The sequence below is a fragment of the Ursus arctos genome, unplaced genomic scaffold (assembly GCF_023065955.2).
Source record: "Ursus arctos isolate Adak ecotype North America unplaced genomic scaffold, UrsArc2.0 scaffold_3, whole genome shotgun sequence".
NCBI classification, from domain to species: Eukaryota; Metazoa; Chordata; class Mammalia; order Carnivora; family Ursidae; genus Ursus; species Ursus arctos.
Genome location: NW_026622985.1, coordinates 95,426,138 through 95,481,010, shown reverse-complemented (window position 1 = coordinate 95,481,010; position 54,873 = coordinate 95,426,138). Strand labels below are relative to the sequence as shown.

The window sequence follows — 54,873 nt, the reverse complement described above, 5'->3', positions numbered from 1 at the left end:
AGGGCAGCACACGGGAAGGACACTTGACTGGAACTGGAGGGGCCCGGAAAGCTGTCGCAGAGAAACTGACATCTCAGCTGAGTCTCTACCCCATGACAAGGGGACGGCTGCTGCCCAAGCAGACTAGAAGTTGATAAAGTGCAGGCTGGGTAGGCTAACAGAGCCAAGGAGGAAAGGCATGTTCCTTTTCCACCAAGGGGTCCGTGTGTGGGCTATGAAAGAAGGCAGGTTTCGGAAGGAGACAGTTGAGACTCACATCAGGGGCGCCTGGCTGGCTCAGTCGGTAGAGCATGCAACGCTTGATCTTGGGGTCCTGAGTTCGAGCCCCACGTTGGGTGTAGAGTTTACTTAAATAAAAAGTTTAAAAAAAAATCCACACATGAGACAGCTGCGCCCCTCCCTCAGTCTCTCCCGGACCACGCGCCAGATTCCTCACGGTCTCCTGGCATCTGCTTCTGAAACTACACTCGGCCATTTCCTCCACTCCTTTCCGGGACCGTGCTGTCCAGCCTCTTAGAGAACAGCTGGAACTGCCCTTTGGTTTTGAGCAGAATAGTCCTGTCACTTGGGTTAGATGCTGCCGAGTATGCCTGACAGCGTCTCTCCTGGGGCGGTATTTCTACTACAACCCTGAATACCGTATCGCATACACCACACTGGGCTGCTTGGTCGCGTGGGAAGTGTGCCACCTTCCAAGTGAAGGTTACATCCCTGGAGTGCCCATGGTTTTAGTTTCCCTTCCTGGCACCACTGGGTCCTCAGGCTGTTGTTAGCTTTTCGTTTTGATTGTCTCTCTCCCAGTATCTTGTGCAGTTGGTAAAATATGGGAATTCCAGCACCCCGGAAGGTGCTTTTGGACCTAAAGTTGGAGGAAACGAATCCACCTCCTGGTGGCCTCTCTGTGCAGACTCTGATAGTCCCAAACCGGACTCCATATCCCAGACTGAAGTGGGGTGAGAGCCACCTGCCGTTTGGGGATGGAGAGGAAAGGAGAGAGAAAAGGCGGTAAACTCCCACACTGGTGAGCAGGTGGGTTTGAAGAGCGTGAGAGCATGGCTGGTTTGGGGGTAAGAGCTCCAACATCTGAGACACTGCAGAGAGGTTATATGAGTCCCTTTTCTTAGTCTCCTTGTCATGGTGGCAGCTTTGGGGTTCACGAAAGTGACTGAACTAGAGGAGAGAGCACATTGCTCTTCTAGACAGGAATAAGAGATGCTGGTTTGTTCACGGATTGATTTATAAAGCTGATATCAAAAATAGGACAAAAACCCTAAGATGTGACCAGGACTTTATCTCTAGAGATAAGCTGAAGGTAGAGTTGATGCTTTTTCACACATACGATATATCATCATATCATATATGTGCCATGGTCAAAATTATAATTTACATTTAGAACCATGGACATAGACTGTAGTTTTTGTTTTGTTTTTGTTTTTTAATGTTTGGGGTATCTGCAACTGATCTCTGAGAAGTTTAAACGTTCAGTAGACTGTTGAAGTTACATAGGCCACATCACAAAAGAAGATTCTGCAAAACATTTTATTTTGGTTTCACTTCTGGCTTTATTTCAGAGAAGCAAATAAACCACGATCTTCAAAAAGATCACTAGGTTTCTTTGGGAAAGAACAACCTGTTAGCATACACAGTTATCTCCCCTAGTCTGAGAGTGAAAGACATCGGGTTATTCACCAATTTAATGAGAGTTCTAAACTGTCAAATAGCTTTTTTTAAAGATTTTATTTATTTTGGGGGGCAGGGGCATGGGTTAGCCCCGTAATGGGTATTAAGGAGGGCACGTATCGCGTGGAGCACTGGGTGTTATAAGCAAACAATGAATCATGGAACACTGCATCAAAAACTAATGAAGTACTGTATGGTGACTAAGATAACATAATATAAACAAACAAACAAACAACAGGCCAAAAAAAAGATTTTGTTTGTTTGTTTGTTTTGGAGTAGGGCGGTGGGGGAGGAGCAGAGAGAGGACAAGCAGACTCCAAGCTGAGTGCGGAGCCCAATGCAGGACTCGATTTCACAATCCTGATGTCACCACCCTGAGATCATGGCCTAAGCTGAAATCAAGAGCTGGATGCTCGACTGACTGAGCCACCCACGTGTCCCTGTCAAATAGATTTTTTAAACTAATACATAAGATGGGAATTTTGCATATTGTATCTTAGGTGATGTTGGTCTGAGTCATGGAGATGGTTCTATAGGTATCAAAATAAAGCTGTAAGCCCCAAAGGTGGGACTTGAAGTGCCCTGTTAGATTACCTAATCAGATACTGGACAAGTTTGGAACCTGAGGTGACCCCTTTCTCACTGCCCAGTGTTGTTCTCTCCTGAACTTAGCAGTATAGAGAATTCTCTGATTTCAGCCTTCAAGACCTTTCTGTAATAAAAACTAAATCTGCTCCATGATAATAGCACAGACTACTTCCTGCCTTAACACCTAACTCGGTTTGATCCCTTGACATCTGTTCGTTTGAGAACACCACTGGCCATATCCAGGTATCATGTGCCTCAGCCGATACAGGGTTCCTTGGAAAACAGAGCTGTTTCTCAGAGAACTCTCTTCATTCAAGAAGCTCTTTTATCCTTTTCCTAGACTCCTCTCTCAATTATGTCCTCTTTGTAAAAAATGTTTTTGCCTTTAGTTATGAAAGTAGAATGAGCCTTGCCCCAAAGTTTCCCTTTGGCACCAGTAACACACTGAAGATGTGACAGTAACACAGTTGAGAGGACCTGACGTGTCTGGTTCTGTTTTCTCTCTGCCTTTATATGGTATCTGCCAAGTCGTGGGCTGTTTAATGATCCTGGACTTCCTGGTGTCCTTCTTATGACAGGCTTAAACCTTGGTATATCAAGTATGTTTTCAGGATCAATGCCAATAATAATCTGGGGACAAAGTTAACAACCTCCCTGAGGTTCGGGGAGCTGAATCCTTGTTGCTAGAACTTACTTAGGTCCTAGAATGGAGAAGTCACCTTCTCCTCCACAGGTGCTTTGGAGAAGATCAGGTAGCCGTAGTACAGAATACACAGATTTTCAAAGGCAAGGGAAGAGTTCTGTGCAAAGACTGACTGAACAACTACTCATGTTACTTACATATATGAGGATATGCACAGATCCATCTCCAGAATTACACACGCAAGGATTCTACCCAGAGACCTGGCGAACAAAACCGACAGCTCTCCAGGGATGCCTGGGTGGCTCAGTTGGTTAAGCTTCTGCCTTCGGATCAAGTCCCACATCAGGCACCTTGCTCTGCAGGGCGCCTGCTTCTCCCTCCGCCTGCTGCTCCCCCTGCTTGTGCGTGTGTGCTCTCTCTCTGACAAATAAATAAAATAAAAATATTTAAAACCTATAGCTCCCCAGATCAAAATGTACCAGCCTAAGATACTCCCTTTGTCTTGCTGGAATTTCAGTATGGTTGGCAAAAAATCATTAAAAAATACAACACTGTACAAAAAAAAACCCTTTTCTTTCTTTCAAGTTATACAAAGCTTTCTGAAGCATGTATGTTGTCCAATTGTGCTGTGCTTCGTAAAACATAATTAATAACAGATGTTTGATAACCTTAACCTGTCCATGTTTCAGCTTTAACATGGTTGATAATAATTTCCTTACATACAAGGTACAAGTGTCGAACTTAAAATTTAAATCTCATTTTGTTTACAAACAAAGTTACTTTCATGGATATATCCAAGTGCTGTGAAAATGAAAGAGAGCTTATTGTTTTATGATCCCCATATAGTTATACAGCAGAAATAAGATGGCTTATCCAAAAGTCTCCAAGGAACTTCAGAATATTTTGATTGACCAACTGGAGAAACTGTAGCTCATTCGAGAACTAAACACCTACAGAATATGTTTCTCTTTAAAGCTTTTCATACAATGACAATGAAATCAGCTTTTATAACAATTTAATGTAATTCACCTAAATGCTTCTACAGTTTTTTTAGAAGATCAAAACATGATGCTGATTTTTAAAAATTACCAGCTATTGCGTGCTGCTTAAAACCACGTAAGTGAAATATCTATAGGACTTAAATCACCATCATTATTATTTTTATTATTATTATTATTTTTTGGTGGACAGCAAAGCAAGGTTTATTGAGCGATGGTAAAGTGATAGTATAAAGCTCCTGAAGAGGGAGGGGACCCGAGAGGTTGCCCTGAATCACCATAATATTTTTTTGTGTGTGAGAAGTTTTTTTTTTTTTAATATTAAAGTACAGCTGACGCACTATGTTACATTTGTTTCAGGTGTACAAGCTTCTGCAGTTTTATTTTTTTTAAAGATTTATTTTATTTTATTTTATTTTATTTTATTTTATTTTATTTTATTTTATTTTATTTGAGAGAGAGAGAGAAGGGGGAGGAGCAGAGAGAGAATCTCAAGCAGACTCCGAGCTGAGCACAGAGCCAGACACAGGGTTCAATCCCATGACCCTGAGATCATGACCTGAGCTAAAGTCAAGAGTCAACTGCTTAACCGATTGAGCCACCCAGGTGCCCCTACTTTTGTGGTTTAAAAAAAGCCACAATAAATCATTCCATATTAAAATATCAAGGAACATCAAGCTTGTGAAATTAACTTTCTCATTTACCAGTGGCGAAAGACTTCCCTCACTGGAAATGACCATAAACTCAGATGGGTTTCTTTACTGGCTATCAGTAGCTAATTAGCTCAAGTGGACATCTCACCAGAATAGTGAGAATAACGTGATGGACCAAATCCCTGAGTGGGGTGACTTAGTGCGTCAAGCCTATGGCTATAGATTTATTTTTTCAACAGAATTCTTTAGAGATTATGTAAAAATACCACCTACAGAGTGTGTATTAGGTTTGAGCACTAGATGGCAAGACTGCAAAATCCCTTCCTTTCACAGGGAATCTTGCTTTTCTCCCTTGCTTCAGAAAAGACAGAGCCAGGGGCGCCTGGGTGGCACAGTCGTTAAGCGTCTGCCTTCGGCTCAGGGCGTGATCCCAGCATTCTGGGATCGAGTCCCACATCAGGCTCCTCCGCTAGGAGCCTGCTTCTTCCTCTCCTACTCCCCTGCTGTGTTCCCTCTCTCGCTGGCTGTCTCTATCTCTGTCAAATAAATAAATAAAATCTTAAAAAAAAAAAAAAAAGAAAACACAGAGCCAGGGATTGCCCTACTCAAAGGAGTATGTTATTGACTGAATGTCTATGCCTCTCCCCCCATTTCATATGTTAAATCCTAATGCCCACGGTGATGGTTTTAGGAAGCCCACCTTTGGGAGGTGATTAGGTCATGAGGGGGGAGACCTCAGGAAGAGACTAGTGTCCTTATAAAAGAGACCCCAGAGAGCGCCCTGGCCCATTCCGATACCACACACTCCAGGACACAGTGAGAGGATGGCGTCTACGACCCCGGAAGCCTTCCTCCCCAGACGTGGAATCTGCCAGAGCCTTGGTCTCAGACTTGCATCCTCTGCACTGTAAGAAATAAGCTTCTGTCGTTCCTCAGCCAGCCAGTCTGTGGAATCCTGTGATGGCAGCCCAGATGGACCACGACAGGGGCACCATTCACATCATCTCTCTGTGGTGTGATCCCGCGTTTGCATTCCCTTAGATCCAACAGGAACAGCGCTTCCTCAGCTGAGGGCAGCAGGGGCCCTGAGGTTTCTCCACGACGTCTTTACAAATGTTCAAGAAGAGTAGATGATAAGACCTACTCATTTATGAAATAGCAGGGGGCACCTGGGTGGCGTACTCGGTTAAGCCACAGACTCCTGGTTTCAGCTGGGGTTGTGATCTCGGGGTGGTGAGATCAAGCCCCATGTCAGGCTTGAGCTCAGCACGGAGTCTGCTTATCCCTCTTCCTCCCCCCTCCCCCTCCATGCTCTCTCTCTCAAATAAACAAATAAAATCTTAAATAAATAAGTAAAATAAAAAATAAAATGTCAGAGATCACAGAGAGGCAGTTAAAACCAGGGATGCTGGAGTCAGAAGCTTCATATCCTGTATTACTTGTCATATGTTCTGACAGTTAATAGCAGTGTGACCTGGGAGGTCAATAAACAGGCTCTTCAAGTCTCAGTTTGATCTCTGTAAGATGAGGAGAAAGACAATGCTCAGGCCATAGGGTTATTGTGGGATTTAAGTGGGGGTGGGGGGAAGCATGCAGAAATGCTCAGCAGAGTGCCTGTCATGTAGTGCTCAAAGATCACTAATTTCCCAAGTTCATAAATTTCATAAGGGAGGTGACCGTAATTATGGTCACCACGCTATCCCTGGGCCTCACTAGACGTCTGCCCCACAGTTAGCATTCCGCAAGCCCTTGTCTTAGTGTGCTTCTCCCCATACTCTAAGTCAGGAAATTACGTGGCCCTGATACTACAGTAAATAGTAAGCCACCTAATTTACTGCACCCATCCACGTAAGGGGTTCAAATGGTTCAACTCTAGCTTTGCCAATGCCCAAAGTCTTCCCCTCATTAAAAATTATCATATCCTCATATAGGTTTTTTTTTTCCCTCTTAGCGACTAGTTAGCTCAGCTGGATATTCACCGGAGTGATGTGGATAAGGTAATGCATCTCATCTCTGAGTAGCTTTACCTTTAGAAGGAAGATTTTTTATTTTATTTTATTTTGTTTTAAAGATTTTATTTATTTATTTATTTGACAGAGAGAGACAGCCAGCGAGAGAGGGAACACCAGCAGGAGGAGTGGGAGAGGGAGAAGCAGGCTTCCCGCTGAGCAGGGAGCCCAACGCGGGGCTCGATTCCAGGACCCTGGGATCATGACCTGAGCCGAAGGCAGACGCTTAACAACTGAGCCACCCAGGCATCCCAGAAGGAAGATTTTTAAAAATTTTTCTTTAAAATGGTTTTTCTTGGGGCGCCTGGGTGGCGCAGTCGTTGAGCGTCTGCCTTCGGCTCAGGGCGTGATCTCGGCGTTCCCGCGTTCCGGGATCGAGTCCCACGTCGGGCTCCTCCGCTGGGAGCCTGCTTCTTCCTCTCCCACTCCCCCCTGCTGTGTTCCCTCTCTCGCTGGCTGTCTCTCTGTCAAATAAATAAATAAAATCTTTAAAATGGTTTTTCTTATGGATCTACTACATTTTGAAAAATACAGCTTTGCCTACTGACAGTTTGAAAGTTCAGCCTGATATTATTCATTCAAGATAGTGTTTGTATCAGGGCGCCTGGGTGGATCAGTCGTTAAGCGTCTGCCTTCGGCTCAGGTCACAATCCCAGTGTCCTGGGATCAAGGCCAACATCGGGCTCCCTGCTCCGCTGGGAGCCTGCTTCTTCCTCTCCCACTCCCCCTGCTTGTTCCCTCTCTTGCTGGCTGTCTCTCTCTGTCAAATAAATAAAATAAAATCTTAAAAAAAAAAAAAAGATAGTGTTTGTACTGTACCCATCAGGATAACATCATCTTAGGTCTCTTCTCTGAGTAAACCACCCAAAGATGTGCTTAGAGGGATTATTATGTTTTCCTTGGACTTCAAATTAAATCTTTTTTTCATTTCATAAAAGACTCTGGCTTTAAATAAAACATCACCCTGTGACTATCTTTTAAAAATTAGTTAATTAATTAATTAAAAAAGAAATTATTAAAAATAAAGTGGTTTTTCTTTCCAAAAAAAGAAAATCATGTCTTGCCTCTATTTCCCTATTATATCCAATTATTTTAAAGTACCCACATAAGTGGGGGAAGATGCATCAAATATAATGTTAATGGAAAAAGAAAAACAATACAACCCCCAAGATGATATAGATAGTATCTCATTTTTTTTAATGTAGGCTCCATGCGCAACGTTGGGCTTGAATTCATGACCCTGAGCTCAAGAGTCACATGCTGTACTGACTGAGCCAGCCAGGCGCCCCTAGTATCTCATTTTTGTACAAGAGAATGTGGACATGTGGGTGTGTGTAATGTGTATGCACACTGATAGAAAAAAAAGGAAGGAGATAACCACAAGATTCACAGTAGTAGTCTTTGGGTAGGTGGCCTATGGATTTTTTTTCCTTCTTATATTTCTTTATATCTTCTTGTAGTTTTCAAGTGTTCTATAAATAATACGTATTACTATTTTTAAATACCTCATGAAGAGTCCACACTACTGCTCTGTTGATAAATCTCATAGACGTTGTTGTGCTCCTTGTCTTATTGTTCTCTCTTTCATGAAACTTTTCTCTTTCATAACAAAATGATCACTCTTACCTCTCTTGTATCTTATGACGATCCCTGAGATATTGTTCTCCCAAGTGCCATCCTCCACTTTCTTCTCACTCCACACATTCTCCATGGGTCATTCACCCCCTCACAGTGCTTCACTTACCCTTCATATACTGGCTGTAGCCAACTCATCTCTGGGCCAGGGATTTGTCCTAAGCTCCAAACCCATGTACACACTTGCCTACTATATATCTCTACTCAGACGCCTAACAGGCATCTTAAACTTAACATGCCCCAAATTGGAATTGTTCCCAGCCTCATTCCCACCCTAGTCCCTGCCTGTCAATACACATGTTCCTCCTTGTCTTTCCCTATCTCGCTCAGTGGCACCGCTAGCTGTCCTACTGACTCTGCTTTCCCCTGCCCGATACATCTCTGTCAGTCATCACTTTCACACTAATTTTAGCTCTCTGCTATCACTCTCGTCTCTCGGCTTCATCCCCACCCTCACTGCCATCTCTCACCAGGATTAGCACAAGACCACCTTCAACCCGGTGTATCTGACTGTAGGTACTTCTTCCTCCACATGACCACCAGAGTATCTTTATAGAATGCAAATACTATCATGCTACTCTCCTACTTAAAATTCTTCACTCACTCTTTATTGCCCTCAGGCCAAAGCCTTTTATTATCTGGCTTCCTCTTCTCCAGCTTCATTCCTTGCTGCACCTCCTGTCACCTCGGCTATACTAAATAATCTGCCTTTCCCCCAAATTCTCCATGTTCTTGGTTATGCATGGTCTCCCCTTGCATAGAGTACCTCTCATTATGTATCTGATCTGTATCATGTTTCCCATCCTGTGTGTTCTAATTCCTGTGTAGACCCTCCTGTATCCACCATCTCCACCTGCCTAATTCATTGTCTAAAGCCATAATTAGAGGGAAGTTTGTAGCACAAAATGCCTATATTAGAAGAGAAGAAAGGCCACAAAGCCATGACCTCGGCTTCCATCTTAAGAGACTGGAGGGAAAAAAGGTAAATAAAACCTAAAGTAAGCTGAAGAAAGGAAATAAAGATCAGAGCTGAAATCAGTGAAACAGAAAACAAGAAAAGGATAAAGAAAAAATCAATGCAACCAAAAACTGGTTCTTTGAGGAGGCCAATAAAATTTACAAGCCTACCAGACTAATAAAAAAAGAGAGAAGACAAAAATTATCAACATCAGCAATGAGAGGTGACCTCACTACAGATTCTATAGTTACTAACATGTAAGAAAAGAATACTATGAACTTTATGCCAATAAATTTGACAATTTATGTGAAATAGGGAAATTCCCACTACTACCAAAGCTCACCCAAGAAGAAATAGATGACCTGAATAGCCCTATATACCTATTAAAGAAATTGAATTTATGGTTATAATCTTTCCCACAAAGAAAATTTCACTAGAAAATTCTACCAAACATTTCAGAAAGAAAAATATATCAATTTTACACAAACTCTTCCAGAAAACTGAGAGGGAGAGTACTTCCCAATTCATTCTATGAAGCCAACATTATGTGGTATCAAAGCCAGACAAAAATCGAACAAGAGAAGAACAATAAAGGCATCCATACATAGATGTATAAACTCAGTAGAATTTTAGTAAACAAATCCAACAATATAAAAATGATAATACATCATGACCAAGTGCAGTTTGTCTCAGGGATTCAGCAGTTCGTTTAACTGTTGAAAATCAATCAATGTAATAATCTATATGAACAGACTAAAGAAGACAAACCATGTTATCCATTCCTAATTTAAAAACCTTTCAGAAAACAAGAATCAGAAGGGAACCCCCTCAACCTGACAAAGAGCATCTACTAAAAATCTACAGCTAACAATTTATGCAATGGGAAAGACTGAATTACTTCCCTAAGATCAGGAACAAGGCAAGGATATCCACTCTTACTACTTCTTTTCAACATTGTATTGGAGGTTCTGGCCAGTGAAATAAGGAAAGCCAGATAAATGAAAGGCATCTACAATGGAAAAAAGTAAAGTGTCTTTATTTGCAGAGAATATGATTTATGTAGAAAATCCTACGGAATCTACAGCAAAGCTACCAAAACTATTGTGAGTTTAGCAAGGTTGCAGTATTCAAGGTCAATACAAAAAAATCGATTGTACTTCCATATATTTGTAATGAACAACAGGAGTTTGAAATTTTAAAAATGCACTTTAATATAGCATAAGATATTATAAAACATATGGAAGATTGCACACCGATAACTCCTTGGCACATAGTAGGTACTTAATAAATACTGAATGAGTAAATAAAGGAGAAGGGTCTAACCTCAAGATCATGTAGTCTGACTCCAGAGCCTCTACTGCCCTTTCACAACAAATACAGTAAATATTTTTTGTTTCTAATATAAATGTATTATGTCTTTGATGGAAGTTTTACTGTTTAATTTCCACAAACACCAATAATGTCTTTTTAGTAACAGCTACCAAATGCCTAGAACCTTCTAGCATTTGGTGACAATGAAATTTGAATACTAAGGGAAAAATCTTAGTTTGAATCTAAAAACATCTTAAGAATTCCTTCACCTTGGGCACCTGGGTGGCTTAAGGGTCTGCCTTTGGCTCCGGTCATGATCACAGGGTCTTAGGGTCCAGTCCCACATTGAGCTCCCTGCTCAGCAGGGAGTCTGTTTCTCCTTCTGCGCCTCCTCCTGGCTCATGCTCACTCGCTCGCTCTCTCTCTCTCTCAAAAATAAAATAAAATCTTAAAAAAAAAAAAAAGAATTCCTTCATCTTAGGGCCTCCTGCGTGGCTCAGTCAGTTGAGTGGCTGAGTGTCTGGCTCTTGGTTTCAGTTCAGGTCACGATCTCAGGGTCCTGACCCTGCTTGTCCCTCTCCCTCTGCTCCTCCTCCCCCGGAATAAATAAATAAAATCTTTATAAAAAGAATTTCTCACTTTAGAACAATGAGAAATGGTGGCCAAGACCATTGGCTTAACAATGAAATGACTGTGCCAGTTACCTATTTCTGCAAACTTGAAAAGAATGTCTTGTCACAGACAACGTCCTGCAAAAATGTCAGCGTGGCCTTATTTTCAATGGTTGGCCACCCGTATATGTGTGAACATTTCCCTATTTTGAATCAGAGCAAAAGCAGTCAGTACTCAAGGTTATTGGCAGATGCAATAAAAGTTGCAGCTGCTGACGTAGCATTATCCTCTGAAAGGTAGGGATAGAATCTGAGCACGGTGTCTCAGCCGTGCCTAAAAGGAATTTAAGGAGTATGGCAGGCATTCTCCAGCAGCAGCCTGAACAGCGAAAGGAGTTCTGAGTGTGGGTTTTGGACCTCCTTTCCATCTCTAATTTTCTTAGTTAAGGCAGAGCCTTCAAGTGAAAGCAAAGTTCCCTCAGAAGACAAGGTAACAGGGTGGGAAAAACGATTATGATGCAATATTAAGTTTAAAATGTAGGATAGAGGGGCGCCTGGGTAGCGCAGTCAATAAGCGTCTGCCTTCGGCTCAGGGCGTGATCCTGGCGTTCAGGGATCGAGTCCCACGTCGGGCTCCTCGGCTGGGAGCCTGCTTCTTCCTCTCCCTCTCCCCTGCTGTGTTCCCTCTCTCGCTGGCTGTCTCTCTGTCACATAAATAAATAAAAAATCTTAAAAATAAATAAATAAATAAATAAAATGTAGGATAGAAAATTACATGCAGGTGTGTGTATCTCTGGCTACAATAGTGTTTGGCTGAAGAAGCAGATATTTCTGAAAATGAATTCTTTTATTTTTGAAAGCTTCAGCTCCCCCCCTTTCAAAAAGGTTTTATTTATTTATTTATTTATTTATTTATTTATTTATTTATTTTAGAGGGGGCAGGGAGGAGCAGAGGGAAAAGGAGAGAGGGAGCAAATCACAAGCAGACTCCACACTGAGAACAGGGCCGATTCGGGGCTCCATCTCCTGACCCTGAGATCACGACCTGAGCTGAAACCAAGAGCTGGGCTCCCAACTGACCGAGCCACCCAGGTGCCTCCAGCTTTCTCCCCTTCTGTCGTAACCATGAGATGGTAGTCAGGACCACTTCTGAGTTCTCCAAGCACATATAAGAGATTGTTTCATCCCACATGGTCTAATTCCCTGCTCAGATCGATCATAAGACTCATTGTGCAGGGTATGGAGATGGGCAGCTGCCTGGTCTCAGTGTACTGTTTTCTGACCATATATACTTGGCATGTGACAGCTAACCTAAGTGCCTGGATCTGTAATGATGTCACAGATCGCCTGGACAATATCTACATGGGGAGGATTATTTCCCCATAGGTCATTTCTCTAGGGATGCTTCAAAGAGGGAAGCACATGTTCAAACTGACCCATAAACATAGCCCAACAGTTAAATGGCAGCTGGAGGGACACGCCAGGGGCGAGTTCCATGACTTAACAGTCAGCCTCTCTATACTAACAACCAATTTTAGGGATCTTGGAGATAGTTATGAAACTATTCTGACCTTTGGCACAGTGGTCTCCAAACCTGCTGTTACCCATAACTAAATCAGTGAGATTTAAGGATAAAGAAAGAACAAGGATCTTTCCAACTTGATAATGTTTTGCTATTGAATGAACTTCTATTGCTATACTATAAATGCTTTTATTTATTTTTTTAAAAGATCTCCTTTATTTATTTGAAAGAGACAGAGATAGCGAGAGTGCAAGAGCAGGGGGGAGAGGGAGAAGCAGGCTCCCTGCTGAGCTGGGAGCCCCAATGTGGGGCTCAATCCCAGGACCCTGGAACCATGACCTGTGCTGGAGGCAGATGCTTAACCGACTGAGCCACCCAGGCATCCCTATAAGCGCTTTTAAAAAGAACATATTTAATTTCACAAGTAATGTGATACTGATTACACACACACAGATAATATATATTTATACTGCATTTTGAAAGGTTTCCTTCCAGACCTTGTGTCAACAAAGGGTCTTAGTGAAGTTGGTTGTATTTGTCCCACATTCAGGCAAATGGAGCTCCCTTTCCTCTTAGTTTAATGAGGATCCATAGGAAACTACCATGAAAGGCAAAAATTCTGGCTAGGCTCAATCTTTTTGAAGAGTTCTCTAAAATGATATTGCTGATGAACACCCTGTAGTGTATAGAATTGTTGATGCACTATATTGTACACCCAAAATTAGTAACACTGGGCGTTAACCATACTGGAATTTAAAAACAGATAAATATAAAATGATATTGAACTATTCGATATTCTACATCCCTAGCATTCAAATAAGTCACTTCGTGTATACTTTGGTGCTGTTAGTTGCAGAATGTCTTTCTGCCCTACAAAATTGAGGGGAGAACCATCAGATTCATAGGAATTCATTAAAGATTTATTAAATTAAAATTTTCTAATTGCCAACGGCTGTGAGTAACCAGCTTTCTTCCTTCCTGACTCAATCTGTATACACAGAAAAATACTCCTGGACTAGAGTTTTTTCCTCCATTTGTCTTCTCAAACTCTTCAGGCATACTAATCCCCTCGTGTGGAAGAAGTCTCAAACCCTAATACACACCACAGGTTTGGCATTCAAAAATTATTTTAACCTAATTTTCTTTTACGTTGTCAGGAGGGAAAACCTGCCCTGTATTTAGGTATATGTAGGCCAGTAGATTGCCTATCTGGTATTGCACTTTCGCTGAAAATCACTAGAGGAATAAACAACAGGAGACAAAGTTTAGACAAACAACTGATGGTCTGTTCATAAATGAAGCCGCGGAGGGCAGCTTCCAGAACTCTTAGGTCTGGATTCATTTTGCAGCATACTCAACCCCGCCCCCAAGCCCAGTATGTGTTTTAACCCAGGAAAAAAATGCAATCTTTTATTTGCTCAAAGGCACACAAAAAGACGCCCACGAACATCAAGCCGACTCAACAGCCACGTTCTCTTTTCCCGTGAACATAACTTGCTCAGGCCCCTCTGTCGCTTCGACCTCAAGCCTCCCCAGGCCGAGCTAGTAGCGCGCACACCCGACCCTTTTCCCTACAGCTCCTGTAAGGACACGTGTTCTTCCAGCCAAGCTTGGCGGCGGGACCGGAGCCCAGCCCCGCCCCGCCTTCCCAAGTTCCGCCCCGCCCACAGCCCCGCCAGCCAATCGCGCCCCAATGCGCAGCCCCGCCCCGCCCCTCCGGCCCTTGCCCGCCGCCTTTGTTCTCCCTCACTCCCTCTCTCAGCCTGTGCGCTCCCGGCAAACCGAGTGGCAGCCGCTGATTGGTGGCTGCCGCGCAGCCAATCAGAAGGGGGCACCTCACGTTAGGGCTCCGAGCTTTAAACGCGCGAGCCGCGGGGCGCGCGGAGGAGGACGGGGAGGAGGGCCGGTACGGAGGGCGGCGCCGCAGGGCTCCGACGCGCAGCGAGGCGCACGCGGCCCGCGCCCCCAGTCCGGCTGGGATTGGCCCGCCGGTGGCTTCCCCGCCCCCAGCCCGTAGCTGGCGAGGACTTCCTGGGGGGTTTCTTGCCTTCCCTCCCGTTTCGCTGTAGAGGCCAGGGCTCGAGGTCCGGCAGCGTCCAGGGGCCGTCGGGAGGCCGCGCTGCGCACTGTCGTGATGAGGCTCCGGAAAGCATGCCTGCTGCTCCTGCTGCTGGCGCTGGCGCAGCTACTGGCCGCGGCGAGCGCCGGGGGGCCGGACGAAGGTGAGCTGCCCGGCGCCGGGCCGGGCCTGATGGGCCGCAGGGACCTGTGAGTGGGGGCCGGGGTGGCTGCGACCCGGGACCGGTGGGTTTCATGCGGAGCCCTTCCAAAACTGACGTCTGGTGCCAACTTGCTGGAGTTTAAGGGCAGTAGCGGTGAGCGGAATCGCTTGGGAGATCCCGGGAGAGGAGGGAGGCGGAGGCCTCCCAGCAAGCCCCCTGCCACTGAAGCTGAGGACGCGGAGAGGATGCCAAGTGCGTTTTTTGCAGCTGGCTCCTTCGTGATTGCGCTCAGATTTTACTCGGGTTCGGGTCGACTGCTCGCTTCTGGCAAGGGGAGCTTGGAACTGGTTAAAATTTCCGGGCGAACACGCCCAGGGAGCTTGAACAAGAGGGGGGCCGCTGTTTTCAAAACAGGTCTTAGAGAAGAGGCGAGAAGACCCGGTAGAAGCTCTCCAGGGCAGACGTGGGCAGCAAGCGTCTTTTAAAAATGTGGTTTGTAGATTTGGAAATAAATAACTCATGGGTGTTGGTTTGAGGGAGAAAGGGACAACGGCTTGGTTTGCGTTTGTTAGAAACCAAAGGTTCCATTCCCTCTGCGGCCATTTATTCAACACCTACTATGTGCCAGTTACTGAGCAGGGTTCTGGGAGTGTAGGATGAGCGTGGCCACCACGGCCCATAAAGCTCCCGCTCTAGTAGGAACATTGGACAGCTACTAGTCATCATTGCCGCATTTTTCATGGAAACCAGCTAGCAGAAAACAAATGGCATAAGAGAACTTCGATAAAGGGAATGCACTAGTCAAGAAAAGAATGCTGTTCCTAGAAAACGGACATCGCATTCTTGGTCTTAACTTTCTTCCTCTCTGGCCTTTCTCCTGATGACAGATTTTTCCCAGCCAGTTTGTTCCAATATAAATAAACCCCGTTTTCTAACATTAGTGTGTAGGGGAAGTGTGAACTTTATACCCTTTCAAACAGATTGAGTAACTTCTGTGTGGGTCACTGATTCAAGTCTAAACCCAAATAGAAAGGGAAGTAAGAACAAGCACTTGGTGATAAAGACACCTGCTGAGAGGAAGTAGAAAGCAGCGTGGCCTTCAGGTGAATTTTGGGACCTTTATCCAAATCACCTGATGCTTTTTAAAATACAGAGTCCCAGGGGTGCCCTGGTGGCTCAGTCGGTTAAGCGTCTGCCTAAGGCTCAGGTCATGACCCCAGGGTCCTCTCTGCTCAGCGGGGAGCCTGCTCCCTCTCCCTCTGCTTGGTGCTCTGCCTACTTGTGTTCTCTCTCTCTCTCTGTTAAATAAAATCTTTAAATAAATAAATAAATACAGAGTCCCCAAATACACCAAAGCAGATTGCAGGGGTCAGCCCTGGAATCTGCAGTTTAAACATGTTCTTCATTGATTCACATGCAAGTTAAACTTTGGGGGTCACCTTAAGTTTGAGGACCAGTGGGGATGGAGGGTCATTTGTGGAACGTTGCTGAAAAGCAAAATAGTTTTGTCTTGATTTTGATCTAGTGATTCTGTTTTGGGGGGCTTCTTAAGAGGCCTGAGACAGTGGCAAACTGGGGTGCATGCCAAGGGTTATTAGGACCAGCAGGTTTATTATTTGGGCGACAGGTCGCTAATGCTGTGAAGGCCCCGGGAAGCAGCTGCCTCTGGGGTGAGCCCAGGAATCTCTGGAGTTGTCATGGTCATGTCAGGTCTTCCAGGGCACTGTCCTCTGGCAGGGTTGGGCCGGGGCGGGGGGGGGGGGGGGGGAGTTCTAGTCCCTACCTTGACCCTTTCCCATCCCTGAGGGCATCCCTGGTCCTTCACTTTCACAGGTAACTTGTCCTGCAGATTTATTTTGGGGCCACATTTCTCTCCCACTGCAGATGTTCTAAGTCTTTCGGTTTTGTTTTTGTTTTGTCTCTCTTACGTTTCAGATTCAAACATCCCAGTGGTGTCGGGGCCACAAAAGACAACGCCCCCCCCCCCCCCCCCCAAGAATATGGTCACTAAATAGAGCTTAAGCTGTGGTGGTGCAGGCCTTAGGTGGTGGGGCTTTCTGTGCCTCAGATCAGAAATCACCTGTACTTTTCACATCTTTCCAGCTAAAACAGTGAAAGAAAATACTTTGATGCTGGTTGTTGCCTGTTTTTATCTGGGATTGGTTTAGATTTAAAAGTTAAGTGGAGGGGCGCCTGGGTAGCGCAGTCGTTAAAGCGTCTGCCTTCGGCTCAGGGCGTGATCCCGGCGTTCCGGGATCGAGTCCCACATCGGGCTCCTCCGCTGGGAGCCTGCTTCTTCCTCTCTCACTCGCCTGCTGTGTTCCCTCTCTCGCTGGCTGTCTCTCTGTCACATAAATAAATAAAATCTTTAAAAAAAAAAAAATGTTAAGTGGAGATCCACTTGTGTGTAGTGCTAACGAACTGTCCAACCCCTCTCTTTTTGTTCCTGAGAAGCAATTATCACATGATTCCACCTAAAGCTTTGGGCATATTGGGAAACAATCTGAAGTGACAAGGGAGCAGCTGAGTGGTCAGGACCCTCCTCTAAGTAACTTCATGATCCTTGGGCAGGTGACTCACCCTCTCTGTGCCTTAGTTTCTTCATCTGTAAAGTACATGTAAAGTGTCCCTCAGGGGGTGAGAGAATGTGTTTACGAGCGCAGCACGGTACCTGGCACTTAACAAATAGCTGCTGTCATGATCTGTCTGATGACAAGTTTCTCTTTCTCCATATTTAATATCAACTTCAGCGTTGACCTAATGGTAGAGTTTATCCAACTGCTCTAGGCACTGAGCCGGTGGGGACTGAAGAGTGAGCAGCTGAGGGAGTAGAGCAAGGACATCTTGGAAGGAGCTGCCTGCATCCAGGCTGGGCAGGGCTCTGGTGTTATCGTCAGAGGTACTGCTGAGAGTGGACAGGAATCACAGAGGCCTTACCAGGTGGGCTAAGCAGTGTGGAGGTGATGTGGGCGGCTTCATCAGCCTCATACTGAGGTTAATGGCACCCATCCAGAAGATGCTAGAAGGCTGTGGATATATTTTCTGTCCTAGAATGTCCAGCCTTAAAAGTGAAACCCAGTGAAAAAATTGTCTCCTGTTAAAATGTGGGATATTTTCCTTGCAGGAATGTGTGGCTTTCTAGTAGGTAGGAATATAGAGCCAGCGCCCTCTCAGGTCGTAGAGGGTCCAGTCCCCGGGTTATCTGCAGGCTAGGAAGGACTGGAAAGGTAGGGGCATGCCTTAATGCATTTGAGAGTCTTTAATAATGTGGGGAAGGTTCTGTCATTTTGTTTGTTGTCTTTAAAAAAAAAAAAAGTTGGGTTATTTTTTCCAAGTATCAAGAAATGAGTTCACTCTTTGGAGCTCTGTCCCGTGGCAGCTCAGGGACACCCACTGGATCCTGAGAGCTCTGCCACTAGTGGTGCTCACAGCCCACGTCAGGCTGAGCGTAGGAAAGAAGGCAGGTTTGCTTGTCCTTTTTTTGTAAAATTCACCTTACCCCAGTGCTTCGAGCGGGTTGTCGAGTCCCTCTGCCCCCCCCCGCTGTGTCTTCTAGCTTAAAGTGCGGATTAAGTACCTCAGATCGTTCTTTCCATCCGGTGCGCCCGTCTTTCCGTCCGCCTGCAAGTTAATCTGCTTCCCGTATTGGCCAGAGCAGTCAGGCAGTGAGATCGGATCTGCGGGGCCCACAAGCCCTGCCTAACTGTCCTCAGCAGGCCGTCCAGCCCGTGGGAAGCGTCCAGATCAGAGGCCGCGGGTGCAGTGCCTCCTAGGCCCCTGACCTGGAGCAAAGACCCTGCAGAACGTCCCCGCATCAAGTCCTCAGCTTTGCAGCCACCACACAGGTCATTCTGGGTAGGACTTTTCAAATGATGGGTGGTCAGAGTAGCCTTTTGGGAAGCCAGGGTGACTGCTTGTACCACAGGCCACAACAGGAAAGCTCAGTGCTTGGTTCTTGCCTTGCGGGGTGGCTGTAGGCAGTATTCCCAGAAGCACCTAGAAGCCCTGGCCAGCTAGTATTAAACTCAGGTTCCCCAGAGCACTAGGTGCTCAGATTCATGAAGACCTGGGTGTGGAGTGTTGGCTGCCCATCACCGGGGGAGAGGGACTCTGTGTAGGCCACCAGCCTAAGGGGCGAAGATGGAGGTTGAGCCCGCATTGTCTTCCCCAGGTCTTGCCCTCCTCCACATCCAGGAGGTCGGATGACAGTGCTGGGGGCCCGGGCCTCTGCAGGCCTGTCCTCCCCTAGAGTTCTTGCTGTGGCGGAGGGAGGCAGGGGCAGGTGCTAGAGAGCTGTGGCCCTAGGAAACCGGGAGTCCGCTTGGTTTGTACTTCTCAAATTGGTGGCTTTTCTTTTGGGACTTTAGAGGCCTTTCTTCCTCCCCCACGAAGGAGGAGAACTTTACCTTAGGCTGGAGAGACAGACATGGAAGTCAGGGAGAAACAGCAGGATGTGTAAAGGGACATGGTGCAGCAAAGTGTGGCTCCTGGTGGATTTTTGGTTTGCTTTTTCTAGTTAGTTTGCAGCTTGGTAGATTTTCACGAAAAGGAACAGAGCTGCCACAGCACCCAGACCGGTTCCCTGGCCTGTCCCAGCAGCTGTGGAGCCAGCCCTGGACTCGTTAAGGGCAGGGTGAAGGTGGGGCAAGTCCCCGAGGTTCCCGGATCCTGAGGCTGACTTCATCCTCCGCCCCCAACACAGAAGCAGCAGAGTTGCTTTATCTCCTGAGAAGCATCTCAGGAAAGAATAATTGTTCCCTTGACATGATCTGGCCGCAGAGTTCATGCGTTTCGGGGCCCAGCTGCATTTGGCTGGTGAGACTGCTGCGGGGGAAGCCCGTGACAAGAGCTGCCGTCCCATGGTTCCTTGTATCTGTCGTTGGGCAAGATAGTCCCTGAAACCTGGGTAGTAAGCCGAACTCACTTACTTGTGCTCTGGGAAGAGAGCTTTGCAAGGCAAGGCATCTGACGGAGGTGCGATTTGTTGTGTAATTTTGATGCACGTTGACCCTGTAAATCTTTAAAATTCTTTGTGGGATAACTCCTACCCCGGACATTACTCTGGGGTGACTCTAAGTCAATAAAATCCCCCCCCCCCTGCCCTGCACACTTCAGTCTCTCTCTAAAGGACCGTGAAACCTGTGGGGCTGTTTTTTGTGCATATGAGGTAAAATGCCACCCTCTTTCAGAAATGGAATTAGTTAGTAGTCCATCCTCCAGAATGAAAAGTCGAGTGTGAGTCCTTGTGTCCTGTGGGTGCTGTTTTGGGAGCCGGGCAGCCATTTGTTCACGGGAGACTGAAGGAGTCCCGACCTGTGGAAAGCATAGTGCGTGAAGAAGAGGAAGGTGTCGGTGAAAGTTAGCTTCGCCCTGGAGCACAAACGTGGGGTAACTGCAAAACGAGGTGCCTTAGAGCACAAAGCATGGGATGTGGATAAAGGAGCCTTGCTATGGGGTGAGGCCTAGAGAGCCTGCAGTGGGGTCGTGCTGGGGACTGGATCAGACCCCAGAGTGGGGAGGAGGGGCTGACGGTTAGGGTCCGCCCAGCCTGGGTGGGAGGCATGCCGAGCCAGGCTATGGGGGGGGGGGGGTTCCATTTGCAGCCTCAAGTCCTGCTGGGGCATTTAGACTTTAACTTCTATTTTGCAAACATCTTTGTAACCGGGACCTCTGTTCAAGTGAACTCCTAAGTGGCTACCCAATATGCAAACTTTGGAGCAGAATTTCTGGGGTAGGGGAGACCTGATGTCCCCACTGTGGCTCGTGGTGGCCCTCAGGGGCCCCTCAGGACTCATGACACATTTGGAGGGTTTGGGGTTCTAGGAAAGTTTTTAAGGAGGAGAGTCACCAATTTCCTAACCAGTCTGGATATTTTCCGCTCAGATTCTTCTAATAAAGAAGATGCCATTGAGGATGAAGAGGAGGAGGGGGAGGACGACGACGACGATGATGAGGATGACTTGGAAGTCAAGGAAGAAAATGGTGTCCTGGTCCTGAATGACGTGAACTTTGATAACTTCGTGGCTGACAAAGACACAGTGCTGCTGGAGTTCTATGCTCCATGGTAAGGACCCTCGTTATCCCACCAGCCTGAACGAGGGGTACGTCAGTGCTCACATGCTTGACGCCTCACGGACCTCCAGACCCTGTGACAGGGGGAGTGTGGGTGCAGGAGCCCCAGGAACTCAGCATCCGGTGAGCCAGCCCTCACGGAACGTGGTCCCTCGCAGTTTAAAATAGGAATGTGTCCTCTGGTAGTTACAGCTGGGGTGTGGGTATGTGACGACACGGAGACCTGTGTTGGTGACAGACCCATCCCTGGCTTCAGGTTCTGCCCTGACCCATCTCGAGGCCACCTGCCACCCTGCCTCTGCCAGTTGCTGCCCAGGTGCAGGCGTGGCCCGCGGGCAGTTTCCAGTGTGGGAAGACACACCATCCCCGGGGGCAGTAGGCACCCCACTTGTCCTGTCCTGTCCTTCACCCTCGTGGGCCCTTCCTCCTCACCTCTGCTGCCGGTCTTTATCTCATAATCCCTTCTTGTCTTTCCTCTTTCCCCTGCCCTCCTTGGTTCACTTTGGAGACAGAATAGTTAAGGTATACTTTGTTTTTGGTCCAGTGCCTGGTGTTCAGGCGTGAGGCGTTTTGTATTAAATATCTAAATAGTCCTTTGAAGAGGTCCGTGAGGTCATAGTGTTCTGTAGATCAGTACATCTCAAACTCTGGTCTTGTGAGTCCAAATAGCTTTTTATGTGGGTCATGGCTGTCTGTAGTTACCATACTAGACGTTAAAACAGAGGCATTTCCATATTAACTCATCTTTAACAATAACCTTTCCATGTTAACAGCAGTATGTTGACCTTGTGGTCAGTCATGTAGCCTCTGGAAAACTCACTGTACGCTCTGAGGGAATGAGTGAAGAAGCCCAGAAAGGTCTTTTGTAAAGAGTGTTTTTATTTCACAGACCCCATGCGAGGGGTCCCTGGATGAACTTTGAGAAGCTTATGGAAGTCTGAGCCCAGGCTAGAGCTGGAGTTCCAGCCTCCATCTGTCTGGCTCCAGCCGCCTTGGCTTCCTTGTTGTCTTAACTTGTGTGTCTCCTCTTAACTGCAGTCGTTCTGGTCCTGGCGCCCCTGTTCCTGTGTGCATTGCTGGAGGTAAGTCTCCATGGGTAGAATTAACCTGCTTCTCCTTCCCAGGTGTGGACATTGCAAGCAGTTTGCTCCAGAATATGAAAAAATCGCCAGTGCCTTGAAGGAGAACGACCCTCCTATTCCTGTGGCCAAGATCGATGCAACGTCAGAGTCGGCGCTGGCCAGCAGGTTTGATGTGAGCGGCTACCCCACCATCAAGGTCCTTAAGAAGGGGCAGGCTGTGGACTACGAGGGCTCCAGGACTCAGGAAGGTGAGTGGAGCCTATGCTCCTGGGGGAGGCGGGGCTGGGACTCTCTTCCCACTGGAAAGTTGAAAGGGGGGAGTTTGGATAAGAGAGAGGAAGACAAGTTGGTGGGCTGGGAGTGGCCCCAGGAGCACCAGCTTCTGGAAGTGCTCCCTGCTGGAATGTTCCAGGTAACTGAGATCAAAGTAAACTTGTCGTAGGGTAGGAGGGGTGTTTTCTCATTTCAGACCGTGAAACTCAAGATCCGGAGCCCGTGTGTTACGTGACACGCAAGGCCGCGGTTCTAGGAGGTGCCCTAGAGCAGTGCTGCTCGTGTTGACCCTTGTCAGAGTCACTCGGTGGGCTCCTGAAGCCAGTGCTAAGCCCCATCTCCTGCCTCCCAAGTCCCTAAGTTTCAGGTCAGGCTCCCAGGGCTTATCTGAAGCTGTGGGTTCAGAGCCCTGTGTTGAGAACCCCTGATGTGGGGAGCCAGGCAGTTCTCCAAAACCAGGCCTGATGGGTCCCTGCCTGACTTACATTAGGCACAAAATAAAATTTTTTTAAATGAATGAACAAATAAGATGGTGGTATCTTCCCCATATCTCTTAGTCACTAGAAAAAACCCATCACATTACATTTTCCATTCCCAGTGTGGCATAGTGGACATAGCGGTGTCTGCATGTCCCCTTGTGTCCTGGACACGTGTTTTCCCCTCGCCAGGCCTCGGATTCCTCATCCGAGAACTAGGGGTCACTTGGATCTGATTTCAGAGTTCCCTTCGAGCTGGTGGAGGGCCTGTCCTGTGACCCCCTAAGGATTGTACCCACTGCAGGTGCATAAGGAAACATCACAGCTGTTAACACTTGCTTTCACATTGTCTGCTGACTAGTTCATACGTTTATGGGGTTCAGAATTCAAGGGGCTAGATAAGAGTCTTTCCACCCAGACCCTGGCTGTCCAGCTCCCGCCCGGGAAGGCGGCTCGTGTAACAAGTTTCTCCTGTGTCCTTCAGAGATACTGTGGGCACGTGAGAGCAAATGTATGTGTATGTGTATCATTTCTCACAATTGTTAGCATATCTTAATCGCCATTTGCACCTTTGCGTTTTACTTAACGAACAACGTCTTAGCCACACCAGCACATAAAGGAACTTCATCTGAGCGCAGGCGTAAAGCCGTGTCCGTATTGTTTGAAAGTGAACAGGCTTGTGTGTTTGGAGGTCCGTGCCCAATGTTTGACCGCTAGAGGTGGGGCTCACTGGGGATCTCGAGAGTGGTGTTTGCCAAAGGGGGCTCCTTGGGCCGCTGGCCTCCCTGACACTGATGGACTCGGGCTTTGGGTGTGGGCCGGGGCCAGGGCTTCCCGCCGTGTTGGTGCCGCGGAGGTGCCGCTGTGCACACTTCCGCCGGAAGCCGCCTGCTTTGCAGGAGTGGTTCTCAGCTCTAGCTTCTTGGCCATTGCACAGCAGAACAGAAAAAGGAGAAAAAAGAAAAACGTGAAGTTTGCCACCACTGCTTCTAAGAGCCACTTGGAAGGTGCCTTGCGAGAGTGTGTTCTGCGTCCCACTCCCATCGTTGAGTCTGTCTCTGGGGCACGAGGCCACTACCTTCCCCGTGATGCTGATGCAGCCTGAGCAGTGGGGGCCGTGCTGCTCTCTTCATTTTTCTTGTTTTTTTGCATGTCGTGACGTGCTCGTGCCACATTGTGTGGCTAGATGCATAGGTCTTTGTACGTGAGGAGGGGACGCCCTCGAGACTGCTCGTGGGCACTCATGGTCGGCCGCGGGGAGATGAGCTCGCAGTTAGCACCACGATCTGGCAGGAGCAGGGCCTCTCTCGTCAGCTTGGTCTTGGGCTGTCAGAGAAGCCACCAGACAATGGAAGGACAGGGAAGAGTGGACCCTCATACCCTGAACTGTGGCCTCAAACTGCAGAGTGGCACTGGCTAGAGATGCAGCTGGATTTTAGGGAATCCCATTTCCTGTTCTCCTTGGCCCTGCAGCTTCTCCATCCTCTCCCCGCCACCTGCCTCTGCAGGGAGGGTCTGCCCATGCTCAGGCTTGTTTGGTTTCTTTCAGAAATCGTTGCCAAGGTCAGAGAGATCTCCCAGCCCAACTGGACGCCTCCACCAGAAGTCACGCTTGTGCTGACCAAAGAGAACTTCGATGAAGTGGTGAATGATGCAGATATCATTCTGGTGGAGTTCTATGCCCCGTGGTAAGATGGTGTCCGTCCCGTGTTGCTCAGATATTGACGAGTCCTGTCCTGCATTCGGTACCCGCCCCAGCCACTGGGCGGGGGCGTCAGGGACCCCTGCGCGTGAGGCAGAGCCGAGAACAAGGGGGCTGCCCTGTACCCACCATTCACAAAAACTGATGTGGCTGCTGAGTGTCCAGGAGAGGGGTAGTATTTTCCCAGGGGGTGGGACGAGGTAGACAGGCCTATAGCGCAGAGGAGTGTGAAGCCTGGGGGAGAGAGCAGAGCACCACCACCGTGGACGGGGCTGTGGTAACTGGTGGTCTCAGGCTGCCTGCTCCAGCCTTGCTGCCTCCTGAGGTGTCTGAACAGTGGTTTTCTCTCTGCTCGTGGCCGAGATGTTCTGGAGCGAATCTTGGAAGGTGACCCTCAGCCTTGCTTCACCTTCCAGACGTGTGCCCTTCTCATGTTCGGGCCTCCGGATTCCCGCAGTTCTGTCTCCTCCACTCATCCTGTCTCGTCCTGCCTCTCTCGCCCCCAAATCCTCCATTACAACTGGGCCTCTTGTAGGAGAGAAACAGCAGAGCCCAGCTGGGGGGTCCTGAGGAGCTCTTATTTGGGGGCAGCGGCCCGAGTACATGGTTGGGATTGAAGCCTGCTCTCTGTCAGAAAACAGGAAGCCCCAGCTCTGCCGAGGAATTGGGCCAGTTCCTTAGAGCTTAGCAGGGACGTGGCCTACGTGTCCCCAGCGTGTGCAGGAAACAGCTGGTTCTGGCCCCAGATAGTAGGTGATGACAGCTCATCGAGGAGAGCAGCTCAGAAATGATCAAGGTGGGAACATGCAGGAGCAGGAATCCGGTGGGTCAGGGGACCCGGACGTGGGAAAGAAGATGCCAGAAAGAAAGGCAGTCGGAGAGTGGGGGAGAGTGGCTGATCGAGGTGCCGGCTTGGGAGCCACGGTGCTGCGGTTCTCGTGCTTCGTGAGGAGAGGAGGGAGGCGTGGGCAGCCGGAGGAGACAGCAAGGCAGGCCGTCTTCAAGGGAGATGTGAGTGTCGCGGCCAGGGCTGCTCCAGGTACTGTCTGCGTTGGTGACTTCATCCTGGGTCATGATTCTTGAGCAGCCTTGTGTTTGTCAGGGTGGGTGGTGTAGACCAGAATCAGGAATGTGACCATGGGGTGAACGACAGTGACCCAAGGCTCTGGACCTCTGCAGCATAAGGCACTGCCCTTGGTCATCGTAGGGTGTGCATACCCAGAGGGGACAGGTGGGTGGGGGCGGGAGGAACACCTGGTGCACTCGGAGAGCAGGGGGGCCCGTGAGCTGGTGAAGGTGTTGGAGGACAAACAGCTACACAGGGATGTCTCTCGATGGGTTACGGATCCTACATCGTACTTGCCCGGAGCTGAGTTCAGCAAGCTGCTGTTCACGTCACATGCTCAGGAAATGCTTAGAGAGCAAATGCCCCTTGTTTCTGACGCTGCAGAGAACAGTTATCCTCTCCCTGCAGATGGTTTACATTCTGTAGTGCACAGCTGGGAGGTGCCCTGAGGACCTTAATGTGAGACTGCTTCGTTTAGCTCGGTCTGCAGAGCCTGTGATTGGCGAGGCTCTTGCCCACGTGGGATCCGTTGGTTCCTGCTGTATACACAGGCTATTTTAAGTTGTCTCCATTCCCAGTTCCCGTGGCTCAGGCCCACCTTCTCCTGCCCTGCGTTCATTGTTCTGGCCCCAGGCTTTTGTTACGTTGTCCCTCCCCTCACCCATCCTTGATGAGCTCAGGTCCACTTCCTCCCTGTCTGTCCTGTCCCAGATCAACTGTCACATCCTATATGAAGCCACCCCTCACTTGGTGTCCTCACCTGTCCCGACTCTCCAACTAAGAGAATCTTCCTTCTTAGGCTTTCCCACATTACTTGTTCCTGCCTGTGTCACGTGCATTTGTCATGCGTGTGTGTGTGTGTGTGTATGTTTGTGTGGTGTGCGTCCTCTCGCTGTGTGAGCACCAGTGCCGGTGATGTCATGCTGGCCTCTGGAGGGGCCTGTCTCCATGCCCTCACCTGGGAGACCTTCGGAGGTTGGCTGGATCGAACCAAGTTGCTCGGGAACACAGGTTGGGTTTTGTCGCCTCCTCAGATGGGAGGCCAGGTCTGTGCTGGAACAGGCGCTTCAAGGACTGATGCTTCTTGTAGGTGTGGACACTGCAAGAAGCTGGCCCCCGAGTACGAGAAGGCCGCCAAGGAGCTGAGCAAGCGCTCCCCTCCAATCCCCCTGGCCAAGGTCGACGCCACTGCGGAGACAGACCTGGCCAAGAGGTTCGATGTCTCTGGCTATCCCACCCTGAAAATCTTCCGCAAGGGAAAGCCTTTTGATTACAACGGCCCACGGGAAAAATATGGTAGGCTGCCTCCTAGTCCTGCCTCAGCAGGGAGGGGGAGCAGAGCTCTCCTGGGGGAGGTGGGGGCAGGGAGAACAGTGGAGCCCCGAGCTCCTCCTCAGGCGTGTGCTTTGCTCCCAGGTATCGTGGACTACATGATCGAGCAGTCCGGGCCACCCTCCAAGGAGATCATGGCTCTGAAGCAGGTCCAGGAGTTCCTGAAGGACGGGGATGACGTCATCATCATTGGGGTCTTTAAAGCAGAGAGTGACCCAGCCTATCAGCAGTACCAGGATGCTGGTGAGTAGTGATCCTTTTGGCTGGACAATACGTACCTGCCCAGGCTGTGATAGGTTGCTGGGGAGTCTGCTGACTCTGTGGGAAACTCCTGGGGCGGCAGTTTAAAGGATAGCTTGATTAGGAATTGAGATATCATCTGTGGGGAACAGGCTTTCCTTTCTGGGGTTGGGGCTAGAGTAGAGGTTAGTCCCCCGTTGCCTTGATTACGCCTGGGGGATAGGATCTCATACTGAGTAGATGGGTGCTCCAGCTCCCTCCTGGCCTCTGAGGGGGAGGGCAGGGGTACGTCAGAGTCATCCAAGTTCATTGTCTCCCTCCCTGTCTTTCCAGGAGCCCCTTCCCAGCCCCTCTGCAAGGGGCAGCATCTCGACCAGAAAATGAGGGTTTCTAAGTCAGACTCGGGTTTGAGTCCTGCCTCTGCCAGTTACTAGCATGTGAGCGCAGGTGGTGACTTGATCTTTTCTTTTAAAATGTATTTTATTAAATAATCGGCTGTGGAGATCTTTTCTACTTCAGGAGGTTGCTCCATTGAGGTAATGTGGACGAAGCACCTAGTAAGGCTAGTGTCCACGAAGTGCCGGCCCTGAGAGGGGGAGTTATTGGGAACAGCTGTCCCAGGGTGTGTCCTGTGGGGGCAAGTGGCACTCCCCCAGTCCTGAGATCCGTCGTCTGCTCCTGCCTGGTGGCAGGTGTACTTGCTGTCCCGCCTGACCCTAGGTTATGAAAGAGAGACGTTTTCTTTCAGGAAGACTGAGGATCCTCTCCATCCTTGTCAAGTTCCTTCTGAGCACCCTTCGCCCCCACACCCCACTCACGTACCACAGATGGCTCGGTTTTCTGCTTTAGAGGAGTAATCACAGTCCTGTAACTGCACCGATGGCCGCCTAGTGCTGGTTCCGGTGCCGCACAGAACAGCTGTGCAAGTGTCAAGTGCAGGTTCGCTCGGTAAGGCTGGGAGCAGAGGGAACTTCCGTGTCCGTGTCCGTGTCCGGGGCCAGAGCGGAGGTGCTTCGTCAGTCTTTATTGGTTAGGTAGCCTTGTCATCTCCTTGGAACTAGCCGGGAAGAATCTTGCCGAGAGAGACCCCAGTCTCCCCCGTGGCTGCGAAGTAGGCCGCCACAGTTCTACAGAGGAGAGACTGTGGCCCGGGGAGGTGAATCACTCATGTGCCTAAAGTCACACCATTCACAGGTCTCAGAATTGAGATTTGAATCTACGTCTGGCTGATTTTAAAAGCCGCCTCCCACCTCCCCCAAAACATATGGTGTTTCCAATAACCCAGTTGGGAGGCCCACCCTCCGGGGTTGGAGAGCACCTCTGACCTCTTACCCAGTGTTTGGATCACAGACTTGGCTCAGGACAGAGCAGAGACTGCGGTGCGCTCGCCCAGGGGATGTCGGGCAGGGGTGGGCAGGCTGGCCTGGTTCTGTTCGTCTACAGGAACGCAGCACGCTCACTGGTGTATGTGCTTTCGAGCTGCTTTTACCCCACAGTACGAAGTTGAGTGGTGGGGATGGTATGGCCTGCAAAGCCAAAGATCTTGTCTGGCCCTTTCCAGAAAGTTTGCCCGCCCCTGTTCTCGAGTGTCCTCAGGCAGTGGGGTTTCATCTTGAGAGTTTCACGAGATTTAAATAAAAGTATATATAGCAAAAGAATTGCAGCCCACAAATAGATCAGCCACCAATCCAAGGAGAGGTTGGGTGTGGAAACCCACCGTGTGGCTACGGGGAATGTGGTGCCCACCTGTTCTCACGGACCATCTGTGGCTTTCTCAGCATTGGAGACAGGTAGCTCCTGACAAATTAGCTCTGAGCTGTTCTGTGAACATTTGGTTTGCTTATTATTTTGATTTTTAAAAAAAACAACTTCTAAGCTAGAGGCTCTAAGGTGTTATACCTACACCAGGTTGTAAAATGCAAACTTCCTTCGGGTGCTTAAGCTGTGGGCATTGTCCACGCAGAACTCACGGTGCTAATTCCGGTCTTCACAGGGCATCAGCTGGGACCGTGAGTTCAGCCTCGGTCAGAGATGCAATTTAATAAACTGTGTATTTATTGTTCTGTTAATTTCTCAGCGAACAACCTGAGAGAAGATTATAAATTCCACCACACTTTCAACACTGAAATAGCAAAGTTCTTGAAAGTCTCCCCGGGGAAGCTGGTCGTAATGCAGCCTGAGAAGTTCCAATCCAAGTACGAGCCGCGGAGCCACGTCATGGACATCGAGGTGAGGCAGGGCCGTCCGGAGTCACAGCAGCCCGGGCTGCTTTGTATTTACATTGCAGTGAGTTAACATATAGTGTCTGGAAGCCTCCGCTATGTTGTACAGTCAGGCTTTTGGTCGGCCTGAGGCTACTGGTCGAGCAGTGGCTGGGGATCTGAAGCAGGAGATTTTGCTGCTCTGTGCTTCAGACAAGTAGGTTTTGGACTGCCTTTCCCGGCACCCTGGCCCCCACGGTAAAGGTGCAGGGTCCCGGGCGGCTGAGGAGACGGTACAGCCGGTGCGGTGGCCCGTGATTTATTGTACCTGCCAGAGTTGCTCCCTCTCTGCTCCTCCTGCGGGCCAGCGCCAGCCTCCCCCGGCGCTCAGCCGCTGTGGCTGTGGCCTGCGTGTCTGCCATCGTCCCTGGCAGGACGTGCTCCTGGGTCTGAGTTCAGCCTCCTTAGTCAACAGGCAGCTCAGGCGCTGAGCTACAGAGTGACGGCAGGCCTCTCCTCCTTGGCTGGAGCTGTGGAGAGTAGCGCATGGGTTTGGCCTTCCTCCCCCACCTCCTCGGGGCCTACCCAGCCCTCGTCTTCTGAGTATGACTTCCGAGTGTGACGTACTCACCTTGGGGAGGGTGGAGGGAGCTTCTGGCCCAGGCTAAGCCTGGATACAGCTTCATGTCCCGAGTGCTTCATGGGGGCCCAGTGCTGCAGTGAGCCGATCTCCAGATTTGGAAGAAGCCTTCCGTCTCGAAGCCAGAGCTTTCCTTTGATAGATGGGGATGCAGAGCAGTGAGCCATCTGCCTGGCTCTCATAGCCAGCTGGGAGCAGACTGAGGGGAAGGGCTGGGCCATGGCCCTCGCTGTTTGGGCAGAGGGCTCTCATGGGACCTGGAGGAGGTGATGGGCAAGGCGGGGTGAGCTCCGCGTGGGCCACAGGAGCTCCGCCTGTTCTGATCCATTTTTGTGAACTGGGAACACAGGGGGCCTTGGAGGGGCTGCCCTGAATCCCTGACTCCTTGGGGCCTAAGCCCCGTTGCCCCTTCTCACAGTCTGGTGCACATCCTTTCATCTGCTGCTGCTCAGGCTCAGGGCCCCTCTCCCGGGACGTCCAGCGGCTGCCCCATCTCCTGTCCCATCCAGTGCTCTCCTTCCATCCTTAGGTACTGACCCCGCGTCTAGAGATGGGCTCTCATGAGCTGGGGGTGCGGCAGACCCCAGGAGTCAGGCACATTCTGGGTGGTATGCATGTTCCCGGGAAAGGGGTCTGTAGCTTTCGACAGATTCTTGAAGGAGTCCTTGACCCCAGAAAGGTTAAGGCCGCTCGGTCTAGTCTGTATACACATCACTGCCTTTTTACTCTTCATTTTAAATGCATTGGTATTATTCATGTACCACCTTTGTTGGAGAAATTTTAAGACTGCTTTGTAAACATCATACAGCACAGTAAAATGCAGTTTTTTAAGAAGTGGTTATGGAGGGGCGCCTGGCTGGCTCAGTTGGGGGAGCGTGTGACTCTAGATCTTGGGGTCCAGAGGTCGAGCCCCACGTTGGGTATAGAGATGACTTAATTAAAGTATAAGAAAAAGTGAATTTGGAATTCGGTACAAAAGGAAGACAAAGGCAGGGCAGGTGAGAGGGAGCCGGCTTGAAAGGCAGCCCAGGAATCGCTGCCGGGAGAAGGAAGCAGCTCTTCGCAGGACGTGAGGCCAGATCGGCCCTGGAGTTCAGGGTCGGGCCTGTGGGCGGTACATGCTTGGCTGCAGAGCTGGTTTGCCTGGGCTCACTCTGTTTGACCCTTGACTTCACCTTCTGAGTGACGTTCAGTCTGGGGTCTGTCCTAAGGACAGCCTATGGCCCTGCCGTCACCTTTGCCCACTTTTCCAGCACTAACCTCCCCCACCCCATCATCTTCTGTGCTTTGTCCCCTGCGTGGTTCCTGCTGTTTCCTCCCCTGGAGTACCTTCCCCCTCCCGCCTGGCAAGTCCTGCCATCCTGTCCCATCCCAACAGGACTCGGGCCCAGAGTGAAGAGTGCGGTGGTCACCATTTCTAGCTCTGCAGCCTGCGTGAGCGGCTCAGCCTGGCTGTGCCTCAGTTTCTTCTCCGTAACGTGAGATGGCAGTGCCCACCCTTGGGTGCTTGTGAGGCTGGTGTCTGGAGGATCTGGCTCAGCATCTGTCTTAGCGTGAGCCAGGGGGCCCTGCATGGCCTTTGGGGCAGTCACCCCAGCCCCATGTCCCCAGACCACTGCACCCAGCTGGTCATGGATGCTCCCTGAAATGTCCGTTGGGTTCATCTCATCTGGAAAACACCTGGAAAGCCTTAGGAACCAGCCTTAGGAGCCAGTGATACTGAGCCTGTCCAAGGACGGCCACCTGGTGCTAGACTGCTGAGCCCTCACGTGCCAGGCCTCCGGGCCTCATCGCAGGAGGGGTGGCCTTGGTTGGAGCAGCCTCCAGGCCCTGCAGCCCTGTCTGGCTCCATGGTCTTACCAGAGACCACGCCGTGCTTTGGTGTAATGGGTGGTCATGGGTGTGGCCTCTGCAGGTAGAACTCAGAGCCCAACATGGCTTCTCGCCAGTGTGCGCACCTGGGCCTGTCTACCTTCACCTACCTTCATGCTGTGTCGCCGGTAAAATGCCCCCCGGGGGCTATTGTGAGGGTCAGATGAGGGGGAGAAGGGATCATTTCGCTCAGTTCAGCGGTGGAAACAGCTGCTCTCTGGAAGCCTGCCTTCCCCGAGCGGTTTCTGATTGAGACCGACAGTGAGCCCAGACCCAGAGGAAAGGGCAGGTGGTGTCCTCAATGGCCCCAGAAGCTCACTTAGGGGTCACTGGAGGAAAGGAGCCCCAAAAGACCGCAGGGAATTACCGGGTGCGCTCCCAGAGCCGCTCACCTTCAGACGGCTCCTCCCCCACGCCTGGCCCTTCAGAGCAGATGTCTTCCTTCTCAACGGTGGCAGCAGAAGGTGGGGTGACATGAGCCCCGCTTTGTCCGACTGCTCCTCACCTGCCCCTGCTTTTTTGCAGAGCTCCACGGAGGGGGCGGCCATCAAGGACCACGTGTTGAAGCACACGTTGCCGCTGGTGGGCCACCGCAAGACCTCCAACGACGCCAAGCGGTACACGCGGCGCCCTCTGGTGGTCGTCTACTACAGCGTGGACTTCGGCTTCGATTACAGAGCTGGTGAGAGACCCCGGGGCCTGTCCTGCCCGTGGGGCTCTGGCATTTAGGAATCCTGCCCCCAGGCCCTTGCAGGGTGGTGGCTAGGGTGGATTTTTTATTTATGCCTTCAAGGTGGTTTCCCTTCTGTATGTAGCTACCCCTTTTCCTTCCTTTTCGATTCCGAGGGGAACTTGGTGCAGAGTCCAGCGCCCTCTTAGAGATGAGGCCACCAAAGCCTGGAGGCTTTCAGAGGCTGCAGAGCTGGGACTAGGCCAGCCCCTGATCCTTAGGCAGGCGGGGGCTTATGTCCTTGGGCTCACCGGGCTTTTGTGCACTTGCTCACGAGGGTGGCTTTTCAGAAATGCTTCTCTCTCCAAGTTAGGCGCGAGCCTGGTCAGAGATCTGAGCCACAGGACTCTTGAGCTTGATCTCTGCGGCTCAGCTCACAGTGCTCGCTCCCATTTCAGCCACTCAGTTTTGGCGGAACAAAGTCCTGGAGGTGGCCAAGGACTTCCCCGAGTACACCTTTGCTGTGGCTGATGAGGAGGACTTCGCCACGGAGGTGAAGGACCTGGGGCTCAGCGAGAGCGGGGAGGATGTTAACGCCGCCATCCTGGATGAGGGCGGGCGGAAGTTTGCCATGGAGCCTGACGACTTTGACTCTGACACTCTCCGGGAGTTTGTCAGAGCTTTCAAAAAAGGTGAGCCTTGGCCGCGGCCCCTTGGACCTCGTCCTGGTTCCCCACACGCAGCCTAGGGGCGGGGGGGGGGACCACCCAGTGCTCCAACCCCATCTCCCCCACTCGCTTATTCTGCTGAGCCTGGCCCTGGGTTTCCTCTCCTATATCTGAGAGATGGGCGAATGGACATGGAGAGTCTCCATTCTTTCGCTTGCTGTCTTTTTTTTTTTTTTACAAAAAGAAAAGGCAGGTATTTTAGAAATTTCAGGAAGCCTTACTTTAAAAGTATTTAAAGCAAAACAGGCTTTTGGACCTAGAAATAAGATTTGTATACATGGAAGACTTGCTTTGAGGGATTAGATGGAGTATCTTTATTGGTCTGGTTGAGCACAGTGGCCCAGTTTCCTGGCACGGGCCGAGTTGTGGGCAGACCTTGCCCCGCCGTCTGCTGTATTCTCAGTGCTTCTGACCACCAAGGCTTTCCAGCTCCCGGCAGCCCCTTTGCACCAGGGGCTGTCTCATGGGACAGCCTCAATTGGGTGGGACCTGGTGGCCCATCAGGCCTGGGGTGGGACCATCAGCATCCTCTCTGGCCTCTGCAGGGACTGGGGAGGTAGAAGGGGTGAAGAGACTAGAGAAATCGGGGTCAGCGTGGGGAGGCAGGGCCCCACCTGACCCTGGTGTGTTTGAGTTGCCCGTCCCTCTGCATGTCAGTCTCCCTGTCTGAGCCGGCAGAGCCCAGGGCCTTCTCAGCACTCACACCGCTCCCCTACTTGCTTTCCTTGGCAGGAAAACTGAAGCCAGTCATCAAATCTCAGCCGGTGCCCAAGAACAACAAGGGGCCTGTCAAGGTCGTGGTGGGGAAGACCTTTGACTCCATTGTGATGGACCCCAAGAAGGATGTCCTCATCGAATTCTACGCACCCTGGTGCGGGCACTGCAAGCAGCTGGAGCCCGAGTACACCGCCCTCGGCAAGAAGTATAAGAACCACAAGAATCTGGTCATCGCCAAGATGGACGCCACTGCCAACGACATCACCAACGACCGCTACAAAGTCGAGGGGTTCCCTACCATCTACTTCGCCCCCAGTGGGGACAAAAAGAACCCAATTAAATTTGAGGACGGAAACAGAGATCTGGAACATTTGAGCAAGTTTGTAGAAGAACATGCCACAAAACTGAGCAGGACCAGGGAAGACCTCTGAAGGCCTTGAGTGAGGTCTGTGGCGGGCGGGAGGGACCGGACACTGGAGCCCCCAGCAGCCGGTGGCCAGAGCCCCCACGAGCCATACAGCTGGGGGGTTAGCGCAAGGGCAGGATCTCTTTGGTTTTTAATTTTTTTTTTTTTTATACTCGGGGGTTTCATCTCATGCTCTGAATACTGAATAGGTAAGAAGGACTCCGTAGATTAGCCCAGATTTTTACAGAGGATATTACCATTATTTGGGGTGTGATTTTTTTTTTTTTAACCTTCCATTTTCTTTAATATATTTCTTCAAAGCAGATAAGTTGAATCTCTTCTGTGTGAATGTTTTTTTCTTTAAAATCTAAGAAAACATTTGCCAAATCACATTGATTTTTTTTTTTTTTTTTTTGGCCTTTTATTTTACCGTTGTCTGAGGAATTACTCGCTGGAGAAGATTTGTCCATGTGCTTTAGTTTCCGTTTCTTCCCGTATGGCGCAAGGAACTGTCACTGAGCACCCTGCCAAGGATGACATTTTAGCCCGACCTCTGGGCCGTCACCCGGTCCTGAGAGAGGCAGCATCTCTGCGCAGGACTGGGCGTCGCTGTGCCTTCTGCTTTCAAGCCAAGGACCGCGGGGCGAGGAGCGGCTCCCAGGTCCCCCAAACCCGGGAGCCAGGTTCCAAGGCTCAGCCTCGGGGGGAGAGAGAGGCCCCCCCACTTGGGTCAGGCAGCCCCACCTCTTCAGAATCAGTGCTGCGTGAGGAGAGGTGACCCAGGACACAGGTGGATACCTTAGGGTGATGGGCGAGATAGGGTAGGCTGTCGTGATGGAATAAAACAGTTACTGAAAATGAAGCTCCATAACTGTGTCAGAGAACATCTGCTCCATCCTGGAGCCTTGGCTGAGTTGAGGACCTGGGCTTGGCCGGGAGGGCTGGCCGGCCTGCGGGCTGCCTCAGACCCCTGAACATCCAGGGGATGGGGTATCCTCCTGACCAGGATGGAGGACACCGGGGGTCTCCGCTCTGGTGTGTGGAGGTGAGCGGTGGCACCTTCGGACGGGATGCGGCAGGGACAGAGGCTGCGGGGACTCCCCGAGCAGTCCGGGGGCCTGGGAGGAGGGGTAGGGCAGGGCGGGAAGCTGGTGTAGCCCCGACACTGAGGTCCCGGGGGCACTCATTCCAGTGGTTCTGTTCACCAGCACGTGCCGTCTGCACCTCCCCTGTCCTGGCGCTCGCCTGCTCGCAGCTCGACTGAAACAGAAGTGAGGAGGCTGAACGTGGTGGAGCTGGTGGCAGCTCTTTGAGCAGTAACGTGTGATTGTGGCAGGGACTGGCGGGGGGCAGGAAGCAGGTCTTGGGGAGGGGCAGCTTAGGTGAGCCTTTCCAGAGGATCTGCTTTCCAGTTGACTCAGGCCCAGGCAGACTGGGTGTTAGTTGTGGGAGGGCGGTGGTGTCTGGTAAGTTCTCAGAGTGGCCAGTGTGGCAAGAGGTCTACACCCTCCTCGATGTCCTCTTTCATTGGGAGCACATGTGGGTCTCCCCTCAGGGGCTTGATGCCAGAAGACTCAGGAGCGAAGGTGGGTATGGGGCTTGAAGGTCTTCATCCAGCATCACCAGGAGAACAAAGTGGTGCCTTCCTGGGGCTTCTGGTCGAGTTGGGGAGATGTCACAGTCTACGCAAGGCCCACGGAGTAACGTGTGGCCTGCTTTGAGTTGATGTGTCCAGAAAAGCCCTTCTTTCTGAAGTGATGTTTGAGCTGAGACCCAAGGATGAGTTGGCTTGAGCCCGGTAAAGGGTTAGTTAGGAGTAAGTCTTGCTTCTCAGGGTGGTCCTGGGCCTTGCAGCATGGCACTCCCTGGATGTTTGTCAGAAATGCAGGATCTCAGGGTGGCCCCCAGATTTAATAAACCGGAATCTACTTTTTTAAGATTTTATTTTAAAGTAATCTCTACACCCAATATGGGGCTTGAACTACAACCCTGAGATTGAAAGTCACATGCTGTACTGACCAAGCCAGCCAGGCGCCCCTCAGATCCCAGGAGATCTGTATGCACGTTGAAGTTTGAGGAACACCAGGCAGAGGCCCTGAGGCAGAGGTCAAGATGTGTTCAGTTCTGAAATACAATCTGGAAACCAAATTGCCGAAGAGAATCTTGATTGCCGGATCTGACCCTACATTGAGTGCAGAAAGTAGGCCCCCTGGGAGAGAACTGACCCCAGATCGGTTAGGGAGCTGGTAGACCGGTGAAGGAGCCAGGCAAGGAAGTGGATTACAGTCCTTGTGGCCAGGGCCTTGTGAGGAATGGGTTGGGGCCATGGGAGCCGGGAGGAGGAGGGGGAGGAGGAGGAGGACTTCCCATAGGGCTTGTGAGGGGACAGGTATCAAGCAGCACGGCAGAACCCAGACCTGATGTGGTGGCCGGTCTGAGGGGAGGGGGGCTGAGGCTGGAGAGGTGGGCCGGAGGGCAGGCCTCTAGCGGAAGCCAGGAGTTTGACCTTATCTGAGCACTGGGGGTAGGGGGACCACTGATAACTTGAAGCAGGGATAAGGTATGATCAGCTTGAAATTTTAGTAATGAGAGTGATGACTGGTACTTATGGGACACTCTGCAAAAGCCAGACCCCGTGTTCAGAAGTGTTGCTGGGTCGTGTGCTGAAGTGATCTGTGAGGCCGGTACTGCTGTGCTCATTTCTCAGTGGAAGAAAGGAGGGCGGGAGGTGTTGGCTAGCCCTGGGCACGTGCAGAGCAGGGTTTGCGGGCAGGGCCCCCAGTCACTGGGCTGTGGCCTCCCCCCTGTAGAAAACCTGGTCTGGTAGCAAGGGAGCCAGAGCGGGCTGCAGGGAAATGGGCTGCGTTTGGAGAACTGGCTCTAGCAGGCTAAGGAGCAGGGGCTCCGGGGCTGGTGGGAAGTTGAGGGTGGGTGAGGACCCCAGAAGCTGGTATGACATCCAGGTCTTTGAGTTGAGGTTTTGTTACTTAATTAGGAAACTTCTCAAGTGGGCACGGAAACGAGAATTGTATCCTTGATGCCCTTTGCTCCCCACCCACTTAGAACAAGTACAAAGTTTGCTGCATCTTCTTGACCTATGGATCCCCCTTCTTTCCTCGAATGACCTGTCCCAGGCCCGTGCTCTCACCCGTGCGCACTTAGAATGCTTTTCCTACAGAACCACAGTGCCTTAGCACAGCTGCCCGAATAAAGGGTTTCACGCGGTACCCAGTCCCTAATCAGATGTGCCTGATGGTCTCAAAAACGGGTCCTCGCCGTTGGTCCGTGAGGCTCCTCAGTGAGCAAGGCCTGTGCTCTGTGTCTGTCTCTCGTGCCTGTCACCCGTTTGCTTTTCCCTGTGGCTCTCACGCAGCAGAAACAGGGACAAGGGATCAGATAAATGAGTCTGTTATTTGTGTCAAGTGTACAAGTTTGAGGAATGTTCCACATTCACTGTCTCATTGGTGTATCTGGGAGGTACACAGAGACCTGGAGAGATCTGAGCATGAAAACTACGAATCCTGAAGGCTGAGCATAGGTGCCACGGACTGGGTGCCTGCTGGGTATCCAGGACCTGGCGTGTGGTGTTATTAAAGCTCTAATCCAAGCCGACACTACTCCCTAGCTGTGTGACTCTGGGCAAGTTACCTTAACTCCTCTCGGGGCTGATTTTCCCATCTGGAGCATGACGACCCAGCCTTTGCAGGGAGCCACAGGGCCCCGTGCAGTACTGTGCATGGGCTCAGCTCACCCCTGGCAGGTGGTGACCCTGGCTAGGGCGGGTGCTGCCGAGTCCCAGGCTCGGAGTTCTCGCTAACGAAGGCATACCGCCCTTAGAAGTGATTGTCTCTAACCCCGTGTGTGCCAGCTTAATGATGGGGATTCCCAGCACATCAAAGAGGCAGTTGGTGAACTTCTGTTCTGAACGTCAGACAAGAATGCAAAGCTCGGTGGAGCTCTGAAATGCTAAATTTGAGGCCTTTTCCGTTTATGTGGGAAATGCTCATCTTTGTGTCTCTGGCCTATTCTGATGGGCCGGGATGGGGCCATTGGCTGTGCATTGTGCAGACAAGGTAGACCCTAAATGGAGGGTTTGGGTGTGGGTGTGTGTTAAATGCAGATCCTTCGTGGACCCTGGTGCTGGCCTACGGAATCAGATCCAGCAGGACTGGAGCCTAGTGGCAGTTTTCAGAGCTTCCCAAATACAGTCGCATCTCCCCCTGAAATGTAGGACAGGTATCCTGACCTCCAACACATAACAAGGGAGATGGAGGTCAGAGAGATGAAGTCATTTGCCCAAAGCCATTCGGCCAGTCAGTTGGCAAGTCAGAACTAGAAGTCACAACCAGTGTTCTTTCCAAGGCCCCAGCATTTCCCAAGATGTGTTGGAAGAACGCTGCTTTTTTTTTTTTTTTAAGTTTTTATTTATTTATTTGACAGAGAGACAGCCAGCGAGAGAGAGAGAACAGAAGCAGGGGGAGTGGGAGAGGAAGAAGCAGGCTCGCAGCAGAGGAGCCCAATGCGGGGCATGATCCCAGGACTCCGGGATCACACCCTGAGCCAGGCAGACACTTAACCACTGAGCCACCCAGTTGCCCCTGAAAGAACATTTCTAAAGGAGATTAATAAGTATTCCATTAAAGACAAATTCTGTTAATAATTGGCTCGGGATGGGGCGCCTGGGTGGCACAGCGGTTAAGCGTCTGCCTTCGGCTCAGGGCGTGATCCTGGCATTCTGGGATCGAGCCCCACATCAGGCTCTTCCACTATGAGCCTGCTTCTTCCTCTCCCACTCCCCCTGCTTGTGTTCCCTCTCTCGCTGGCTGTCTCTGTCAAATAAATAAACAAAATCTTTAAAAATAAATAAATAAGTAATTGGCTCGGGGAAATCCCAGAACTTAAAAAAAAAAAGCTTAAATGGGGATCTTGTTGAAGGAGTTCTCAGAGCCTCCCTGAGCGTTCCAGAGACTTTGTGGGAGGAAGACGGACTTGACCCTGCTTCTATAGCACAAACCACTCAGGCCCACAGAGCTGCGTGGTGACTCCCTCTCCCCAGCCCATCCCCCAGGCCCTGAGGAAGCGCTCATGCCTCCTCTCACCCCCTCCCTCCCCCGTCAGTGTGGGCGGGCCCTGGGGTGAAGGGGTGAAGGACGTAGGCCAGGAAGTGTTCCAGGAGCACGGGGACAAACCTGACCCTGAGCCCATCACAGTGCACTCACAGGTCTTCCAAAGAGCCTTTTCACTGGGGGGAAGGGACTAACCCCCCGAGGGCACAGTGCTGTGGCTGCTTGGTAACTGACAGTGCGTCCTCTGGCCCTATGACTAAGGTAAGGTGTCTCTCCATGAAATCCATCTAGTTCCCACGTGACGGTTGGCCAGCTGTGCCCAGCACGGGGCTTGGGAAAGCTGCTAACAAGAGATGCAGGGGGGCGAGGGGTGCCAGGTCTGACCACACAATGATGAAACAATGAATGAAGGACCAGATCCCTGGGTGGACCAGGCTCAAGGACCAGGCAAGGCAGGGCTCTGTGGTCCCTCCTCCCGTTTGGCTCCCAGAGCTCACCCTGCACTTGGCGCAGCCCCAGAGCCAGCACAGTTCCCCAATTCAACGTGGTCCCACCTTCGATTATGAAGATACTGTGGCAGAGAGAGCGGGGCGGACAAAGCACCACTTGTTTGTAAAGTGGAGAAGGGGGGCTTTTAGAAAGTGGCGGCTATTGCTTGCACAAGGGATCCTGTGGGAAAGGAGCCCTCTGTATTCTTTCCAGCTTTTCTTATATATAAAAAGGAAGGGTGAGCTCAGCTCAGGTTGGATTGAAAACGGATACCTCAATCACAGGTGTATAGGAATCATGAATCTTCCCTCTCCCCACCCGCTACAAGAGTATCCTACCCGGAAATCACGGATAACGGGTTGGCCGGAGATTTGAGGGAGCTTCAAGGTCAGAGGTCGAAAACTCCAGTGTTCAAGGGGCCTGACAGGTAAGTTAACTGCCCATGTGGGCGATAGGGAGTGGTGGTGGCCAGGGCACACTTTCGATTCTGTTCCACCTGAAGGGGGTACTTGTTGCCTATGGGTATCTGGGCCTGCTGTTGCTGTTCTGATTTTTTTTTAATTTTTAATTTAATTTTATTTTATTCTTGATTTTTTTTTTTTTAAGAGAAGCCAGAATTTCAATTTGCAATCTCCCAGTTTTAAATGTTGGATCTATTTCTGATTGTGGTAGCAATACTATGTGGGCCAAAGAAAGGGCTTCCGAGGGCTGGATTCAGTTAGAAACTGCAGACCTCAGTAAAACCCCACTTTGTTTTTCCTGTTTTATAATCACAAGAAACAAACTAGCACAGAGGATGCCCTGCATGTAACAAAGTCTTCAAAATCGAGTTGGTTCAGAAAAGCTGGAGATTTCATTCTGGCGTTGGGATTTGGGCTGAGTTGGGTTGTGGAGGTGGGTTGTTGGTACAGGGTGTGGTCTACACATTTGAACAGGATCGCTCTGTTTATGGGTCCCCTCCCTCAGGTAGAGTCGTGCTGGTCAGTCTTCCTGTTACCCTTCTGCCCCCCTGGCAGCACCCCTACAGGGAGACCTGCTCTACCCCACTTCTTACCACTGCTCTCTGCTCACCCCAACACTAGTTTGGGTCATGGAAGCAGCAACAGTCCCCTGAGGGGCTGGACTAGTGGCGCTCCAAGTCCACCCGAATCTGCTGTTCCTGCCAAAGCCTTGACACTTCTCACTCCCTCCTTTTTAGGAAACTGAGGCCTAGAGAAGAGATAGGCTTGCCCAAGTCACAGAGGTGGCCCAGGGCACTTCCAAATATCCCAAACTACAAAGGGTTAGAAGCTACTGTCAGTGTGTTCTATTTCCATGCCCTGGGGCTTCCAGGCTCTCCCTTGTTGCTGATTGAGCATGGAGTGTCGACTCTGCTGTCCCCTTCACTGCCACCAGCCCAGGCTCCTGATGTCATGACCTCGTGGCTGCCAGGCTCCCAGCCTCATCACGTGGCCCTGCACTTGTCACTGTGGTCCCAGACTGAAGTGTCTCCACCTCTCCTCTGTCCTTTCTTCACGGCTCCCCTTCCTCTGGGTTTGAAAACCAAAGGAGTGGAGAGGGAGCCCCGTTCTTTTCAGAAAGGGTCTGCTTACAATACACAGTTGTCACCTAGGAGGAAAGGTGGTCTGGCTCTTCAAGGAAAGTTCCTGAGTCCGGCAGCTGGAGTGAGGGCAGTGTCCCAGGAGCCTCCTGAGGGGGACCCAGTCATCTAGGCTGACACCTGTGGTCCTTTCCTCTGCCCTTTGAGGCTCTGTTTTTAAGGAAGACAGACAAGGGGACCAAGGGGAGGGCCTCCTTAATGAAAACCAGGATGGAATCTGTGAGGGAGAGAAGCCCGAGCGGAGGCCCTGGAGAGGAGATGGTCTGTTCAAATTCCAGAGAAGTCAGGAGGGACTTTTTTTTACGCTTTTAACTCCCCACGTGAGCGAGGAAGTGGTACCTTGGATGGAATGGGTGTATGGTGTCCTCGGGGAACAGCAGAAAGTCATCTCAAGGCTACCGAAGAGTCCTATCTGCACAGGCACCAACATCAGTGGACTGGCCGGTGGCAGCACCTTGTGTGGGACCGTGGGGGGCGGGGTGGAGGCAGGCCCTGAAGTTTTGAAAGATTAAGAGGAAAACTGCCAAGCCATGGACGTGGGTTCTCAGGGAAGAAGGGCCCCTAGGTTTGTGTCCACGAGGCCACAACTGTCGGGATGCAGGGCTCCAGGTCTGGCTTGTGCGTGGGAGTGGCAGTTACCTGCACCCGAGGGGCTGAGTACAGCAATCTGGGGGCCTCAGCAGGGAGCACCCAAGTGGGCCCATCCTCACTCCCAGGACCACACCAGCCCAGGCACAGATCTGTTCAGAAAAAGCAAACCCAAGCGAGAACCAGTGCCATGGACTGAATGTTTGTGTCCCCCTAAAATCCACGTGGTGAAGCCCTACCCCCCAAGGCGATGGCCTTCGGGCAGCGGGGCTTTGGGGAGGAATTAGGTTTAGATGAGGCCATGGGGGTGGGGCCCCATGATAGGATTATGTCTTTATGAGAAGAGGAAGAGACCGGAGCTCTCTCTCCCTCATGTGAGCACACAGGGAGAAGGCAGCCAACCACAAGCCGGGAAGACCGTCCTTACCAAGAACTGAATCGTTTGGTGCCCTGATCTTGGACTCCCAGCCTCCAGAACTGTGAGAAACACATGCCTGTTGTTTAAGCCCCCGGCCTGTGGTGGTTTGTGACAGCTCCCCAGTCAGCTGAAGCAGCCAGGGTCGCTGGTCGCCCACGACCCTGGGACAGGGGCCCCTGAGGCCCGCAAGGGTCTGCCAGCTGGGGGCCACGGAGCCCACGGACTGTGGAAGCCCTGGCGGGGGTGCCTTTTTATTTCACTTTGTTGTTGCTGATGATGTAGTTTTATTTTCCCAGGTCAAAGGCAGGAGGGACTTCAGGGGGACATTTGATTTCCATCTAAGTCTCCTGGTGGATGGCAGTGGGTCATAAGAAAAAGACTTCTCTGTATACCAGTTTCTCATAGTCATATGATTTTAAGTGTCACCCCCCCCCCAGTTTTGTTGTTGTTCTTCCCTTATTTCCCATGACCCGGGGCAGTAACACATGGGGAGGCAAAGAGCGGATCAGACATAAGAGTGTCGGAAAGTTTTGCGACCGAGTACCTCCACGGTCTACTTGAGATAACATTAAGAAGGTCTCTGCAGCACCCCATGCACCTGCCTTCTACAGGTGCCCCCCTCCCCCACCCCGGCGCAGACCTGCAGACTGTGGCGTGGTCTCCTGGGAGGGAAGGAACAGAGGGAGGAAGGGAGGACCCGCCCCACGTTGATGAGGCCAAAAGTCCAAGGGTCAAGGAAGCACAGGCCTTACCGATGGGGGGGGGGGGTGAATTCCGAGCCAGCAGGACCTCGTGGGAGGTGACAGGGAAACAGGGAGGTCAGTGGATGTTGGGGACTGTGCTGGGCGTTGAATCGTTACCTCCCTGCTCCAGACCCAGACTGCCACTGCCCAGCTAGTTACTAACGGGGGCAGCCCCCAAACCACTTCCAGCCTCATTTGTCTCAGCCATAAGACTAGAAAAAACATTGCCAATCCTCTGCCTTCACAGGCTTGTCACGAGGACCAAATCTAGTGGATATGGTTCATTGAAAGCATTTTTTAACATTGAGGTAGAATTCAGAGAACATAAAATTAACCATTTTAAGGGTACAATTCCGTGGCATTTGTACACTCACAATGGCGGGTAACCACCACCTCCATCTAGTCCCAACACGTGTTATTCCCCTGAAAAGGAAACTCCATGTTCTTTAAGCTATCGTTCCTGCAGCCCCTACTGACCACCAGTGTGTGTTCTGTCTCTGTGGATTTACTTATTCTGGAATCATCCACGGTGCGACCTTTTTTGCGTGGCTCCTTCCACTGAGCGTGATGTTTTCACAGTTCATCCACATGGTAGCAGGTGTCATTCCTTCTTATGGCTGGATAATTTTCCATTGGAGGGACATCGCCCGCTTTGACTATCCATTTGTGCTTTGATGGACGCTCAGAGTGTTTCAATGTTTTGGCGACTGTGAAAAGTGCTGCTGGGAACACGTGTGTGTGTGTGTGTGTGTGTGTGTGTGTGTGTGTGTATTTGAGTGCCTGCTTGCAACACTTTGGGGTATCCACCTCGGAGTGGAGTTCTGGGTTGTGTGGTAACACGTTTAACTCTCTGGGGACCATCACCCTGTGAAGTTGAAAGCGTTTTTGTGAAATCAGGAATGTGCAAGGAAGTGTGTATCACCACGTTGGTCACCTTCCCCTGGGCACACTCTAGTTTGCCATGTTGTCTTTTTAAAAACTGTCCCCTGGGCCTTGGGTACCTGGCCAGAGCACACCTCAGAGGGACAGTGACAGCTCACTTCTGTGTAACTATGCTAGTATTTGGATTTTTACTTTGTGAGATTCTCTTATCTGGTATCTGCTCAGATTTTTTTTTTTAATTTTTACCTGAAAAGGGGAACTTCAGCTCTGTTCGTTTGTGCCCATTATATTGTTGGTTTGTATCAGAAACAGAGGCACAAGCAAGGGAACTCATCCAAAGACACATCGCTAGTAGATGGCCAGATCTAGGACCTAGATGATGTGATATGAGCCCATGTTGTAAATCTCTGGGGCCTCCCTGATTCTCACAGCGTATTGCCTATGGTGCCATCAATCTGAGGCCGTCTTCATTCATGTGGTTCACAAAAACAGGTTAGGCAGGATCTGGCCAAGGAACACCCCATGGCACAGCACCAGCGCCCCTCTCCCAGGATGGCATCAACCCTATCAGCAGCCTCTGAGCCGGGCTGTGGAATCACTTCCAGCCCACTGAAGCCGGGCTGTGGAATCACTTCCAGCCCACTGAACCCAACCCACACAAAGCGCCATAAGAGATGTAACCAGTTGAGTCAAACACTAATTATAAAGGAGAAATTAACCATTTTGGTGTGTGACTTTTTCTTGTTAATTGCAACTTGGCTCCCAATATATATCTACCTCCTTAGGAATCCATTCTAGAATCTTGCTAGGAAGCAACAGCAATTCAGACGTTGTCTATAGTTTATGAAATTTTTTCTTTTTTTTTAAGATTTTATTTATTTATTTGACAGAGATAGAGACAGCCAGCGAGAGAGGGAACACAAGCAGGGGGAGTGGGAGAGGAAGAAGCAGGCTCATAGCAGAAGAGCCTGATGTGGGGCTCGATCCGATATCGCCGGGATCATGGGATTACGCCCTGAGCCGAAGGCAGACACTTAACCGCTGTGCCACCCAGGCACCCCTATAGTTTATGAAATTCTTACTCTCTTTTCTCCTCTTGAAGATTAAGACATTTCCTTATGCCTAGTTTTCTGGGATTGTTCATTCTCCTTCATCTCATGTATTCATTCACTTGACATGTTTATTGAGTGCCTGCTATGTGCCAGGCATTGTACTAGGCACCAAGGGAATCAGACAGCAGCCTTTCACATCAGCACCCAGGAGTGTGTTTTGTCTGGGGTGGGGGAGCTGCCTGTCCTCCTGCTCCCCTGCACTGCACTCTCATTGTTGGGACTGCTCTTTCCTAGGGAGCAAAACGGAGCTGTGAACTCTGCTGCCCTCTACCTCCTGTTCCAGAATATTCCCGTTCTCATTGCTCGCTATTCCTCCCTGCCATCCTCTTGCTGTTCTTTGCATTGAGGTCGAACTTCGGGTCTTTCTGAGGTTTGCCTCTCTGACACTTTGACAGAAATCTGTTCCACTTGCCTTCGCATAGTCATCGTTGCTTCTGACCTTGGGCTTCTGTCTTTTGTCCCTTTAATTTCTGACGTCCTAAGCAGCATCCAAGGGCTGGGGGTGTTTCAGATGCCGCCTCCTCCTGTTCCTGTAGTGGTTTCTGTTTTCTCAGTTGGGGTTTTGAAGGAGGACGGGGATCGTGGGCAATGGGGGAGGCATCTCCGCCGTTCTGGAGGGAGCAGACTCTGCTTCCAGGGTGTGGAGCTCCGCAGGGGCTTACAGATGCGGGGAATCAGACTACCCGCTCCACCTGAGTTTTCTCCGTGCCTCACGGGGCTGTCCCACGGGTCACATGTGATAATCAGCCAAAGGAGGTCAGCGCTGATTGGGCAGCTCTCCCAGAACCCCGGGCCTGAGACACTCCAGACGACAGGACTTGAAAAGAGACACCCTAGTGACGAGATGCTAATTTTGCATTCTCCTTCCCAGGATGCTCAGCAGTGCTTCTGATTCTGGTTGTTAAATACATTAATGCTGTCTATCGATAACTAGATGCACTGAGGAACTCTTGAGGGATGCATATAATTGATATTATGAATATAGTTATTTATAAGCTGTGACTGAAATGTCACTGTAAGCTAAAAAGGAACAAATCCTTGAGCTTTAAATATCTCAAGCAGCAAATTACTGTCTTGGCTGGTCCGAAGGTAGTGAGTTATCTCAATTGATTGTTCACAGTCAGTTACAGATCGAACTCCTTGTTCTACTCTTTCCCCCCTTCTCACTACTGCACTTGACTAGTCTTTTATTAAAACACTTTGTCCCTGTTTCTATTTAAAAAATTTAAGTCAACACTACCAAGTAGTGCTGCCGTGTTTGTATCATTGAGATAAGAGCTGGGAATACAAAAAAAAAATATTTTTAAATATAGTCCTTCACCTTGAAGAGCTAATGATGAATTTGGGGAAGCCAACACAGACCCTCCTCCCCGCCACCAAAACCAAATCAAATAGAGATGACGAAGATAGTCTATACTCTAAGAGATCAGGGAAAGGAAATGGGGTGGGGATAGTATATACTCTAAGAGATCAGGGAAAGGAAATAAAGAGGCTTTAATTTTTCCCACTTTTTAATAGACTTTTTTTCATTCAACAAATATTTGGTGAATACCTGCTACATGCTCGTAACTGTTGTTTTTTTTCTTTCTTTTCCAATTTTTATTTAAATTCTAGTTAGTTAAATACTGCACAATACTGGTTTCAGGAATAGAATTCAGTGATTCATCACTTACATACCAGAGCTCATCACAAGTGCCCTCAATCCCATCACACTTCTAGCCCATCCCCCACCCACCTCCCTCCATCAACCCTCAGTTTGTTCCCTATCGTTAAGAGTCTCTTACAGTTTCTCTCTCTTTATTCCCCCTTCCCCATGTTCATCTGCTTTGTTTCTTAAATTCCATGTAGGTGAAATCATACGGTATTTGTCTTTCTCTGACTTATTTCACTTAGCATAATACACCAGCTCCATCTATGTTGTTGCAAATGACAAGATATCATTCTTTTTGATGGCAGAGTAACATTCCATTGTGTGTGTATATGTGTGTGTATATATACCACATCTTTATCCATTCATCAGTGGGTGGACACTTGGGCTGCTTCCATAGTTTGGCTATTGTTGATAATGCTGCTCTAAATACCCGGGTGCATGTGCCCCCTCAAATCTGTATTATTGTGTCCTTTGTGTAAATACCTAGTAGTGCAATTTGCTGGATTATCGGGTAGTTCTATTTTAGAGTGGGGTTGTATTTGATTTCTACATTCTTTATGTCATTTGCAAACAAACAAAAACAAGAACCAAAGGGAAAGTCTTTGAAGATATGTAAGAATTTTTAAATGTTTGAATATTGGAAAGAGAGACCTATATTTGATGACACAACACTTAATAGGGAAATTAGGAGACATTTCAAAGTTGACAATCCTGTTAAGTTTTGAAGACAGAGATATGAACATTCTCAAGGAGAAAACATTTTGGAAGAAGAAAAACCCAAGTGCAAGAGACTGAAAACAGAGAAGAAGATAGAGAAGGGCAGAGTATGTTGTGGGATGCCCAGGTGGGGCCTCAGAGCCACTTTGTCATCCTGGTTCTGCCCTTATGTTCTTGTGTAACCTTGGGAGACCCATTCAGCTGCCCTCTCATCTGCAAGTAGGGGCCGTAACACTCATCCACCTTTCTCCTTTACTAGATGGAAGCGTAATTCCTTTTTTTTTTTTTTTTAATTATTTATTTATTTGACAGAGCACAAGCAGGCAGAGCGGCAGGCAGAAGGAGAGGGAGAGGGAGAAGCAGGCTCCCCTCCGAGCAGAGAACCCGATGTGGGACTCGATCCCAGGACTCTGAGATCATGACCTGAGCCGAAGGCACCCCGGAAGTGTAATTCCTGACAGCATCAGAAGCAAGGTGTAGTACCATGTGCCGGCCACAAATGTGTATCTAATAAAGGAAGCTATTTGGTTTGTTCTTATAGGTATAGGCAACCCAAGGTACCTTGAGAACACACTGGATTTCCCTAGTGCTTCCGTGAGTACCGTCTTGTGTAGTCTCAAGTTGACTCCACAGGGAGGTAAGGCAGTGTTAAGAGCAGCACCCTAAGACTTAGAGAGACCAAGGACTCACAGTGGGTGTTCTCAATCTAAATCTCATGGCCTTTCCTGTATACCTCACTGCTTCCTCGGTAATGGGTATACACATAGAAGGAGAACAGAGGATCGTTCAAGCCAACTGGTGATGCTATGATCATAAGCAGCCCTTAACACAGGATTATCGTATCTGAAGAATAATAAGCAATACTGTGAGAAGACCACAGTCTGTTGGCCATAGCAATGCTCTACATTTGTCAAAGAAAACCCTATGTTTGTATTGTATTTTATAAGGTGCAAAATATTTTCATATTATTTAATTCACAATATTCTTTACAACCCAGTTACCTTAGTGTGGCAGACATCACTGTTTCACAAATGAAAAAACTGAGGCTCTGAGAACACATGGGGAGCTCAAGGCCCACCACAGAGTTTATTGCTTGTTGGACCAGCATAACCTTTCTTCTTCCGGAGATCTCTCTGCTAACCCACAATGAAAAACCTACAAAGTGGGGTGCCTGGGTAGCTCAGTCCGTTAAGCCTCCAACTCTTGATTCATGATCTCAGGGTCCTAGGATTGAGCCCTGTGTCGGGCTCCACGCTCAGCTGAGAGTCTGTTTGGGATTCTGTCCCTCCCCCCACACTTGCTCTCTCTTTCTCTAAAATAATAAATAAACCATTAAAAAAAAAAAACACCTGACAGAGCAACAATGGCAACAAAGCCATAAACCAAGTGCTGTGGTGTGAGAACAATCAATTTCTCTGACCCTAGGAAAATTTCATTCCATAGGCTACGGACTGCACAAGCCCATTAGTCTTGATGATATATGTGTCTCCTCTCCTGAGGATTCCTAACCAGTTAATAATATACACAAAGCAATAATGAATGGCCAACCCAGAGTAATAGAATAACTCCAGAAAGAAAAGAGTTCAGGGTTACTTGTGACGAAGATAGGGTTGCCAAATAAAATGCAAGATGCTAAGATAAAAATCATTTTTTAGTAGAAGTATATCACAAATATTGCATGGTATATTCTGCTCTCATTGCATATACTATAGTTTGAAGCCAAAATGAACTTGATTTGCCAACACCTGGCATTTGAAAAGAGAAAGGGGATTTTTTCAACACCAAAATCTCGATGTTTTACTAGAAAAGCAAAGCTTGGTGGACCCACGGCTTAGAGCTAATACCATGAACCGCAGGGACTGAGGAATGCATAAGGGCGCATGGGCAATTTGTCTAGGATTCAGAACAGAGTAAAGCATCCCTTCTGCCAGGCCATACAGCCTTGGGATTTCCTTTGTCATCTTTCTCTGTGTTTTCTGTGCACACAGACAAACTTACAGATATGTACGTTGTTTTGCTTTATACAGTGACACAGAAGCATGCTATGCAAATTACTTTGCAACTTGCCTGTGCTCTTTCCACAGCACTATGCTACCCCTTGCTCTCCTGCCCTCTTTCCTGCACACCTGACACTGGGGATAAGGAGGAGCAGAAGGCATGTTTCATTCCCTAGGTCACCTAAACCTTGGTTCTCCCTGTTCTCCAGAAACAATCTGGAGACAATAGGATCTTCCTTTTCAGCACGAGCCATGCAGATCCATAAACGCTCAATATGCTGCTGTCTAGTAGTCATCCCTGCTGGCAGGTGGTCGTCAGGCACGATGTATTTACCGGTGTGTTTAAGAAACCGTCAGGCAGAGCTAGTACTTGGCTGGCCTATAGGGGGAAAATATTTTTTTTCTCCCCGCCCCCGCAGCAAAAGGCTAGTCAAGTGAAGCAGTGGGAGTGGAGAAGGAACAAAGAAATCTGTAACTGGCTGTGATCAATTAATTGTAAACACCACTGCACTCGGACCAGCCAGGAAAAAGACTACGCTACCATTTATATAAGTCTCCAAAATTTCATCTTCTCTACAGTTACGGTGACTATAGTAAAGCTTACTTTTAAATGTATAAATATAAGCTTCATATATAAACCACATATTTTAAAGACAAAAATATGAAACAACTTTGTCGAGGAAAAAAGCCTTTCCCTCTTCAATGAAATTAAAGGAGCTCCAGGGAATGCTGCTCGGCATTGTGGGTGATTTGCATGCAAACAAGAAGCAGCCACATCCACCAGAATCCAAAAGGTGGGTCGTGGCGGTTCTGTTAAGTGCGCCGAAGTGACGCGATTTGTCTTAAATCTGAATTTGCCTTGTCAGGGCGTCTTCCCAGGCAGGACGCATGTGGAGACGGCATGGGGGGGGGGGGTGCGGATAGCTCCCGCCTTTCCGAACGGCCCCTCCCCCGCCGCAGGTGCGGGATGCTCGGCGGCCGTGTCCCCTAGCCCGGAGCCAGACCGGACGGATCCTGATCTCCTCCACCCGCCGGGAGTCCGCGCTCTCACTTTACCGGCCAGTCTCGGTCTCACTTTACCGGCCAGTCTCGGTGGCACTGCTGTCCTGCTCTTATCAAGCGGTTTTGTTTCTATGAGAACTGGGTGCTGTCAGCCCCCCTAGGGGGAACACGGGGGTCCCCCTGTGCAAACAGAAGGGGACGCCCAGGGAGGCTGAGATAGTGTATCAGTAGAAGTCGGTTTTACAGCACTGCCGTGCAGAAACGAGGCCACGGTAACCGCAGACAGAAGTCGTGGGGAGGGCAATTTCCCTGGTTTCCCCCAGGACCTGGCGGCGCGTCTCCCGCGGCCCTTCCCCGGCCCGGCCCAACCCGGACTGCGTGGTCCTGTCGACCCGGGCGCACAGCCAGCTTGGCGGAAGTTTTCTTCTTCAGGTTGAGCAGCTGCGACCAACTGCTTGAGCCCGGAGGGGGTCATTTGGAACATTCCTCTGTACGAGAGTTATTTTCAGTCATACCCATATAATTATCAGGAATGATCGCTGTTTCCTTCGTTTTAAAAGAAGCAACTGACAATTTGAAAAGGAAGAAATTTACATTTTTGAAGATTTTATTTAAATTCAGTAAATTATTTCACGTATGAATTAAAATTTGTACTTATGAAATAAAAATATCACACCTCGCAGTTCCCTCTGTGCGTCCCTGTTAAAAATAGTGTGTTTTAAATTTTAAATTAAAAAAATTTTATTTGATTTTAAAACCAATTTAAACCAATTTGTTTTAAAATTAAACTTCAAAATTCATCTAAATTAATTTAAAATTAAGTTTTAACAAATAAAAATTCTAAGTGGTGACATACAATGATAGAAATCAAGTAATTCAAGTTCTGTTTCTTGTCTGAACAATCACTGTCCTACAATTTTTTGATGTTGTTAAATGGCTTTATTTTTAGGACAGTTTTAGGATCACAACAAAATTGAGTAGAATAAATTTTTCTTGAGGTCTCCTCTTTGACTCATGGGTTATTTACAAGTGTGCTGTTTAATCACCAAGCATTTTGGGATTTCCCAGCTATCTTTCTATCACTGGTGTGTAGTTTAATTCTATTGTGGTCTGGAGCTGACATTTTACAATTTCTATCCTTTTACATGTGTTAAGGTGTGTTTTATGACCCAGAATGTGTTCTATCTCGGTGAGCTTAAGAATGTGAATTATGCTTTTGAATGAAGTGGTCCATAGATGTTGACTGGTGACTTAGTTTTAATAACGTAGTCCTAAGGAACCTCAGTAACTCTCTCCTCAGACAAATGCTGGAGCTGAGTCCACGTGCGTTGGTTGACTCTATGCCTGAGAGTTCTCCAAATTAACTTCCATGTAGAATAGGATGTGTGTTAAAGGGAACATTTAAAATGGGTGAATTCTAATCTTAGAGATATTTATTAAATTCGAGAGTAGCAACAATTATTTTACAACTTAGATAAGCAATAGATTTGGGGAGAGGAGCATTTTGGTTTTGGCATTGTTTAAAATTACCAGCGCTTGGGGATAATAAAGAGCAGGCCACCTTCTAATCGACTTTATGATTGCTTCTTGGTCCGGTTGGACAGCGTCCTGCCTCTGCGTGCCAGTCTCCCTGGCACGTCCTTTCTCAGTGCGTGCTCTCCTTGGATCCGCAGGCCCCGGGGACAAGTTGTTTCCCCTGTTGTTTTTCAGTCTGGGGGCATTAGGTCTGAATGGTTCTGCTTACAGCCACCTGGGCCCCCGACAGGCTGACTCCCTTCCGTAGGTGACTGGCTGCTCACGGGGGTACTTTATCTTGGCCCCTTTCTGCTGTCCAGTCCCAGCATTTCTCTAAAAGTCACAAGGCTCTGCTCTTGTCTACCTCTTCCCAGGCTGCGAATCTGCTCACTTTCCTCCAAATCCCCTGGAGAGGCACACATCTTCATTCCTCAGCTCGCACCCTAGCCTCTCCCGGGAACTACACTGGGGACTTATTTCCTTCCTTGGGCCTGGCTACATGGAGTTTGTTCCTGAATTGGCCCAGAATTTGGTGGTGGTTGGGGAGGGTTGGACATATCTTTCCACACTCATCATCGGTAACCTATGTTTCATGTGTCCCTCCTCACCCCACCCAAGAGTGAGGATGGATTTGCCATAACCAGGGCTATGGATAGCCTTAGGCCTAAGTAGTAAAACGTCCTCCATTCTTTTTATTTTTTAATAATATTTTTTTATTATATTATGTTAGTCACCATACAGTACATCCCTAGTTTTTGATGTAAAGTTCCATGATTCATTACTTGTGTATAACACCCAGTGCACCATGCAATACGTGCCCTCCTTACTACCCATCACCGGTCTATCCCATTCCCCCACCCCCCTCCCCTCTGAAGCCCTCAGTTTGTTTCTCAGAGTCCATAGTCTCTCATGGTTCATTCCCCCTTCTGTTTACCCCCCCCTTTCTTCTTCCCTTTCTTCTCCTACCGATCTTCCTACTTCTTATGTTCCATAAATGAGTGAAACTATATGATAATTGTCTTTCTCTGCTTGACTTACTTCGCTTAGCATAATCTCCTCCAGTGCCGTCCATGTTGCAGCAAATGTTGAGAAATCGTTCTTTTTGATGGCTGAGTAATATTCCATTGTATATATAAAGGTCCTCCATTCTTAAGTTAAAAAAGGATTTTAGTTAATATCATTTATAGGTCAATAACACTAGCAAAAATATAAAATCATTCCATGTAATGTATAAAACATGTATAAATGTCCAAATATGAAACACAAGCTAATAGAAACATGAATTTTAAATCACAATAAATAAAAACTAAAAATCACCACGATACAATAATTTACTATATATTAGTCTTGCATACAGGTCTTGCTTTTGTAAAATGGAAATGGCAGTTTTGATGCTTACTCGCATTACATTATGGCCCTGAATTTTGTACTGACAAAATTCCCTCAGCAACAAATAAACAATTCTTATAAAATAGTAAACCAGGACGAAGTAGTTTCTAATTGCTATCTAGGTAGTGTTTGCTTTCTGGATAGCAGAGATGAATGTATACAAGTTATTACATAATCGAAGTGCTTACAGATGTTTTTTGGGAATTCAGCAATATAGTTCTGACACAGTAAAGAAACCACAATGTGAAGTGTCAAAATTAGGCAATGTACAAGTTAGTGCCCAGAGAGGATTTAATTTGAAAATAGTCACCAATCAGGGCAGAAAAAGAGCTCTTGTTTAGAAGTACTTTTTCCTTCTTTGTAATTCCAAGTGGAATGATCGATATCAATCCTGCTAGAATAAGACTTCTTCCACCTCTTTGTGTATTTGTGTACACTAATTTTGTAAAAAAAAACCCAAAATATTTTATTATTATTGCTGGGACATTGTGTATATATATCTCATCATTGGAGTCAGTACAATAATAATAAAAATTTAAATATTTTGCAAAATAATGAAGATATCTGCAGTGGGAATAGTATCCATGTATATGTGGTGCCCTTGTGCAGTGCACACCCTGAACAACTGTACATGGAGCCCAGGCTTTGGAGCATCAGTAGTCCCTCAGGCTCTCTCCTTGTAGGTGCACACACACATTCCAACAAAGTCTGCCCCTCCAGCGAGGTGGGTGAAATGTGCATAAATAACTAATCTGTGTCTGGAGACCAGGGCTAAGTTGAGACTTCCACAGGGGTACTTATATTGGTATTCTAATGTGGGGTATTTTATTCTTAGAAAACAGGTAATCCTCTCATTGAACATTGAAATGAATATATCGTTTCAAAGGAGTGTCTGAAATTTTCTCTGGTAAGCACAGGTGTTTTGCAACTCACAGCCAAACCTATGATATGAATAGTGTGACTTGTAAGGAATGTCTATTCCACCCATGTCTCTTGTCCTTCTAATTGCTGCTGGTCCCATAGGCCCAGCAATTGTAACATGTTGCACGATTGGATCGTTGCCCTCCACAGCAGTTCCACAGGCTCCTGCAACCGCACCGTTTGCTCATTGCCTTCGGTTGTCTTGTATTGTAGGAAATATACTTAGTATATTTCCTAGTATTGTAGGAAAAAATTCACCATTTTTACCATTTTTACCATTTTTTAGGGGTGCAGCTCAGTAGCATTAAATACATTCACAGTGTTGTGTGACCCTCACCACCATTTATGTCCAGAACTTTTTTCATCTTCTAAAACTGGAACTCTATATCCATGAAACAACTACTCCCCGTTTCCCCCTCCCTCTACTCTCCGTCTCAGTGATCTCACATAAGTGGAGTCATACAGTATTTATCTTT

At 49.0% G+C, this 54,873-nt stretch overlaps 1 protein-coding gene across 1 annotated transcript; it reads left to right on the top strand.

Moving 5' to 3' along the window:
- Positions 1-14,477: 14,477 nt before the first annotated feature.
- PDIA4 (protein disulfide isomerase family A member 4) lies at positions 14,478-35,165 on the top strand. The gene is made up of 10 exons (XM_026479113.4): positions 14,478-14,830; positions 20,714-20,894; positions 22,027-22,232; positions 24,283-24,421; positions 26,592-26,797; positions 26,918-27,076; positions 29,151-29,302; positions 32,312-32,468; positions 32,915-33,148; positions 33,917-35,165. Exons 1-10 carry the CDS (start codon positions 14,743-14,745, stop codon positions 34,330-34,332), a joined length of 1,938 nt encoding a protein of 645 aa, XP_026334898.2. The 5' UTR covers positions 14,478-14,742; the 3' UTR covers positions 34,333-35,165.
- The last annotated feature ends 19,708 nt before the right edge of the window (positions 35,166-54,873 follow it).

What these genes read in the sequence shown, in the direction of transcription:
- PDIA4 (XM_026479113.4), top strand. Translation starts at nt 14,743, where the DNA reads ATGAGGCTCCGGAAAGCATGCCTGCTGCTCCTGCTGCTGGCGCTGGCG. An exon ending in CGCCGGGGGGCCGGACGAAG is followed by an intron (nt 14,831 to 20,713) that starts GTGAGCTGCCCG and finishes TTTTCCGCTCAG; the next exon opens with ATTCTTCTAATAAAGAAGAT. An exon ending in GTGGAGTTCTATGCCCCGTG is followed by an intron (nt 24,422 to 26,591) that starts GTAAGATGGTGT and finishes TGCTTCTTGTAG; the next exon opens with GTGTGGACACTGCAAGAAGC.